Source organism: Oryx dammah, unplaced genomic scaffold, assembly GCF_014754425.2.
Source record: "Oryx dammah isolate SB20612 unplaced genomic scaffold, SCBI_Odam_1.1 HiC_scaffold_20, whole genome shotgun sequence".
NCBI classification, from domain to species: Eukaryota; Metazoa; Chordata; class Mammalia; order Artiodactyla; family Bovidae; genus Oryx; species Oryx dammah.
This window is the reverse complement of record NW_024070204.1, coordinates 8859138-8929334: the sequence shown is the minus strand read 5'-3', so window position 1 is coordinate 8929334 and position 70197 is coordinate 8859138. Positions and strand designations below refer to the sequence as shown.

General features: G+C 47.5%; 1 protein-coding gene across 2 annotated transcripts; it reads left to right on the top strand.

Annotated features, from left to right (window-relative positions):
- Nucleotides 1-39919: 39919 nt before the first annotated feature.
- CMBL (carboxymethylenebutenolidase homolog) lies at nt 39920-64585 on the top strand. 2 transcript variants are annotated; one of them, XM_040262508.1, is made up of 6 exons: nt 39920-40150; nt 52522-52755; nt 56042-56149; nt 59771-59913; nt 62874-62965; nt 63828-64578. In XM_040262508.1, the coding sequence occupies exons 2-6, from the start codon at nt 52541-52543 to the stop codon at nt 64005-64007; spliced, it is 738 nt and encodes a 245-aa protein (XP_040118442.1). In that variant the 5' UTR covers nt 39920-40150; nt 52522-52540; the 3' UTR covers nt 64008-64578. The 2 variants fall into 2 exon arrangements, with proteins under 2 accessions (XP_040118442.1, XP_040118441.1); XM_040262507.1 differs by lacking the exon at nt 39920-40150 and adding an exon at nt 43753-44029 and having other exon boundaries at nt 63828-64585.
- Nucleotides 64586-70197: the final 5612 nt, after the last annotated feature.

The following is a 70197-nucleotide window of genomic DNA, read 5'->3' as shown; positions in this document are numbered from 1 at the left end:
CACAATGATGCTTGACATCGCTCATTATGAGAGAAATGCAAATCAAAACTACAGCGAGATACCACCTCAAACCAGTCAGAATGGCCTTAATCAAAAAACCCATAGACAATAAACGCTAGACAGGTGGTGGAGAAAAGGGAAACCTTTTGCACTGTTGGTGGGAATATAATTTGATACAGCCACTCTGGAAGACAGTATGAAGACTGCTCAAAAAACTGGGAGTAGAACTACCATATGACCCGGCAATCCTACTTCTTGGCATATACCCTGAGGAAATCAAAATGGAAAAAGGCCCATGTACCCCAGTGCTCATAGCAGCACTGTTTACAATAGCTGGGACATGGAAGCAACGTAGATGTCCGTCATCAGATGAATGGATAAAGAAACTGTGGTACATATATACAATGGAATATTACTCAGCTGTAAAAGGAATGCATTTGAGTCAGTTCTAATGAGGTGGATGAGCCTAGAGCCTATTATACAGAGTCAAGTGAGTCAAAGAGAAAAACAATGTGTATTAACGCATACATATGGAATCTAGAAAGATGGTACTGATGAACCTATTTTGCCAAGCAAAATGGAGACGCAGACAGAGAACAGACTTGTGAGCATGCACGGGGGAGGGAAGAAGAGGATGGGATAAATGGAGAGAGTAACATGGAAGCGTATACATCATATGTAAAATAGACAACCAACAGGAATTAGCCGTGCGACTCAGAACTCAAATCGGGGCTCTGTAACAACCTAGAGGGATGGGAAGGGGTGGGAGCTGGGAGGGAGTTTAAAGAGGGAGGGGAGACACCTGTGGCTGACCCATGTGGATGTATGGCAGAGGACCACACAGTATTGTGAAGCAATTTTCCTTCCATTAAAAATAAATATGTTTGGAGGGGGAAAAAAACACAACACTTCTCATTTAAAGTATTGAGAAAAATGATGATGTTCACTTCCCCTTTCTAAGAATATTTATTTAGACCAACAGTTGAAAATACTTGATAAAATATTAAAAATATATTTGTAAACCACTGACACTTTGACAAAAAATAGTAAAACAACTAACAGGCCAGAATGTAAGGACCTGATGTAAACGGAACACAGCCGTGACTTTTGCTCTGCTGATACAGGCAAACTTTGAACTTGTGTATTGACAGATTCCAGGGGCAAGAATAACATCAAAGCCCAGAGCCTGCCCAAGGGGAAACGCCTATTAAAAGGCCTTCTACCGGGATCCTCCCCCAAGGCCCACAGAGCTGCTATCTCAAGAGGATTAGTGAACCAAAAGGCAAGCCCCTCTCTGAAAGTTCTAGGAAAAGTTGGTTTTGCTTAGCCTTATGAAAATTGTACCCATGAACCAGCCCTGGCATGGACTGCATCTCAAACTCATAACACCCCAGTGACCAAATAATCTCAAGCAGTAAAAGTCATTGAAAATGATCTTGTACTGCTGGGACCCCTAAGGATCTGGCAGAAGCAAACACAAATTCTCTCCAGAGGAAAGCACTTGATTTCTCGCTGCCTTAGTCTGCTAGGGCTGCCCTAAAAGAATACTACACGCTGGGGGATTCAACAACAGAAATGTATTTCTCACAGTTATGGAAGCTAGAAGTCTAAGACCAAGGTGCCATAAAGGTCAGCTTCTCCTGAGGCCTCGCTCCTGGACTTGCAGATGGAGACCTTCTCTGTGTGTCTTCACATGACCTTTTCTCTGTGCTCACGCGTGTCTGGTGTCTCTCTTCCTGTAAGGACACCAGTTCTAAAGGATGAGGGCCCTCCTCTTATGACCTCCTTTAACCTGAATTACCTCCTTAAAGTCTCAATTTCCAAATACAATCACACTGAGGGCTAGGGCTTCAACAAATTAATTTTAGGGAGCCAGCTCAGTCCGTAAGACTAGCCTTCAAAGAACGTTCACAAGTGGACTCACAAAGAAGTTGAGCTGCACATTAAACATGACGAAATATATGTGTGAAGAAGAACTGACAACAGATAACAGAACCCATCCAACAAGGACTTCAGATATGGGGATTACCAGACAAAGATTATAAAGAACCTGGGGGGTGGGGGAGGTTCAAGTAGGAGAGGACATATGTACACCTATGGCTGGTTCATCTTGATATATGACGGAAACCAATACAACACTGTAAAGTAAATATCCTCCAATTAATAATTTTCAAAAGATTATAAAGAAATCATACTTACTTGGATCTTTTCTTAAAGTGATGGAACAACTTAAAAATAGCAATTTTACTCCAGAGTTATATCTTTGCTACCATTTAAACATACAATGAGAAACTTTATTTATCAAGCAATGAAGTTAACAATTTTTTAAGGTATGCACAAGCAAAATCTTTAGAGAATTCTGAACTTAGCATAAATGAGGCTACATCTGCCCTTGTGCATTTGGAAGTCTGTGGCTTTGGATCTTCAACAGCAGTGCCTTCACCCACCCTCCCCCACCCCCAACCACCCACCTTTCATTTATTGATGTTTCCCTTAGGCTAACACAGGTGTGGACATGTAGCAGTAACTCAATAAATATTGGCTGAATAAACAAAGCATAATATTCCAGGAGATACTTTTTGTTGCTGAAATAGCAACATGTATATGAATGCCTTTCTTAGCAAGAGATTCAATTATATGGCAGCTGAAATATCAACTGAGCAACAATGATATATTAGATTTGTGTGTCTGTACTTTTATATCTGTCCTCAGTAATAATGAATTCAATTTCAGTGCTTTAGACAGTCTCAACAAGGAGATACATTGAATCAAATCAAATCATCAAAACAAAGTACCAAGTGTTTCTTATTCCTAACACATTCAGATACAACATTCACATAAAAATTACTTGCAATTTAAGCCAAAGTGTTACTGAGATGAAGGCCCTCAAGACCAGTTTTTTTCCTGCACATTTAATTATGAACATTTTCAAATGTACAGACCTTGGAGAAGGAAATGGCAACCCACTCCAGTATTCTTGTCTGGGGAATCCCATGGTCAGAGGAACCCGGCAGGCTATACTTACAGTCCATGGGGTCGCAAGAGTCAGACACAACTTAGTGACTAAACCACCAACCAAACGTACAGAAAACTTGAAGGAATAGTGCAATGAACACCTATATGCTCTCAGCCTAAATTCAACAATTATTAACATTTAGTCATAAGGATTTTTAAAACAATTTTTTATTTGTTTGCTTGTCTATTTTTGCCGCTGCCTGTGGGCTTTCTCTCGCTACGGCGAGCCAGGGCTCCTCTCTAGTTGCAGTGCGTGGGCTTCTTACTGTGGTGGTTTCTCTTTTTGCAGAGCACAGGCTCTTGGTTACACAGGCTCAGTGCTTGTGGCTAATGGGCTTAGTTGCCCCACGGCACGTGGAATCGTCCCAGACCAGGGGTTGAATCCATGTCTCCTGCATTGGCAGGTGGATTCTTAACCCTTAGACCACCAGGGAAGTTGAAGCCATGTATTTTAATCATAGCGTTTTTCTGTGTCATTTGAAAAAATGTGTGTGAACAACTTTCTCCCTAAGTACTTTACCATGTATCTCCTATAGTTAATGTCCTTTAAAGCCATCATATCTAGAACCTGAAGTCTCTATAATTGTTCCAAGAATGTCTTTTATAGTGTTGTTATGATTTTTTCAAACAAGTATCCATGCATTGCTTCATGCATTGCTGCTGGTTTAAGCCTATGTAGTCTCCCTTAATCTAAAATGGTCCTTGTACTTTTCATTTTCCGATGACAATGCCTGTTAGAAAATCACAGGACAGTTGTTTTATACAATATTCTTCACTCTAGATTTGTCTGATTGATTTGGCCTGGTTTCACTTAACTGTTCCTTTAGCCTCTGTATTTCATATAAACTGGAAGTTAGCCTAGAGACTTGAGGCAACTCAAGACCCCGGTTCAATTCCTGGGTCAGGAAGATCCGCTGGAGAAGGGATAGGCTACCCACTCCAGTATTCTTGGGTTTCCCTTATGGCTCAGCTCGTAAAGAATCTGCTTGCAATGTGGGAGACCTGGGTTCGATCCTTGGGTTGGGAAGATCCCCTGGAGAAGGGAAAGGCTACCCACCCCAGTATTCTGGTCTGGAGAATTCCAGGGACTGTATTGTCCATGGGGTCTCAAAGAGTCAGACACGACTAAGCGACTTTCACTGTCAAGAAGAATATTTCAAAGATGATGTGTTTTTCATACGGTAGCACATCAGGAATTCAGAATGTCAGGTTGGACCGTGATTACTGTTACTGAGTCGATCAGTTGGTTGAAGTAATGGTTACTGAGTCTCACCACTCATTAATAATCAGTGGAGTAGGGACTTCCCTGCTGGTCCAGTGGTCAGGACTCTGTGCTTCCAATTCAGGGGGCTTGGGTTCAATCCCCAGTCATGGAACTAAGATCCCACATGCCTGTGACACAACCAAAAATCTATTATTATTATTATTATTTAGGCTGTGCTGGGTCTTCCTTGCTGTGCAGGCTTGTCTCTCCTTGTGGCTATCGAGGGGTACTCTTTAGCTTGATTTACGGGTTTCTCTTTGCAGTGGCTTCTTTTGTTGCAGAGCAGAGGCTCTAGACCACAGGCTCGAGAGTTGGGGCACACGGGCTTAGTTGCTCTGTAGCACGTGGGATTTTACTGGACCAGGGATCGAACCCGTGTCTCCTGCATTTTGGCAGGCAAATTCTTTACCACTGATCCACCAGGCAAGCCCCCAAAACATATTTTTAAGTAAAAACAAAATCTGTGGAGTAAAACACAAAAGCTATAGTCCCTCACTTATATCTTTTTCACAAGTAGGACAACCAGATTTTTAAATTATTCTTTAATTTGAAAGTGCATGCTATCATTAAAAACATTCTTATTGATATTCACAATGACAAGTGTATTTTTACAAAATCTCCTAAGCTCTTTATGAAAAACTTCTGTAATTTTCCCAGTGAAAGACAACCTTATTCTGTTTGTGTCAATCTCCTAATCCTTGCAAAGAGAGAATGAAGAAAGGAAAAGAGAGAGAAAGAAAGAAAGGGGAAGGAAGGAGAGAGAGAAAAAGAAAGAATAATCACTGTTGACTCCTACAGGTCTTCCCAAGAGACAGCATCCTGACTGTCCACGTAATGTAACTGGGCCTTGAAAGTTCCTTCTGAAGAGACCAGTGGTAGAAAAAGAGAAGTTGGGTGTAAGTCCCACAAATTTAAACTGAGTTGCCACATCTGACCTTATTACTCAATGAAGCAGCTAAAGGAGATGCTCTGTTTGGTACCCTGGCCACAAAAGCTCACCCACATGCCCCTCAATGATTGCAAAAGAAAAGAATGTGAGGAGGACCACAGAGGACGTGCACGACAAAGGATTCTGTACTCTTTGCTGTAACTTCAAACAAGTCAGTAAGTCCTGGGCAAACACGGCTGAACCCTGGGATAAAGCAAAGTGTCAGCAGGCGAGCTGGTGGCTAACAGAGACCAGAGTCCATTACAGTCAGCAGTTGGCACAAGTTCTGAGATTGCAAATAAAGCCAGGAAGGAGGCAGAATCTGACATTCCCTCATTCTGCCAACACAGAAGACACGGTGCAAACACCTGCCGGTACATTTCCTCTTCAATAGGTCTCCCTTCCAAAGCCAAGTGTGATTTCTGAGGGGTAAATACTGGGCTTCTCCACCACAGGATTTCTGAGTGCCTTTAATCTATTTAAATGTGTTGAGGATCCACAGAGAGGGGATACAGTCACCAGTGTTGTTCACACATCCTTATCACTGAACTCTTTTCTCAGAGGCCATCTCACACAGCTGGAGTGCCTGGGCACGCACTCTGCAAAATGCTAAACCATACAAGCCCCAAGGACCCCAAGGATAAATGGACCAAGAAGTCCACCCTTGAGAGCAGAAAAGCATCTATGTTGGCCATGAAAACTTCCATATCCAGAGGATCCTTTAGCCCAGGAATTTCATGAAACCCTGTTGGATATCCCAGCTATGTCAGATTACCACAGGCTGGCAATGAATGCTATCTCCAAGGGTGAATGGATGATGGGCTGTTCCATTTGAGCTCATCGGTTAAGCCCTAGAACATTCCAGGAGCTCCACAGCACACAACAAGCATTTTCAGGGGTGAACTCTAAATGTCCTAATGTTCTCACCTTGGGAAGATGAGTGTCGTGGGCTAAAGGGTGGCCCTCCAAAACACATCCTTGGAACCTGTAAATGTCACCTTATTTAGAAAAAGTCTTTGCAGTTGTAATTAAGGATTTGGGGATGAGATCATCTTGGATTATCCAAGTGTTAGTGAAAGTGTTAGTCACTCAGTCATGTCCAACTCTTTGCAACCTCATGGACTATAGACCACCAGGTTCTTCTGTCCATGGGAAAACTGGAGTGGGTAGCCACTACTTTCTCCAGAGGATCTTCCGAACACAGGGATTGAACTCAGGTCTCCTGCAGGTGAAGAGCCTAAGCTACTCCATCTTGTAAAAGAACTCCATTTTGTAAATGTTCCGGGCAAACAGACTTAGACTTTGGATATTACCTAACCTTGCTCCACTGCTCACAAGCCAGTGGGCCCTTAGGTTAAACCTCCTGACTTTACGTTCAGGAACTTGTGATTTACCTTGGAAGTAAAAACCAATCAGGAATCTACCCACAACCCTATAGAAGAAGGTAGCCAATCAGTTATCCTTCAGCCTGAACACCCCCTAAAGTAACCAATCAGTCATCCTTCAGCCTGAACACCCCCTAAAGTAACCAATCAGTTGTCCTTCAGCCTGAACACCCCCTTTTTTTACGCTTTTACTTGGATATTCCTTATATAAGCAGTGTAGCCCAAAACTCAGGGCTCACTCCCTATAGCCGCTGCATTGGTGCCAGTGGGAGCCCCAGTTCGAGCTTGGTAATAAAAACTCTCTTGGTTTTGCATCGGATACCGGCTCCCTGGTGGTCATTGGGAGACTTCGCAACTTGGGCATAACACAGGCAGACTCTTTGCCATCTGAGCTAGATTATCCACGTGGACCATGAATCCACTGGCAGGTGTCCTTATTAGAATGAGGCAGAGGGAGATCTGAGACACAGAGAGAAGAAGGCCACGTGAAGATGAAAGCAGAGATTGGCGTGGTGCGGCCACAGGTCAGGGAACACCAGCAACCACTAGAAGTTGAAGGAAACAAGGAATGAATGTTCCTCAGGGCCTCTGTAAGAAACGTTGCCCTCCCAACACCTTAATCTCAGACTTCTCAACCCCAGACCTATGAGAGATGAATTTCCATTGTTTTAAGACACCCAGTTTGCAGCAATTTGCTACAGCGGCCACAGGAAACTAATATGCATGCCTCACCACCTATCTGAACCTCAGTGTTGACTTACTGACTCCAGGGACTACAACCAAATTTCCAGGGTCTACAACCAAATCTCCAGGGTCAACCCCTCTGCCACATGTAGTTACGTGCAGCCTCCAGAGGCAGCTCCCGGGGCCCCAAGGGATGGTGGTCTCTTCAATCGATGAGTCCGCTGAAATATGCATTTTCCTCTGATACTTTGGATTCTAATCTGAACTTGTGTGTAGTTGCCCTAAAGTAAAGTTCTTCCCAGAAATTTTTATCTTAGGTAGTGTGGAGCCCAAAGGAAACTTCAGGGCTTACCTGGCACCCCTCACCTCTGTATTTATGGACACCATTATGCTCTTAAGCTGAATTTCTTATGTTGTCTTCTTGTATGCCTTCATTATCATTAAACATTTACTGAGCATTTATTTTGTGAAATATGTTTTTAAACCCAGAAGATAAGCCCGTCTGGTATGTCTAAGACCGGATTCCTGTGCTCAAGGGTTATCACTGAATTAGGACAACTATCTATGGCACCCCACTCCAGTACTCTTGCCTGGAAAATCCCATGGACAGAGGAGCCTGGTAGGCTGCAGTCCATGGGGTCGCTAAGAGTCAGACATGACTGAGCGACTTCACTTTGACTTTTCACTTTCATGCATTGGAGAAGGAAATGGCAACCCATTCCAGTATTCTTGCCTAGAGAATCCCAGGGATGGGGGAGCCTGGTGGGCTGCCGTCTGGGTCGCACAGAGTTGGACACGACTGAAGCGACTTAGCAGCAGCAGCAGGACGACTATCTAGTTTTAAGGGCATCCCTGGTGGCTCAGACAGTAAAGAATCTGCCTGCAAAGCAGGAGACCAGGGTTCAGTCCCTTAATCGGGAAGATGTCCTGGAGAAGGGAATGGCAACCCACTCCAGGACTCTTGCCTGGAAAATTCCGTGGACAGAGGAGCCTGGTGGGCTACAGTCTGTGGGGTTGCAAAGAGTAGGACACAACTGAGCAACTTAGCGTGTGTGCACATACACACTCACACATCTAGCCTTACTGGGAAAAAAAAAACTTTTTACAACCTCACTCTGGAAACCCATGTCATGATTAACATTCTGACTGCTTAGATGTAACTCTGGTGTCTAACTAGAATTTCTACACTTCTTAGGTTCTAAATTTCTAGATTTCTTAGGTTGAAGTCTTCTTTTTGCACAGACTTTAAGCATATGATCACACAGACGTGTTATCTATGTGTGTAAAGCTCTTCATTCCCCCTTCTCCTATCAACAAGATCTGCCTCTCTTTCAGAGAATGGCTCTTTCTTCACTCTAAACTCAGAGTTTTAGGGGACCTGCCAGGCTCCCCACTGGCCTATGCCCCATTTTCTCCTCTGCCCCTGGGGAAGGCATGCAGTCTAGGCTGAAACAAACATATACCCTCCTGGTGCCCACGAATGACATGTTCCATTGCTGGCCCCTTCAATCCACTCATCACCATCCTTCTTCACCCTAGTCTGAGGCTAGATGTCAGACACTTCTACTGACATAGATCTTAATGGTACACTTAATTTCATTTTTTCACGAATTATTCAGAAATTCTAAAATAATATTTAAAAAAATTTTAACATTGACCAATCACTTGCCGAGTGCCAGGCATAGTCCAGTGAACTTGACCCACATTAACTCATTCAGTTCTCCACAATCTGAAGGGAACACTCAGGTCCAATGAGTTACTCAGTGAAGTGGCCTCACATGGTGTTTAGAACCTGTGTCAGTAACAAGCTGTGAGTTCCAGACTCACAAGAGATTCTGTGAGTCCCCATCAGAGGTGCCCTACACCCTGTATCTCTGAGTTCAGATGGGTGTTTAACCTGTGATGCTTCAGACCCACTTCTCCTGGGGTGGTCCTCAGAGGTGCCCCCTCTACACTGCACAGTACCTCACTCCCTCCTTAACAGGACCGCAAGAACTCCTCTCCTATCTCCCATCTAGGTATTCATTGTGACCCTGAATATACAAACTGACAACAGCCAGGCCGTATATGACAATAGAACTCTGACCACAACCTGCTGCAAACAACCCGGGGAAGCCAAACCACAACCGCGGCAGCAAGCAACCCAGACGGTCAGCATCCCTAATTTTTGGCCCTGTTTCCAGTGCAGGACCAATCAGAGAACGCCAAATAAGCAATCCTAGCCAATCATACAGGATGACACTCCCCACCCCCACCCCCTTAGGCAGCCTCCAGTTTCCCCATGACAACAGCCTCGGATCAGGGCACACCTGCAGCCTTCCCGTTTTCTTTTTTAGCGCTCGGCCACTCCTCCCCGTGTCTTTGAGCCTCTGCCAAACACTGGAGGGTGGCTGACTGCTCCATCAGCAAGCTCTGAATAAGCAGCCTTTGTTTTTCTCGTTTGGATGATCTTTGCTCATGTCCACCTTTTTTTGGTTTTAGCTGGCCCTCACCTCCTGTTGATGCCCTGACGGCCCCTGCCCTTCAGATAACCTTCACCACTCTCTCTGAGGCCTGGGTCCCCCCAGTCTCAAATCTGTCCCGTTTCTGCACATCTGACCCAGTCTAAGAAGTGTCTCATCAATTTTCCTGCCGTGACTTATCAATTCCCTCCTCAGGCCCCACGATTCCGCAGGCAGGTGAGACCACCAATCACGGACTGACACCCACGGAGCCTCATTTTAGCCCCAGAACCCAGCGAGCAGTTGCCATAGCGATAGATGAAGCAGGCAGGCGGGATGGCGGCTAGCTCCAACCAGCCCACTTCCGCCGAGGCGACCGAGCTGGTCCACCCCGGGGTCCTCACCTCCTCCCCGCCCCCTACCACAGAGCACAAAGGGGCTGCGGGTGGGGATTGTTCGTGCGGAGCACTCTAGGATCCTTGGCTTAGCAACATCCCCTAGGTTGGCTATCAAAGGTAGGCGTCGCTTGGTTGGGCCGTTTAGACTGTGTTGCTTAGCAACGAAACAACAAACAACGTAAATCGAATCTCTGTCGAGTCTGAGCGAATGTCTTGTTTACGTGGACTCAATCTCAGCGCGCATGGTCGAGGTGGGGATGCGGGCGGTCTAAACCTAGTCAAATGGACAATACACGCAACAGGGTAAAAAGTGCTCAGAGCTTAAGTGCAACGTCTTGGAAACTTGTAACTTGGGCACCCAGATCAAGACACAGAACATTTCCAGGACCGCTCAGAATTCACTCCTGCCTTCCCCCAATCAATGCCCACTGCCCCGCACATGGGTGGGATTTCCATCACCATCCATTTGTTCTGCCTATCATTATTACTATATATTTCAGGTGTACAGCATTGCAATTCGACGTTTTATAATTTTTATACTCCACAGTGAAGTGAAAATCGCTCAGTCGAGTCCAACTCTTTGCGTCCCCATGGGCTATACAGTCCATGGAATTCTCCAGGTCAGAACACTGGAGTGGATAGCCTTTTCCTTCTCCAGGGGATCTTTCCAACCCCGGGATGGAACCCAGGTTTTCCGCACTGTAGGCAGATTCTTTACCAGCTGAGCCGCAAGGGAAGCCCTATAGGCTACAAGGTGATCACCGTTATAATAGTTACCATCAGTCACTGTACAGTTGACCCCATTTTACCCATTTTGCTCACTCCCAACCCACTTCCCCTCTGGTTACTGCTAATCTGATTTCTGTAATCTGTGAGCTGGTTTTTATTTTGCTTGTTTGTTTGTTTTTAAGATTCCACATATGAGTATTTGTCTTTCTCCATCTGCCTTATTTTTTCCCCACCAGTCACTTCTGAGCCTGAGAGTTAGGGCATCTCAGGGCCAGGGGGGCCCAGACAGCTCACTGCATCTCGACCGCAGATATTAGAAGTGTTTCCCCCAGACGGTGTTTCATTTCTTTCCAATTATGTCCCTCTTCTAATTTAAAAAACAACTAATTTTGAAATAATTTTAGACATTACAGAAAAGTCTGGGTAATTGTACAAATTCTCATATACATTACACCCATGTTCCCCAAATGTTAATGCTGGCTTTGCCAGTCTCTCTATCTAGATATGGATAATTTGTATATGTGTATATATTAAATATATACTTTTTAAATATGTATAATATAAACCATTTGAAAGTAGATTGTAGACATATTGCCTCTTTACCCCTAAATACTTCACTATATGTTTCCTTTTTTTTTTTTAAAGGACACTTTCTACATAACCGTAGAACACTTATCAAAAAGAAAAAATTAACATTGGTACACCATTGTTGTAAAACCTACAGACCTTATACACATTTTGCCATTAAGAATATCCTTTTACTAAGTTGCCATTTTAAAAAATTATTTTTATTATGGTAAAATACATTACATTTTACCATTTTAGCCATTTTTAAGTGTACAATTTGTGGCATTAAGTACATTTCTTATGTTATGCAACCCTCACCACTGTCTTAGTCCATGTGGAATGCTACAATAAAAATAAAAATACCACAGGCCGGCTGGGTGGCTAGAAACAGAAATCTACTTCTCACAGATCTAGAAGCTGGAAGTCACTGACCAAGGAGCTGGTGAACCTGCTTTCTGTTTCACAGACTGCCGTCTTCTCACTGTGCCCGACAGTGAGACACTGCAATATTAGATACTTCTTAGGTGTCCAATACTTTGACCACCTGATCTGAAGAGCTGACTCATTGGAAAAGACTCTGATGCTGGGAAAGATTGAAGGCAGGAGGAGAAGGGGATGACAGAGGATGAGATGGTTGGATGGCATCACCGACTCAAAGGATGTGAATCTGAGCAAACTTTGGGAGTCGGTGATGGACAGGGAAGCCTGGCGTGCTGCAGCCCATGGGGTTGCAAAGAGTCAGACACGAAAGAACACCACCAATCCATTTCTAGTACTCGCTCATCGTCCTAAACTGAAACTCTGTACTGACTGAACCATGACTTCCCATCCCTGCTCCCCGCCACACACACCCTCCCGCCACCCCTGGTAACCACTGTCTATGCTGCCTCTATGAATCTGACTCTTCTAAGCAAATACTTCATAAAAGTGGAATCACACAATATTTGTCATTTTTTGGCTGGATTATTTCATTAAGCATAATGTCCTCGAGGTTCATCCATGCTGTGGCATGACTAATGTCCTTTATAAAGAAAGGAGGAAAAAATGTTTTTTCCTGGTCCGGGATTCAATCCAGAATTCATCTGGCATTCAGCTGTCATGCCTCTTTAGTTCCCTTAATAAGGAACAATTGCCATACTTTTAGATACTTTTGGAGGGTGCAGGCCAGTTGCTTTGTAAAGCATCTCTCACTTTGAGTTGTTTGGTGTTTCCTCACAATGAAACTCAGGTTATGTGTTTCGGGCGTGCTGCGTCCTTGTTTTGCAATCGTATCAGAGCCACCTGTTGTCAGTCTGTCTTGTCACTGGTCACATTAACTTTGATCACTTGGTTAAGATGGTGGCCAGGTTTCTCCACTGTGAAGTTATAGTTTTCCCTTTTGTAGTATCCTTTGGGGAAAGAACTTGAGACCATCTACAAATCCTGTTTCTCATTAAATTTTCACCTCCCGCTGTAGAATACATAAATGATTCTTCCTGACAGGATTGTTACTTTGGTAGCTCCAAATAGTATTGTCTAATCCTATTATCCCTTCATTAGTCAACATTCTACCATAAGGAAGCACTTTCCCTTCTCTCTATGTATTTATTTTTTTTTAATTTACATAATTATATCCATACGGACATGTGGATTCTTACTTTGGGTTATGCTTATAATAAATCAAGGAAGAATAGTTATAATTTAATAATATCATTATCTCAGATTTTCCAATGGGAGCTGTCCAAGCTTTTGTCCTTCTAATATGTTCCTCAGATTCTTTGGCACTTCCTCACTGTCTGGAGGAATAATACTTGGGGGGCACGTCTTCTATCTTTTCTGCCTGAACCTTGAAACCAGCCATTTCGCTATGGAGTTCTGATTCCTTTTAATGGAGCACAGTATTTGGAACCACCAGATTTGGGCACTAGGTAAGCATCAAGTCCCTCTTAGTGGGTAGAATGGGAGATACCACCATTAGCTTTATGACACTTAGCTTTTACAGATGACTTCTCACAGTTCTGGTCCTCAGTTGACTGCTGAGCTGCAGATACTATAAATCATGAGTTCGCTCTAGGAGGCGGACTATCAGTGACTAATTTTCTTTTTTTCTTTGGCCACAGGGCATGTGGGATCTCACTTCCCTGAGCAGGATTGAACCCATGCCCCCTGCACAGGACTTGCGAGGTCTTAACCACTGGACTGCCAGGGAGGTCACTGATTTTCTTCATTTTCAAGATATATGTATTCATGTTTTCAGGCCTTGCAGGTGGCTCAGTGGAAAAGAATCCACCTGCCGATGCAGGAGACGTGGGTTCCACTCCTGGGCCAGGAAGATCCCCTGGAGAAGGACATGGCAACCCACTCTAGTACTCTTGCTTGGAAAATCCCATGGACAGAGGAGCCTGTCAGCCAACTGTCCATGGAGTCACAAAGAGTCAGACACGACTTAGCGAGTGATGAAACAAAACAAAACATTCCTGTATTTATGTCCCGTTGCTGCTGTAACAAATTGCCACAAACTCAGTGGCTTAGAATGACACACATTTGTGATCTTCCAGTTGTGGAGATTGGAAGTATGAATGGGTTTCCTGGCCTGCAGTCAAGGATTTCTACAGGCCTAGGTTTCCTTTGCAAGCTCTAGGGGAGAATCTTTCCTTGCCTTTTCCACCTTCTAGAAGCCATTTGCTGGAGAAGGAAATGGCAACCCACTCCAGTATTCTTGCCTAGAGAATCCTGTGAACAGAGGAGCCTGGTGGGCTGCCATCTATGGGGTCGCACAGTCAGACATGATTGAAGCGTCTTGGCAGCAGCAGCAGCAGAAGCCATTTGCAAAAGGCTCTGTCCGCCATCTCTGTCCCCCGTCCTCCGAGCTGGCAACCGCATCACTCCGTCACTCCGGCCTCTGCTCTGTCCTCTCATTTCCTCTGACTCTGACTCTCCTGCCTCCCCCTGCTCAGCACCACACCGGCTGCTCTGTCTCCCCATGGATGGTCCAGGGTAATTACCCATCTCAAGATCCTTCACTCAATCACATCTGCAAAGTCTCTTAGTTTTTTGTTTGCCGGAGGGGTTGGGGTGGGGTAGGGTTGGCGGGACCTTTAGCAAATGTACAGGTTGTTGGTGGGCATCTTTGGAGGCTCACTGTTCTATTCTGTATATTTTGTGTATTGTTATTAATAAATAATGAACACAAATTATTGTGGTGATAAAAAAGCTATAAGAAAGAAAGACCAAAGAGGCAGCCGCCCGCTTGCTCCTCCCTCAAGTCTTGATGAATCTGCTACCAGCTCCTGAAGCATCCAGCCACTTGGAGGGCAGCAGAGACAGCAACTTGTGACAACTTGTGACAAGGGGGCCCAAGCTGGCCTCAGAGGCAAAGCCCCAGGGTCACTGCGGGGCTGAATGACCCCAGACCTGGAGAGGCTCTCCTTTCAATCCGCAGCTCACAAGTGGCTCCCTCTTCTCCTGTCTCAGATTCGTGGCTGGCGAGCATTTCCGAGGCAAACTCAGGACCCTGTGCGGCGCCTGGGGCTGGGTTCTACCTGAGTGGCTGGGTTGCCGGCACACTGTGGTGGAGTTTAACCTGTACCCGTGCGCTGCGTCTACAGTCGTCTACACTGCTGTCTTCCTATGCAGCCCCTCCGTTGGCCCTCCTGGGCCCACCCGCCCGGCTGGGGTCCCACGTGATTCCGGGGCCGCCAACAGCACCCTCCCCAACTCTAGCTCCCGTCCGCCTCGCTTCTTCTTTCTCCGCGACCCCCAATCCGTAGTGCTCTGGACGCTGCTGTTTGCTTTTCTCCCTCAAACAAACATTTTCTTTCCGTGAACCTCCCGCCCCTCAACCGCCCCTTTGATTTGAGCCGGTCGGGCTGGGAGAGTCGGGAGGGTTCCGCTGACTCTGCGCCCCTTTCCCTCCCCCCTCCTGGGGGCATCGCACCCACCCGAGGACACCACCCCTCTCGGCCCCAAGGCGCCCGCGGGTCTCCTTTCTCCTCCCGCAGCCACCCACCCCGCATGGACCCAATCCAGGGGTTGCCGCCGCCACCTGCACCCTCGAGAAGCCCTTTCTGGAATGGGCGTCCGGTTACGGCTGGTTCCAGGGGTCTCCAGGGACAGCTGGGATTGCGCCTGGGGTCAAATGCCTTCGTTAGTGTCGCTGTCCCCCTTGGCCACGGACCGCAGCCCTTAGGGCTTGGCAGAGGGGGAGGGCCCCCCTGTACCCGGCATCCTGCCCCCCAGGGGGCGCGGCTAGAGGCTCCTCAACCATCCTCTGCCGCCCCCAACCCCACCCTACCTCAGCCCATGTGGGGGAAGAGAGAAAAGGGAAAAGGGAGCCTTGCAGAAAAGGTGACCAACAGCAGGAGGCTGTTTCTAAGACGATTTTCTTGCACTTAGAACTGTTGGACCATGCACATCCCTCCAAGGACCAGAATACCCATCTTCAGTGCTCAGAGGACAATTATGTTTAATCCCTTTCCTGAGACATAACTCACATAACCATGCCATTCATCCACCCAAGTGTCCGCTTCAGTGGTTTATTCCTTCACAGAGTTGTGCCCTCACCATCACCATCAATTTTATAGGATTTTCCTTCCCATGAAAAGAAATCTATACCCATTAACAGTGGCTTCCCATTCCTTCATCCCCCCCTAGCCCCTGGCAACCTCTAGTCTACTTTTGTGTCTATAGATTTGACTTGTTGTTCAGTCTCTCAGTTGTGTCTGACTCTCTGCGACCCCATGGACTGCTGTACGCCAGGCTTCCCTGTCCTTCACCATCTCCCGGAGTTTGCTCGAACTCATCTCCATTGAGTTGGTGATGCCATCCAACCATCTCACCCTCTGTCTTCCCCTTCTCCTCCTGACCTTTTACTTAAAGGAGATCACATAACACGTGATCTTTCGTGGCTGCCTTCTGTCCTTGAGCACAATGTTATCAAGGTCCATTGATGCTGTAGCATGGAACAGCACTTCGTTCCTATCAGCAAATAATCTTTTGCCGGGAGCCAGCACGAGGAGTCCCTCCCGTGGCAAAGTGGCAAAGGTCATGAGGTTAAGGGGTCCGACAGGCAAAGGTGAGTCCGACCTTAAGGGAGCCTCGCTGAATCTGCTCGTGCATCTGCCCCCAAACCAGAGTCTGCCTGCCTTGCTGCATTGTGCTTTTTGCCTTCTTTTCTGACATTAACATGGAGCTGCCCCCCCCCTCCACCTTTTTTCTGGAAAAAGTTAATTTAGAGCTTTTAGATAATAAATCTCCTGGGCATAATAAAAGTGTTTCAATCCCAAAACCCCTCTGATGGCTTTCTAGCCTGCCTACAGGACTCTTACAGCTGCGAATGTGATTGTTTGCGGCCTCCCTACCGTGAGAGGCACAGTAAGCTCAAAACATCCTAGGAATGTAGGGGCTTCCCGAGGAATCAAAATCATTAGAATAGGACTGATTAAGGGTTTCATTTGTTGAGCCAATACCTGCTGTCATATTTTCATATCTTTTATTTGTTGATATAGTTGGTATATATAAAAAAAAACAAATAGCAACATAGATCTTTGAATTAAGTACCTTCTTTGTTATAACCCACTGCACCTTTGTTCTATAGGGATGTAACTTTAGTGCTTTGAGGGTGATGCAGATTAAAGAAAAACACTTCAGGGGAAATGAGATTAACATTCATTAAGGAAGAGAGCCATAAAGTGTTAACAGGCCTCTTGGCAAGAAGATAATGTAAATCACCTGAGACCTTTTGTATACAAAAAGATATACAGAAAGGGTCAGGACTGCTGCCCCTACAGGACTCTGTATCTTCCATTATGTAAAACTTAGGGTATATAAACACCTTTTAAAAATAAAGTTATGGGGGTTTTTGCACAAGCTTGGCCCTGTGTCGACTCTCTCTCTCTTTCTCCCTATCCCTCCCTCTCCTTTTCAGGCTGATCCCTTCGAATGCGGAGGCTCTCCGTGTCTACTTATTTGCCTGGGCTTCTAAGACCCACGTGAGAGGGAGCCCAAGGCAGGGCACTCTCCACTATTCAAGCGGGCGCCTGTGGCCTAACATAGACGGCGCAAGTTTCTTGTCTTGAGACTTTATTAGCTTTCCGTGTAAACCAAGGAATATCAGCCGCTTTTCTCCACTAATTTTCCTACTACACTATTTCTTTCTAATCTCCCTCCATATCTTTAATTAAGCAATTAATTCCTCAGACGCCGACTCCGTCCCCCCTTCATATTCCCTGGATCCACCGGGGCTGGACCCCGGCAATCTTTCCTGGAGACTCAGAAGGTAAAGAATGTGCCTACAATGCAGGAGATCAGTGTTCGATCCTGGGTCAGGAAGCTCCCCTGGGGAAGGGAGTGGCAACCCACTCCAGTCTTCTCGCCTGGAGAAACCCATGGACAGAGGAGCCTGGTGAGCTACAGTCCATGGGGCTGCAAAAAGCCAGACACGACTGAATGACTAACGCACACAGAATATTCCACTGTATGGATACAGAACCTTAATTTTTCTCCATTCATTAGTTGATACACATTTGGATAATTTCCACTTTTCAGATATTGTGAATGATGCTGTTATAAACATTTATGTACACATTTTTGTGTGGACATGTGTTTTCCGTTCTCTTGGCTATATTCCTGGGAGTGGAACTGCTGGGCTGTATGGTAACTCTGACATTTCAAGTAACCATCAAAGACCTAATTCTAGATATCTGGGGAAGAAGGAGGTGGGGCAAGGTCAAAAAGCAGATGAATAGACCTGCAACAGCACAGAATAAATGACCTCCCAGGTGTTGACAGAGAGCCTCCTATACAAAAAGCCTACTCTACGGGGATCTACAAGAGGAATAGCTCACTATCCTGAGAGGAATAAAACCCAGGTCAGGGAGGACCCTGTCCAGTGTTGGCATCCTCCTCCCTGCGTTGGGGAGGGAGGCAGACACTCCAACTTTCAGCTGTCACCCTTTTACACACAGAGGGCAGAAATCCACAGGAATGCTCAGCAGTGGCTTGTTGGAGAGGGGGGTTCTGGCGAGGGCATGGGGAAAGCAAGCTGAAAGCTGAAATAATATTTGCCTCCACCTCCAGGAGACTTTGCAGCAGGACGGGGGCTCAGCATGGATGAAAGCCCAGCCGTGGAAGAGTGCTTGATGCACTTGGCCGTGAGAAAAGGAGGACCGGAGTGCGGGAGACGGGCCAGGGGGTGGGGACAGGGAGACAGTCCCGGGGGGCAGACTGAGACCTGAGTCGTATACCACACTAGGGAGTTTGAACTTGAATCTTGGGAGCCATCCCAGGACGTGGAGCTGGACAGGGTGGTCAGCCCATGACCTGGACCCCAGCCTTGGGAGGAGAAGAGGGCAGGGGGGTTGCCATTAGGAGAGAGGACAGGAAAACACGGGGGCAAAGACCTGAGAGGGAGGGAGGGTGGGGAAAGGGACCAAGAGGCAGACGGGGACCAACACAGCTGAGAGACACCTGAAGCCATAAAGGGTTAGTCGTTTATTTCCCAGGGAGAGAGAACAGCTGAACATTGGCAGCGCCCAGGGCACATACAGGCCAGGTGGTGCTAGTGGCAAAGAACCTGCCTGCCAGTGCAGGAGACACAAGAGAGGCGGGTTCAATCCCTGGTTTGGGAGGATCCCTGGAGGAGGAGATGGCAACCCACTCCAGTATTCTTGCCTGGAAAATTCCACTTCAAAGGAACCTGGTGGGCTACAGTCCTTGGGGTGCATGGAGTTGGACACGACTGAGCGCATGCGCACATGTTTGTGTCTTCCAGTTGAGCTACAATAAGAAAATAGCTTCGGATGAAAACTCAGATTCTTCTGGTCTGGGACAAATTCTTCACTATCCATCAGCGTCGAGGGGGTGGGAGTGCCCATTACATGGGGCACCCCTTCTGTGGCACAAACACCCCGAACCCACGCCCAGCCTCACATTTGCAAAACCCCTCCAGGCTCCTACTGGACAACTATTTAAGGGTCACCTTTGGATCAGCAGAAATGTGAAAAGAAAACACTTGTCTCCAGAAGCATGCTTTTTCTTCCTTCTTTCTGCATTCATCTGTTTCTGCGCCTCTCATCTCTGCTTGCCTGTTCATCTGCAAGCACTCAGAAGTCCAGCTGCCCAGTATCTCTGCAGCAGCTGTTCCCAGGGCGCTGTCATTTCTTCTCCAGCACTAGGGTTCAGGTACAGGTTGGGGGCTGCAGAAAGAACCCCTGACTCAAGGGAACAGAGAAAAAAAAATTCCCTAAGGATGGATGAAGGCAGAAAACCTGGGCTGAAGGACAGAGGAGCAAAGCAAAGCACTTCCCAGGATGCCGAAGCTCTTGCTAAGGTTCGAGGTATGCTTCATTACCTACACTTGGGGGTCAACTTCAAGGTCAGAAAGGACTGCTAGTGCAAAGGCTTTGCAGTGGAGGAGGGGAGCATGATGAACTTGGTGAGGGTGAGTAACGGGGCAGGTGTGGGGACAGTTCCCAACTTCGATGTTTTTGCATGGTGCTTTCTTCCCAGGGAATTTTTGGAATTAGCCCAAACTAATTCCAAAGCACTAATTCGTGCTAGGTTGCTTCAGTCGTGTCCGATTCTTTGCAACCCCATGGACTGTAGTCAGCCAGGCTCCTCTATCCATGGGATTCTCCAGGCAAGAACACTGGAGTGGGTTGACATTCCCTTCTCCCGGGGATCTTCCCGACCCAGGGATCGAACCTGCATCTCTTACATCTCCTGCATTGCAGGCAGATCCTTTACCACCAGCGCCACCTGGGAAGCCCAGACTGTAGAGGTGGTCGGATGTCGGTATAGCCCTGGTCCTCACCCAAGTGTTCCTCCTCAGTGCCAGCGTGTGACAAGATTTGGCAGCCCGCAGTGATGAGGTGCCAAGTCTGAGCGGTGGGCACAAAGATTATTCCAGCCTTCTCTGCACCTGCAGCTCCAGGGACCTTCCAGCATCACAGTCCCAGTTCACTTTTATGTTCAGCTTTGCTCACATCCTCTTGGGAATGGGATCTCATCATTATTCTACAACATTGTGAAATGTTTAGACATCAGGAAACCTAAGGGAGTTGACATACAATTAGATAATAATAGTACATTTAAAAATAGCTGATGGATTCGCATTACTTTTCTCTCAGTTGATGGTTAAACGCTCCATAAAAATTGCAGGGTCAGATTTCTCTGGCTCTTCTATGAGTGGTTTCTGATAGTTTTAAATAAGGATTAACTGCATCAAAGCTGGACTGAATGCAAGCTTCTGATCCAAAATAGATCTTTAGTCTGATTTCATCCAGGTTACAGTTTCAGAGCTGAGAGCTAATTTAATTCATGTTTACATGAGCTTTAAACGTTACTTCCAACAGCGTGGTGCAGTGTGATGCTCATGGGCCCAAAAATGGGGTCCTGAGGCCTCCCTCCTTTGCAGTATGATGTTGCTGCTCTTCCCTAAATCAAGAGAGGAGACCTCTTTCTCCACCCCTTTGACTCTGGTTTACTCTGGCCAACAGAATACAGCAGAAGTGACTTTGTGCAATGTCGGAGCTAGGCCTTCAGAGGTATGATAAATTTCATGTTCAGTGTTGTGGTACAGCCAGAGACCATGTGGAGGGAGAAGCCCATCCCGCAGCCCAAACAAGGTCCTGGGATCTGAGGCCACCTTTGACTCCAGCCTCAGCACCTCCACCAGCAGTCTAACCCCAGGGAGGCCGGCAGAAACTTGACAAACAATGTCTTGTTGCTTTAAGCCATTAAATTTTAGGGATGTTTGTTACACACAAGAGAGAGCAAATACACCTAGGACCCTAAATGGTGTCAGAATGCAGTCCTTTTCTAGAAAAATAGACCTCAATCCTAAAAACATTTCCATGCTTTCCTATAAGGTAAAGTAGCGTTTTCACCTTTGAAAGAAAGAAAGAAAGCTAGCAAGCAGAGTCATTCAAGGTCTGTGCCTTCCGGTTTGAATGCCAAAATACAATATTTATCCACTTTTAAAAATTAAGATTTATTATTCAGACCAAGAGCTATTATGGTTGTAGTGAAAGTGAAAGTGTTAGTGGCTCAGTCATGTCCGACTCTTTGAGATCCCACAGGCTGTAGCCCGCCAGGCCCCTCCGTCCATGGGATTTCCCAGGCAAGACTGTTGGAGTAGTTTGCTATTTCCTTCTTCAGGGGTTCTTCCCAACCCAGGGATCAAATCTGGGTCTTCTGCATTGCAGGTAAAGTCTCTTACCATCTGAGCCACCAGGGAATAGTCAGGGAGAAAGAAAAGGAAATTGGTAAATGGGTTCCATGATGGCCTGGTCAGTGCTTTGCTGGCTTCCAATTTGAAGGATTTGGAACCTGCCCTCCTGGCACCTGACTTTGAATGAGCAGCACTGGGCTGTCCCTTTCTGCCCTCTTTCCACATCGACACCGCGCTGGTAGACACTGCCCCTTCACCCTGACACTATGACCTTAGACTTGCAGGAATTTAAATTAAAATGCATCTCCCAATACCTGGTTCACTGGCCAGATGGATGCATAACATGCCAAATGCTGAGATGCAGGGATTTGCAGCAGAGAAAGGGTTTGTTCAAGAGGCAGTCAAGCGAGGAGAGGGGAAAACAAGTCTTGAATCTGCTCCCCACAAAGGCGAGGGGCTGGAGATTTTATGGGAAAAAGAAGGAGGCTGGCCTGAGGTGTGGGGAGTGATGACGGGAGGCAAGAAAAAGGTGATGTAATTGGTGTTCTTTCTACGCAGGCATAACTGTACATGTATGTGTGAGTTACAACGTACTTCTTTATGGGATGCATGTTCAGGAAACGTCAGTGTTAGCCTGATCAAAGGGTGGAATTCTTGGCTCTCTGACCTTAAATGTTCATGCTTTTGACTCAAAGGCTCAATTGGAGGGTTAGTGGTCCCAACCAGTCTTAACTGATTCAAGTTTGGAAAGCTGTCCAATTTCTGTAAAACAACTCAAGCACCCATTAGCGACTGTGGCTCAGATCATGAACTCCTTATTGCCAAATTTAGAATTAAATTAAAGAAAGTAGGGAAAACCGCTAGACCATTCAGGTATGACCTAAATCAAATCCCTAATGATTATACAGTGGAAGTGAGAAATAGATTTAAGGGACTAAATCTGATAGACAGAGTGCCTGATGAACTATGGATGGAGGTTCATGACATTGTACAGGAGACAGGGATCAAGACCATACCCAAGAAAAAGAAATGCAAAAAAGCAAAATGGCTATCTGAGGAGGCCTTACAAATAGCTATGAAAAGAAGAGAAGCAAAAAAAAGGAGAAAAGGAAAGATGCTTATATCATCTGAATGCAGAGTTCCAAAGAATAGCAAGGAGAGATAAGAAAGCCTTCCTCAGTGATCAGTGCAAAGAAATAGAGGAAAACAACAGAATGGGAAAGACTAGAGATCTCTTCAAGAAAATTAGAGATACCAAGGGAACATTTCATGCAAAGATGGGCTTAATAAAGCACAGAAATGATATGGACCTACAGAAGCAGAAAATATTAAGAAGTGGCAAGAATACACAGAAGAACTGTACAAAAAAGATCTTCACGACCCAGATAATCACGACGGTGTGATCATTCACCTAGAGCCAGACATCCTGGAATGTGAAGTCAAGTGGGCCTTAGAAAGCATCACTATGAACAAAGCTAGAGGAGGTGATGGAATTCCATTTGAGCTATTTCAAATCCTGAAAGATGATGCTGTGAAAGTGCTGCACTCAATATGCCAGGAAATTTGGAAAACTCAGCAGTGGCCACAGGACTGGAAAAGGTCAGTTTCATTCCAATCCCAAAGAAAGGCAATGCCAAAGAATGCTCAAACTACCACACAATTGCACTCATCTCACACGCTGGTAAAGTAATGCTCAAAATTCTCCAAGCCAGGCTTCAGCAATACGTGAACCGTGAACTTCCAGATGTTCAAGCTGGTTTTAGAAAAGGCAGAGGAACCAGAGATCAAATTGCCAACATCCGCTGGATCATCAAAAAAGCAAGAGGGTTCTGGAAAAATATCTATTTCTTCTTTATAGACTATGCCAAAGCCTTTGACTGTGTGGATCACAATAAACTGTGGAAAATTCTGAAAGAGATGGGAATACCAGACCACCTGACCTGCCTCTTGAGAAACCTATATGCAGGTCAGGAAGCAACAGTTAGAACTTGACATGAAACAACAGACTGGTTCCAAATAGGAAAAGGAGTACATCAAGGTTGTATATTGTCACCCTGCTTATTTAATTTCTATGCAGAGTACATCATGAGAAAGGCTGGACTGGAAGAAACACAAGCTGGAATCAAGATTGCTGGGAGAAATATCACTAACCTCAACTATGCAGATGACACCACCCTTATGGCAGAACGTGAAGAGGAACTAAAAAGCCTCTTGATGAAAGTGAAAGAGGAGAGTGAAAAGGTTGGCTTAAAGCTCAACATTCAGAAAATGAAGATCATGGCATTCGGTCCCATCACTTCATGGGAAATAGATGGGGAAACAGTGGAAACAGTGTCAGACCTTATTTTTGGGGGCTCCAAAATCACTGCAGATGGTGACTGTAGCCATGAAATTAAAAGACGCTTACTCCTTGGAAGAAAAGTTATAACCAACCTAGATAGCATATTCAAAAGCAGAGACATTACTTTGCCGACTCAGGTCCGTCTAGTCAAGGCTATGGTTTTTCCAGTAGTCATGTATGGATGTGGGAGTTGGACTGTGAAGAAGGCTGAGCGCCGAAGAATTGATTCTTTTGAACTGTGGTGTTGGAGAAGAGTCTTGAGAGTCCCTTGGACTGCAAGGAGATCCAACCAGTCCATTCTGAAGGAGATCAGCCCTGGGATTTCTTTAGAAGGATTGATGCTAAAGCTGAAACTCCAGTACTTTGGCCACCTCATGCGAAGAGCTGACTCATTGGAAAAGACTTTGATGCTGGGAGGGATTGGGGGCAGGAGGAGAAGGGGATGACAGAAGGCGAGATGGTTGGATGGCATCACTGACTTGATGGACGTGAATCTGAGTGAACTCTGGGAGTTGGTGATGGACAGGGAGGCCTGGCGTGCTGCGATTCATGGGGTCACAAAGAGTCGGACACGACTGAGCGACTGAACTGAACTGAACTGAGCGACATCTTTATGACTTACTATGTCCCCACAGATTATGACAACTCAAGGTAAAGATCAAGTCTATATAATGCTGCTGCTGCTAAGTTGCTTCAGTCGTGCCCAACTCTTTGCGACCCTATGGACCATAGCCCACCTGGTTTACTCTTAGTTGTACCACATGTTACAAGATATTTAGTAAAGGAAATTACTAAATGATTAATGGCTTTTCCAGTAGTCATGTATGGATGTGAGAGTTGGACCATAAAGAAGGCTGAGTGCCAAAGATTTGATGCTTTTGAACTGTGGTGTTGGAGAAGACTCTTGAGAGCCCCTTGGACTGCAAGGAGATCCAACCAGTCAGTCCTAAAGGAGATCACTCCTGACTATTTATTGGAAGGACTGATGCTGAAGATGAAGCTCCAATACTTTGGCCACCTGATACGAAGAGCCAATGAATTGGAAAAGACCCTGATGCTGAGAAAAATTGAAGGCAGGAGGAGAAGGGGACGACAGAGGATTAGATGGTTGGATGGCATCACCGACTCAATAGACATGAGTTTAGGCAAACTCCAGGAGAGAGTGAAGGACAGGGAAGCCTGGCGTGCTGCAGTCCATGGGGTTGCAAAGAGCTGGACACGACTGAGCGACTGAACTGAACTGAACTGAGGTTAAGCTTCATTTACATTATCACAAAATACTGACTATATTCCTTGTGTTGTACAAACGGTCCTTGTAGCCTATCTTAAGGGCTTCCCCGGTGGTTCAGATGGTAAAGAATCTCCCTGCAATGCAGGAGACCCGGCTTTGATCCCTGGGTCAAGAAGATCTCCTGGAGAAGGGAATGGCTACCCACTCCAGTATTCTTGCCTGGAGAATCCCATGGACAGAGGAGCCTGGTGGGCTACAGCCCATTTGGTTGCAAAGAGTAGGACCCAATTGAGCGACTAACACTTTATGGGGCTTCCTATCTTATACCCAATGGCTGGAATCTCCCGTCCTCCATTCCTACATTGCCCCTCCTCCCCTCTCTGCTGGTTACCATCAGTCTGTTCTCTCTATCTGTGAGTCTGATTCCCTTTATTAGCTTGTTGTACTTTTTTAGATTCCACATATAAGTAATATCATATAGTATTTGTCTTTCTCTGTCCGATTTATTTTACTTCCCACAGTGCCCTCCAAAGCCATCCATGTTGCTGGAAATAGCAAAATTTATGGCTGAGTCACATTTCATTGTATATGCAGCACATCTTTATCCATTCATCTGCTGATCGTCAGTTAAGGTGCTTCCATGTCTTGGCAATTGTGAATAGCAGTCTATGAACATTGGGGTGCATGTATCTTTTCAAATTAGTGTTTTTCTCTTTTGGGTATCTATATCTAGGAGTGGAATTGCTGGGCATATGGTAACTCTATTTTTGATTTTTTGAGAAACCTCCATACTATATTCCACAGTGGCAGCACCAATTAGCATTCCCGTCAACAGCATATGAGGGTTCCCTTTTCTCCACATCTTAGCCAACATCCGTTATTTGTGGTCTTTTTGATGATAGTGGTTCTGACAGCTGTGAGGTGATATCTCATTGTGGTTTTGATTTGCATTTCCCTGATGATTAATGATATTGAGCATCTTTTCACACATGCCTGTGAAAGCCGAGTTCTATCCCCGGTAATTGGCTAGCCCTGGGAGGGGCAGTCTTTCCAGGCCCCAGAGATCAGTTCAGTTCCGTTCAGTCACTCAGTCGTGTCCGACTCTTTGGGACCCCCATGGACTGCAGCATGCCATGCTTCCCTGTCCATCATCAACTCCTGGAGTTTGCTCAAACTCATGTCCACTGAGTCAGTGATGCCATCCAACCATCTCGTCCCCTTCTCCTCCTGCCCTCTATCTTTCCTAGCATCAGGGTCTTTTCCAACAAGTCAGCTCTTTGCATCAGGTGGCCAAAGGATTGGAGTTTCAGCTTCAGCATCAGTCCTTCCAATGAACACCCAGGACTGATGTCCTTTAGGATGGACTTGTTGGATCTCCTTGCATTCCAAGGGACTCTCAAGAGTCTCCTCCAATGCCACAGTTCAAAAGCATCAATTCTTTGGCGCTCAGCTTTCTTTATAGTTCAACTCTCACATCCATACATGGAAAAACTATAGCTTTGACTAGACAGACCTTTGTTGGCAAAGTAATGTTTCTGCTTTTTAATATGCTGTCTAGGTTGGTCATAGTTTTCCTTCCAAGAAGCAAGCATCTTTTAATTTCATGACTGCAGTCACCATCTGCAGTGATTTTGGAGCCCCCAAAATCAAAACATCTTAATACAAATGGTTAATACACATAATGACTTTAAAAATTTTAGTGTGAGAGTCAGGAATCTGGGAGTGGCTTAGCCGAGTGGCTCTGGCTCAGGGTTTCTAGGTTATCATCCAGATGCTGGCCAGACCGCGGTCATCTGAAACTGGATGGGGCCAGAGGATCTGCATCCAAGATGGCCCAGGCATCTTGTTTACTCTGTTGGAAGGAAGCCTCCATTCCTTGCTGACTTTGGCCAGCAGCCTTGGTGCTTCACCACATGGGCCTCTTCAGAGGGCTGCTGGCTTCTCCCAGGGCAAGCGATCTGACGGTGAAAGAGATAAGCCACAAAATTCAGTTAATATCAGAAGCGATGTACTATCACTTCTGCCGTGTGCTGTTGGTCAGACTAACCATTGTGAGGGGAAGGGCTGGACAGGATAGGAATCCCAAGCAGGCGGGATCTCCGTGTGCCAACTTGCAGACCACCATGGTCTACCAAAGATTTGTATCCTTCCCACGTGCAGAATACAGTTAGCTCCTCCCAGAGTCCCCAGAAATCTCACCCTGCGATAGCATCTGCTGAGTGTCCGCAATCTCACAGTGCACATCAGGTCCGGGTGTTATCACAGTTCCTTAAATCCAATTGCTCCATTCCAGTTCTTCTTGGTAAGTTATCTGCTCCACCCCAACCCCTTGTGTATTAGTCAGCTCAGTCTACTGTAGCAAAATCCCATAGATTGGGGGCCTTAAACAACAGACATTTATGTCTCACATTTCTGGAAGCTGGAAGTCCAAGATCAGGGTACCAGTGCGGTTAAGATCTGGTGAGGACTCTCCTCCTGGCTTGGAGCTGTTTTTTTTTTTTTTTTTAATAGCCTTTTTACTATATCCTCACATGGAAGAGAGAGAGAGAGACAGAACTAGTACTCTGGTCTCTTTACAATCTTATCACGAGAATCCCACCCATGTGGTCTCATCTAAACCTAATTACCTCCAAAATCTCCACCTCCAAATGCCATCACATTGGGAGTTAGGGCTTCATAATGAACTTTATTTTTTTATTTTTTATTTTTTTTCATAATGAACTTTAATGGGCCACAGATATTCAGTTTATACACCCTGCCCTACTGAACATTCAGTGGGACAGACACAGAATAACCATTCTAGACAATCCTGCTCAAAAAGGGAGAAGATGAGAGCATGGAGCAGTTGCTGGCCCAATCGGGTTCCAGGCCAAGCAACTGTTGTTAAACTCCTTAATTTATGTCTCATGGTTTGGGAACCACACTACAAGGCTCTGGTATACATACAGCTGAGTCCCTTTGCTGTTCACCTGAAAACATCACAACATGTTAATTGGCTAATCAGCTATGTATGTGTGTTAATTGCTTAGTTGTGTCCGACTCTTTGTGACCCCCTGGACTGTAGCGCCCAGGCTCCTCTGTCCATGGAATTCTCCAGGCGAGAATACTGGAGTGGGTAGCCACTCTCTTCTCCAGGGGATCTTTGTGATCCAGAGATTGAACCTGGGCCTCCTGCATTCGCAGTCAGATTCTTTACCACCTGAGCCATCAGAGACTGTGCTCCAACACAAAATAAAAAGTTTTTTTAAAAAAGGGAGAAGATGAGAGCATGAAGCAGTTCCTGGTCTATGAAGATTCCAAGCCAGGCAAATGTCATAAGTTCCTTGATCATGTCTCAGGGCTTGGAAACCATACTCCAAGGCTCCTGACTGCCCTCTGGGCTCTTGGTCCTTCCCTGTGACTCATCCTTCCTTTTTCAAGAAGGTATCATGTGTTAGCACTGGGGAATATTCTCAGCCTGCTTCTTGTCAGTAGAACTTTGAGGGTCCAAAGACCTCCTTTTTTCTTGCACTACCTCTGTCCCTTTCAGTCCAAACTGGTAATGATTCTGTGCATGTAATTCTCACAAAAACTTTATGGATTCTCTGCTAATCTCCATGGATCTCCTCCATTGACAAAGGCAACATGCCCAGATCTCTTTGAGATGAGATCTTCTCCACAAAGATAGGGCTTCTGAAGACAGCTGAAGGGCAATGGGCTAAAGCTTCTGGGAGCACTAGGTAATTTTTTGGCTGCACCGTTTGACATGCAGGATTTTAGTTCCCCGACCAGGGATTGAACTTGTGCCCCCTGCAGCAGAAGCTCAGAATCTTAACCACCAGGGAAGTGGCAAGGAGCACCATCCTTTGATTGCAAGGGTCTGTGAGTGTCTCAGACCACTGGGGCTGCTGTAACAAAACACCACAGACTGGGTAATTGATGAACAACCGATATCTGTTTGCACAGTTCTGGAGGCTGGAAGGGTTGAGTCCAGGGTACCAGCTTGGTTGGGTTCTGGTGAGGGCCCTCCTCCAGGTTGCAGACATCTCCTTGTGCCCTCACATGGTGAAAAGGGCTAGAGAGCTCGGTGGGGTCTATTTTATAAGAATGCTAATCCCATTCAGGGGGCTCCACCCTGTCAACCACAAATTGGCACTGGGCATGGTGCTTGCTGGACTTCCCTCATAGCTCATCCACCAAAGAATCCACCTCCAATGCAGGAGACCCTGGTTCGATTCCTGGGTTGAGAAGATCCCCTGGAGAAGGAAAAGACTACCCACTCCAGTATTCTGCCCTGGAGAATTCCATGGACTCTATAGTCCATAGGGTCACAAAGAGTCGGACACAACTGAGCGACTTTCACTTTCATGGTGCTTGCCATCTACTTCCTCAAGGATTAGGTCATGTACCAATGTAGCTGCTGACCTCCAACCACCCCTGAAGGGGTTCAGGGCCGAGAGCAGAAATGAGGCACTCTGGGATCCCGGAAAACAGCAGGATGGGTCTTCAGATAATCAGATATTCTCAGGAGCTGACTTTATGAGCCCAATTCTTGTATCTCCTCATATCTAGAAAAGCACTAAAATCCATCATGGTGATGACTGTTTCTCATGACTAGTAGAAGCTTCATGAGACCAGTAGAAACGTTCTAAAAAGTAAATAGGCTTGATCACATGTATTCTCAGTTCAGTTCAGTTGCTCAGTTTTGTCCGACTCTTTGGGACCCCATGGACAGCATACCAGGCCTCCCTGTCCATCACCAACTCCTGGAGTTTACTCAAACTCATGTCCATTGAGTTGGTGATGCCATCCAACCATTTCATCCTCTGTCGTCCCCTTTGCCTTTGGCCTTCAATCTTTCCCAGCATCAGAGTCTTTTCAAATGAGTCAGCTCTTTGTATCAGGTGGCCAAAGTATTGGAGTTTCAGCTTCAGCATCAGTCCTTCCAATGAACAGTTAGGACTGATTTCCTTTAGGATGGACTGGTTGGATCTCCTCACAGTCCAAGGGACTCTTAAGAGTCTTCTGTCTTCACCTAAATCACACATATACTGACCTTCCCCCCTGCTTCTTTGGAGCAGTTTCTCAGAGCTAGTTGAGGTGCTATCTCCCAGACTGCAGTCCTCATTTTGCCCCAGAGAAAACTTAACTTGAAACTCTCACATGCGTTTTTTAAGTTGACCTAAGCACCTTCCAAACACACCACCTCCTAATGCCATTGTGTTGTGGGGTTGGGACTACAAGGTAGGAATCTGGGGGAGACAGGAGCATTCAGGCCACAGCAGTGAGGCACTTTTAATCTCGTTAGAGGGCTTTTTGTCTGACAAAAGTGTTCTGGGGGTAGGGCTTTATGTCTTTCTGAAACTTTTCTTTTTTTTTTTTTAATTTTTTTTTATTTATTTTACTTTACAATTCTGTATTGGTTTTGCCATACATTGACATGAATCCACCACAGGTGTACATGCATTCCCAAACATGAACCCCCCCTCCCACCCTGAAACTTTTCAAAATGATTTATAGGCACAGTCTACGGTCTATCACTGGACCACGGTTTTTCTGGCAGGGCTTTGAATTTGACCTTTTGCTTGGAAACCATTCCTTGATTCTAGTATAACTTGTCTTCTGGCCAAGCTGAAAACTATGCAGTCTGAGCTCCTTTCAGCTTAACGGCCTTTCTGTTCATTTCTCTCTCCCCCGACACCTTATTATGAGTAACTAGTGGAAACCAGGCACCCCTGGCTCCACGTCTACTTGACTAGATCACGAGCCCGCTGGGTGCGCTTTCCTCCACCCACGCGACTGCAGGCAGTGGCGTCACCAGCATCTCCTTCCTCCAGTTTCTGACAACACTTCCCTCACTTTCCTGCCAGCTCTCACCTGAGTCTTTAAAGGCCTTGGATCTTTTTTTTTTTTTTTAATTACTTTTAAAAAATGCTTGCCTTAAAAAAATATTTAGAGGGCTTCCCTGGTGGCTCAGTGGTGAAGAATCTGCCTGACAATGCAGGAGACACCGGTTTGATCCCTGGGCCAGGAAGATCCCACATGCCCTGGAGCAACTAAGCCCAGGCGCCACAGCTAATGAGCCCATATACTGCAACTACTGAGGCCCAAGCACCCTAGAGCCCATGCTCCGAAACAAGAGAAGCCACTGCAATGAGAAACCCTTGCACTCAGCGAAGGGTAGCCCCTAGTCACTGAAATCAGAGAAAAAAACCCATGCAGCAGCAAAGACCCAGCACAGCCAAAAGTAAAAATGAACAAAATTATTTCCAAGACTATGTATTTATTTATTTGGCTGTGCCCAGTTTTAGTGGCAGCAACTTTGATCTTCCTCGTGGCATGCAGGCTCCTTTAGCTGAGGCATGAGAACAATTAGTTGCGGCATGTGGGACCTAGTTCCCTGACCAGGGATTGAACCCAGACCTTCTGTGTTAGGAACACAGAGTCTTAGCCACTGGACCTTACCTTGTGGCTCAGCTGGTAAAGAATCCACCTGCAATGTGGGAGACCTGGGTTCGATCCCAGGGTTGGGAAGGTCCCCTGGAGAAGGAAAAGGCTACCCACTCCAGTATTCTGGCCTGGAGAATTCCATGGGCTGTGTAGTCCATGGGGTTGCAAAGAGTCGGACACAAGTGAGTGACTTTCACTTTCACTTCAGCCACTAGACCACAGGGAAGTCTCAAGACCTTGACTCTTTTATTCGCAGCTTCTTCAAGGGGCTCCAAGCTCTCACCAATATTCTCACCAAAGCCCACTGGCAGGTGCCAAAGCTACCCCCACATTTTGAATTTCCATCACAGGACCCCGCCTACAAATGGGTACTCTCTGTGCTACCAACTTAGTCCTGAACTGTGCAGCTTAAAGCAGTAGAAATTATTACCTTGCAGTTTCTGAGGCTCAGGTATCTGAGTGGCTTAGCCAGTGGTTCCCATGCAGAGTTTCTCAGGAAGCTCCCGTCCAGACATTGGTGGGTGTTGCGGTCATCTGACACTTGACTGGGTTTGGAGCGTCTATGCCCGTGAGGCTTTCTTTGCTACGAGGGCCTCTCCATGGGGCTACTAGTGACTGGCAGCTGACTGCCCCCAGAGCAAGTGATGGGGAGGGGAGGGGAGGGAGTGAAGACAAGATGGAAGTAGCCATGTGTCTGTTGTAACATAATTGCAGACGAGACCGGCATCACGATTTCTGTATTCTACTGGACCAACCCCATACGATGGGAAAGGATGTGAAATCCCAGGAGCACGGAGCATTATGGGTCATTTTGGAGGCTGATGATCACATAATTATTTAGGGGCGAAATGTCATGCTGTCTATAACTTACATACTTCCACACACACAAAAAAGAAGAAGCAAACTTAGTAACAATACAGTTAAGTCCCTTCATATGAACCTTCCAGTTGTAAACTTCAACGATGCGAACGTGCATTCACATGCCCAACCGTGTTAGCTGGTTCACGTGTCTGATGTACATTGGGTTCACTCAGCTCCTGGAATTTCGGGCTGTCGTATGCATGCATCCTCTGCAAGTGGTTGGGCTTTTGTGTACTTTACTGCACAGTACTATATAGGGTACAGTAGTGCAGTATCTTTATTTCAGGCCCAGGATGTTAAGAAGCAAGCATAAAAGCAGCGGCGATGTAGCCTGGTGATCGGGCCTGAGTGAAATCACAGCTGGCCCTCCGTCTCCTATTGCTGGTAATTCTCCAGCTCTACCATCTCTCACCTCTTCTCCCTCCTCCAATCAGTACCCCCTTCTTGCCTGTTCTCTTGATGCCAGCCCCTGTGTGCCAGCTGTTGTACTGCACCACTGGACTTTTCATGATACAGTACGGTAAGATTTACAACATTTTCTTTATTTTTTGTATTTGTTTCCTATGTATTATTAGTGTGAAAAGTATAAACCTATTACGTGCATGCTCAGTCACTTCAGTCATGTCTGGCTTTTTGCAGCCCTACGGACTGTAGCCCACCAGGCTCCTCTGTCTATGGGATTCTCCAGGCAAGAATACAGGAGTGGGTTGCCATGCCCTCCCTCAGGGGATCTTCCCAACCCAGGGATCAAACCCAAGTCTCTTACATCTCCTGCATTGCCGGTGGATTCTTTACCACTAGCGCCACCTGGAAGCTTCTGTTAATAGTACAGGGCTATTCAGCCGATTGTGTTAGTCAGGTACCTAGGCTAACACTTTGGACTTGTGAACAGATTTCACTTACTCTTGGAATGGAGATCCTTTGTCTGTAGAGGTGTTACCGTATATGACCCTTTGTGATCCTATGGGTGTAGCTCACCAGGCTCCTCTGTCCATGGGATTCTCCAGGTAAGAATACTGGAGTGGGTTGCCATGTCCTCCCCAGGAGATATTCCTGATCCAGGGATCCAACCTGCATCTCCTGCACTGAGAGGCGACTAGGGCCACCTGGGAAGCCCCAGGGGACTTCCTGTAATTATATCTAAATCTATGGGACTTTACTGAGCTTTTCTTTCTACTTTTCTACATATTCGCATATTTTCACAGTAAAAAGCGAGAAAAAAAAACACCAATTTAGGTTTTCTCTGTGGGGGTAACCAGATGGCTTACTGGTTCAAGTATCATCTAGAAACCAGCTTTCCTTTCTCCCCAGCCTTCCGACATTCAGCAGCAAAGCCTGCGCTGCACAGAGGACTCAATGCTTTCCCAGCTGGCTACCTGCAGCTGCACACAAAGGGGGGTTTGGCAGGGGAGCTGAGTCAGCAACACGGCCCAGAAGTAGGAGCAGATGAACTGCAAGACGCTCTCCCCCAGGTATTCCTGGGAGATGTTCTCAAACACACCAGCACTTTTTGTGATTTTGCTCCTAAATTTCTTTAGAGGAGCAGTTATACAGAATACTTTTCCTGACCTTGTCTTCAAGGTCAGTGTTGATCCCAGGGCTTTAGCAGAGTCAGCGGTCTTGTTTAACTTTGCCTTTCCCCTGTTTGTTAATTCAGCTTGGGTTCACTTAGTTCCTGGAATTTCGGTCCTGATTTCATAATAATAAATAAAACAACTTTGGAAGGATAACCAGCTGTGACTGTTGAGTCACAATTCTAATTTATTAAGGAACTCTGTGAAATCCCAGTGTTCAGTAAGAGTTTCTATAAGAATAGAGTTAAAAAAGAAATTCTTTTTAGAGTTAAATATTAGCTTGTGATCAATTTTCCAGAGGAGTTTAACACTGAAATTGGTGAAGGTGAAAAACTGCCCTTTGGGGTGCTGCAAGCAGTTTGTACATTTTGAGATAGAAGCAAAAATTTATGTTTAGAGTTGACCCTCAATTTGTCCTGGGTGATAATACTTTGGTGACTTCTTTTACTTATTCAGATATTAAAAAAAAAATACCTACACATTATTTTGGAGAAATCCTGAGGAAGTTTGAAATAATTCAATTGCAGATGTTTCAGACTGGCATGTGAAGGGTTCTGTTTAATGTTAAACTGGTGTATCTCTAGCAGGACACCTTTGCAGTGGGGAGGATCAGAAGGGAACCAGCCAGGGGTGATGGTTTGCTAGCTCAGCTGTATCTCCCAGGATTCCTTTTCTTGTATGTTTCCAGTTTGATTGAGCTATTGAGTCGCGCAGTTGTGTTTGACTCTTTGTGACCCCATGGACTGTAGCCCACAAGGCTCCTCTGTCTATAGGATTTTCCAGGCAAGAATACTGCAGTGGGTTGCCATTCCCTTCTCCAAGGGAGTCTTCCTGACCCAGGGATCGAACCCACGTCTCTTATGTCTCCTGCACTGGCAGGCGTGTTCTTTACCACTAGCGCCCCCTGGGAATGATCTCTAATTGAGCTATAAGAGATATTTTATCCTGAGAGTTGCACCTGCCTTCCTCCAGCCAGGCTTTCCTTGCCAAACATAAACTCATGGAAGGTTGACACTGGCATGGCCTGTACAGATTACCTAGTTCAATGGGATCCTAAAGTTGGTCCATCATAAGACTCATCTGGGAAGTATTTTTTGAAATGTGGTTTCCCTAGTACCACCCTGGAAGATTCCCGGTCAGTAAATCTGAGCTCAGGACATCTGAATTTTATGAAGTCCCCGTAGGTGGTTAGAACGGTCAGCTAAGTGGGTTTGCTGGTCACTGCAATTTTCAAAGTGTGGTCTTTGGGCCAGGAGTACTAGGATCATCACCTAGAATCTCGCTTTGGACACACAGATTTCTGCACCACCTCTCAACTACACTGTGGACCTTCTGAATCAGGGGCTGTCTGTTTGGGGGCCTGGCACTCTGTGGTTTAATAAACCCGCCAGGGGATTCTGATGCATGATAAAATTTGAGAACCAAATCGAGTTTAATCCCTCATTTCATAGTTAATGAAACTGAGTCTAAAGAGAAGGACACATTGTTAGGACCAAACGGAAGCCAGGACAGACACTCAGGGGCAGGCGGGGCCTGAGAAAAGCTGAGGCTCTGGGAACTCCCACAGGCAGTGTAGCTCGACCAATCAGAAAAATCCCCATAGCCCCCGCCTGCGCCAGACCCAAGCCAATCCAGATAGGGATGCGAGGTTTAAAAGTCCCGCGCGCGTATGGTTTAACCAATCAGCTATGCTGTTACAGAAACAAAGAACCGTCTGTATAAAAGTATATGTGACTCAGAGCTCAGGGCCTTTGTCAGATTCCACTGTGCTGGATGAAACCTAGGCCCTGGCTCGAGTTAGTAATAAACCCCTTTATGCTTTTGCATTGCTGTGGATGTCTTATTCTCTCAGTTTTGGGGACTCGGACTCTGGGCATAACAACATCTTTGGCTCAATATAAGGAGACAAGTCACTCTTTCCATTTTCTGGAAACAGTGACAGAACTTTATTTTGGGGGGCTCCAAAATCACTGCAGATGGTGACTGCAGCCATGAAATTAAAAGACATTTGGTCCTTGGAAGAAAAGCTATGAGAAACCTAGACAATGTATTAAAAAGCAGAGGCATCACCATGCTCAGGAAGGTCCACAGAGTCAAAGATTTCCCAGTGGTCGTGTATGGATGTGAGAGTTGGACCATAAAGAGGGCTGAGTGCTGAAGAATTGATGCTTTTGAACTGTGGTGTTGGAGAAGACTCTTGAGAGTCCCTTGGACTGCAAGGAGATCCAACCAGTCCATCCTAAAGGACATCAGTCTTGAGTGTTCATTGGAGGGACTGATGCTGAAGCTGAAGCTCCAATACTTTGTCAATCTGATGTGAAGAGCTGACTGATTAGAAAAGACCCTGATACTGGAAAAGATTGAGGGCAGGAGGAGAAGGGGACGACAGAGGATGAGATGGTTGGATGGCATCACTGACTAAATGGACATGAGTTTGAGCAAACTCTAGGAAATAGTGGCCAGGGAAGCCTGGTGTGCGGCAGTCGATGGAATTGCAGAGTTGGACATGACTTTGTGAGTGAACAACAATGACAGGGAGAGAAGAAGAATAAGCAGCCTCTTATGGCCCTCAGGTATTTTGAGGAGAGAATACTCAGAGCCTTTGTTTTGAGAAACCTCGGGTTACTACACTTGTGAAAGCAAAGTTGTCATCAACTAGAATATAATACATGATTCAATGAACCAGTTTGTAGTCCAAGGTGCCAAAGGAATCGATTTTTAGGAGTGCATATTGCCAACATCCGCTGGATCATCGATAAAAGAAGAGAGATACAGAAAAACACCTGTTTCTGCTTTATTGACTATGCCAAAGCATTTGACTGTGTGGGTCACAATAAACTGGAAAATTCTGAAAGAGATGGGAATTGAGAAACCTATATGCAGGTCAGGAAGCAACAGTTAGAACTGGACATGGAACAACAGACTGGTTCCAAATAGGAAAAGGAGTAAGTCAGGGTTGTATATTGTTACCCTGCTTATTTAACTTCTATGCAGTGTACATCATGAGAAATGCTGGGCTGGAAGAAGCACAAGCTGGAATCAAGATTGCCGGGAGAAATATCAATAACCTCAGATATGCAGATAACACCACCCTTATGGCAAAAAGTGAAGAGGAACTAAAAAGCCTCTTGATGAAAGTGAAAGAGGAGAGTGAAAAAGTTGGCTTAAAGCTCAACATTCAGAAAATAAAGATCATGGCATCCAGTCTCATCACTTCATGGGAAATAGATGGGGAAACAGTGGAAACAGTGAGAGACTTTATTTTGGGGGTTCCAAAAAAAAGAGAAGGCGGCTCTTTCCCTAAAGTGGGAAAATCACAGGGAGGAAAAGGCAGAAAAAGGAAAATTGCAGCCAGGCTGAAGTGGAAGGTGCAAGTTAGGACAAAGAGAAAGCCTGTGGGCTGGCTGGATCTTGGAGACTATTTTAGGAAAACAGGTGGGAAAACAGTAGATACAAACCATTCTGAATGTGGTTGTTGTTCATTTGCTCAGTCGTGTCCATCTCTTTCTGATTCCATGAACTGCAGCACGCCAGGCTTCCCTGTCCTTCACTCTCTCCCGGGGTTTGCTCAAACTCACATCCATTGAGTCAGTGATGCTATCTAACTATCTCATCCTCTGTTGCCCTCTTCTCCTCTTGCCCTCCATCCTTCCCACCGTCAGGGTCTTTTCTAGCGAGTTGGCTCTTCGCATAAGGTGGCCAAAGTATTGGAGCTTCAGCTTAGGTAGGAGCAGAGGTGTATTTCACATTATAAGGCTGTCTTGTAAAATCTGAATCTGCCACACAACTTGGCTAGTTGGGACTGATCTGGAGGTTTCCCAGGTGATAAAGAATATGCCTGCCAATGCAGGAGGCACATGTTTGCTCTCTGGGTCAGGAAGTTACCCTGGAGCAGGAAATGGCAACCCACTCCAGTATGCTTGCCTGGAAAATCCCCTGGATAGAGGAGCCTGGCAGGCTAACTGAGCATGCATGAGCACGTTGATCTGGAGGACACTTAAAAAACCAAACCAAAACAAAACTACTTTTAAGTATCTATGTCAATTTAGCACTGGGTTGGTACATTTTGGCAAGACGTGCATAGAGCTTCGAATATGAAATCCATCGTGTCCAGTTCAGTTCAGTTGCTCAGTCATGTCCGACTCTGAGACCCCATGAATGGCAACACGCCAGGCATCCCTGTCCATCACCAACTCCCGGAGTTCACCCAAACTCATGTCCATCGAGTCAGTGATGCCATGCAGTCATCTCATCCTCTGTCGTCCCCTTCTCCTCCTGCCCCCAATCCCTCTCAGCGTCAGAGTCTTTTCCAATGAGTCAACTCTTCGCATGAGGTGGCCAAAGTACTGGAGTTTCAGCTTTAGCTTCAGTCCTTCCAAAGAATACCCAGGACTGATCTCCTTTAGAATGGACTGGTTAACTAGTGTTAATAAATAAGAAGTCACTAATGATGCTTGGAGAGCAAAACTCAGCAAATACAGGAAAAATGATGCCTAATCAGTCACATCTAATCCTTGTAAGTGGTACTTACAAGATGCTTAGAAATAGTCTTATAGAAACAATTTTGTGTTTCCATGGAAACATATGCTTGTGTAGAGGTCACCCTTCAGGCTGTCTGATTTTTGTCTTTCAGTATCTGGGAGTTATTTTACAGTTCAGTAAGTTGTATGGAAATGACAGATAAACAAACTGACCTTTGCCTCTGTCTTGTGGGAAAATAGCCAGTTTTGCCTTCGTCTGCATTTTCCTTTCAGCATTCCTTTACTCCACATATGTGTGGACTTCCCCAAAACTTTCTTTTGAACTAGTTTTAACATGTGCCTGGTGTTCTTATTAATTCATGAATAAGTAAAATCTTCAACACATGTCATTTTTATATCTGTGTGAGCATTGTTTTCCCTTTCTTGAAAATTACTCTTTAACAATCAGATTAAGTCTCACAAACCTTATTGCTGCAGGCTTTTTATATTATTGACTCCTCATCCCTCTGTGGAAAAAATGTCTTATGAAAAAGGTCACCCTTAATCTCGATTCACAAGTTTTCCAATTAGAAGCAGGAAGGCTCTGGTCTCTCTGGCCATCAGATTTTGGATGGAATTCTTATGGTGTCAAAAAAAAACTGCTGTTCCTTTTTGCTCTGCCACTTATTTTACCCTCATTCCTTCCTGTTTTCTTTCTCAACCTTCCTCTGCAGCCAGTTGCCTTGGTTATCACACTCTCAGGTGACCTGACAAGGCAGAGGGCGGGAGGTCAGGTATGAATACCTAGCCACCTACTTGTTAAAAGAGCCTAATTTAGATTTATAGTAAAGAAGCCATAGGCGAAGAGGGACGACGACAGAGGATGAGATGGTTGGAGAGCATCACCAATCCAATGGAGGCGAGCTTGGGCAAACTCAGGGGGCTAGTGTGGAGAAGGAAATGGCAGCCCACTCCGGTGTTCTTGCTTAGAGGATCCGGTGGACAGAGGAGCCTGGTGGGCTGCTGTCCGTGGGGTCGCACAGAGTCGGACTCGACTGAAGCGACTTAGCATGCATGCATGCCTTGGAGAAGGAAATGGCAGCCCACTCCAGTATTCTTGCCTGGAGAATCCCAGGGACAGAGGAGCCTGGTGGGCTGCCGTCTATGGGGTCGCACAGAGTCGGCCACGACTGAAGTGACTTAGCAGCAGCAGGGGTATAGTGAGGGGCAGGGAGATTTGGCGAGCTGCACAGTTTACGGGGTCGCAAGGAGTCAGATTCGACTTAGCCACTGAACAACAACAAAGGGGTCACAGGCCTCCGGAACCAGGCACACGTAAATTTCAGGGGCTCGCGGTCTTCATCCTCCCGGTCGACCTCCCTCCTTCCCCCATCCCTCCTCCCTCCCCGCTCCCCCGTCCCTCCTCCCTCTCTCCTCCCTCCGGGCCTCCCCGCCCCGCCCCGCCCTCCGACTCCGGCCTTCCCGGAGGCTGGAATCCTGGACGGCCACTGGCCCGCCGGGATCCCGCCGCGCTTCGTCACCGCGTCCACTTCCGTCTCGGCCGAAGGCGCCTCCCCTTTCGGCTGGCCCCCGACCGGCTCCCCTGGGTCCCGCAGGGCTGCAGCGCTGCCCTCTCCTGTCCAGTCCCCTCCTCCTCGCGGGGTGGACATTGGTCTTCAGGCGGCTGGAAGAGGTAAGTGTGCTTTGCTGGCCCGAGGACTGCGCTGCAGGTCGGCGCTGTTCTGACTTGCGTGCGTGCGTGCGCAGGAGGCAAAGGAGGTCTTTGGCATATGTGCACAGGGAATGAACCTATCCAGTTCACTCTCAACACCTGCTTTCAGCAAAGCTGGACATTGTCCCTTGCAGGACCGCCACCCCGCCATCCTGCTTTGGAGTGTTTTCCTGTACTACACTTTCACTATACATTTTGAAAAGAAAGTTGAACTCATACTCTGCATAAATTTGCAATCTTTTTTTTTCCCCCATGAAACACCATGTCACAATCCTTTCCTGCATGCTACTCTTCGTGACTGAGTTCCTACGGTTGAACATTTTGGTTGTAAAGTTCTTCCTATTAATGTAAAAGGGTGCGGGGGTGTGGGCGGGTGTGGAATGAGCATACCCGGGTCCAGTCGGTTCTCCACACTTTGAAGCATTTATTAACATGTGATGGAAAAGGGAGTGACAACCCACTCCAGTATTCTTGCCTCGGAAATCCCATGGACAGAGAGGAGCCTGGCGGGCTACAGTCCATGGGGCCGCAGACAGTTGGATACGAAGCGACAGTGCGATGTTAAGAGAGACTGGGGCTGGTCTAGGAGCGTGGCATCCTGGGTGCTGGCTGGGTCCTGCCAGCAGAGACTGTACAGTTCCCGCTGGGCCACGTGTGTCAGGAAGGCCCAGGCCTTGCTGACACTGGGCCCTGTGATTTAGGGCCACTTGCTGATGGGAATGCCACCTGTTGTTTTCAAAACCCATTTAAAGTAAGGTGGTCAGAAGTGAGCCTTGTGGGTATCAGTGGGAATGCCATCTGGGCCTCGCCACAGTCCAAGAAAAGGCCAAAGGCAGGTGTCTGGTTGCCAAGTTCACAGGCCAATCTAGCCTCATCCCATCTTGTTTTATAATTAATGTTCTCAAGACTGTGTGCTCTCTGGAAAACGCAGCCCTGACTGTGTGCGTGTCAGTCGCACAGTGGTATCCGTGTAGCCCACCGGTCTCCTCTGTCCAAGGGATTCTCCAGGCAAGAATACGGGAGTGGGTTGCCATTCCCTTCTCCAGGGGATCTTCCAGACCCAGGGATTGAACTCGGGTTTCCTGCATCCCTGGCTGATTCTTTACTGTTTGAGCCACCAGGGAAAGCCATGATTACTGAAAAACAAAAATCACTGGAGGAGTTGATGTTCACAGGACCATCTCTAAGGGCAGAGACTGAAGATCTGCCCTGCAAATTCCAACGCTGACCCTTAAAGGAAGCCCCCCAGCCTTTCCCGGCAGCCACCTTCGCGGTCCTGTAACACTCCTCAGTGTTGCTTTCGATGTCTTTGCAGGGGTCTCCATCTCTAAATCTCCGAGGCTGCTGGCACTTTATTCCTTGACTTCTTTGCTAGTTGCGTTTCCCTCGATGCCCATTTGCTTCACTCATTGAGATCTGCTTCTCTGTCTCTGTTAGAGAACCTTCATTGCTTTGGGGAGTGTGACTCCCGAGTTATTTAAATCCTTGGGAGGATGAAAGCAGAGACCAGCTTTACCACCCATTTCTCTCGCCTTCTGCCCTCCAGTGAGAAAAGGAGAGTGTTCAGTTACACAGTCAAAGGGAACTTTTCTGCGAAAGGCAAAATCATGATGCTAACACAAACATGAGCATGTGCTAAAGATTCTGTTTTATTCATTAAAGAGGGAACTAGGCAAGTGTTATCATTGCTTCAAAAGAAGAAGTCAAGAGGCACACATTCATATAGAGTAAAAGGATGCCTGGGGAAGGTGCATCTTAGGGGAAGAGGGAGGACACAGCAGCCCCTTGGACTCTGCAGATGGAACACACCCCAGGGATCTCCGTGGGTCTGCTGCTGCTGCTGTCGAGTCAGTCATGTCTGACTCTGTGCGACCCCATAGACGGCAGCCCACCAGGCTCCTCCGTCCCTGGGATTCTCCAGGCAAGAACACTGGAGCAGGTTGCCATTTCCTCCTCCAATGCATGAAAGTGAAAAGTGAAAGTGAAGTTGCTCAGTCGTGTCTGACTCTTAGCGACCCCATGGACTGCAGCCTACCAGGCTCCTCCGCCCATGGGATTCTCCTCCGTCCATGGGACTCAGTCCTTGGCAAGAGTACTGGAGTGGGTTGCCATTGCCTTCTCCCTCCATGGGTCTAGACTTGTAATTTGGTGGAGACATTTGCTGTGTGAAGGAGGACTGGAGGGTGTTAAAGAAAAAATTAATCATTCGTGATGCTTGTCAAAAAACGGTAAGGTAGAGTTATTCAGGACCATTGTGATAGCTGTAGGGACCAGTCCAGCAGGATTTTGCAGTAGGAGAGAGGCAAGGGGCTTTAACTCCAAATGTCAGGAAAAGTGGGAATTTCTAGCCAGGGAGCAGAGTAGGGGTCAGTGGATGAAAACAAGGGGATTCCGGTTTAAGGTGACGTAACAGGATTCTTGCAGAAAATGAGCCAGGGTGAGCAGACATCCCCTGGGGGGTAGTGGAGGAGGAGGAACCGAGTCAGATACGGAGAGTGGGGGCTAAACCGACTTAGCCTGGAGTCTTGCTAACACTGCACGAAGCCCAAAGTCAGAGCCTGGCTGAGAAGAGAGTTCAGAGGGTCCTGACTGGAGTCCGATCAAGGAGAGCATCTTTGTCGAGGGATGAGAAAACCGGTCTGTAGAAGGTGGCTCTTGCAGTCATTCACAGTTGTGTGGGGTCTTGCATGGATGTGGTGGGCGGATCGCGGGCTTCACTGCAGCATTATGGGTGGCCTTGCCAAAAAAAAATGTGCCCCTCGGGGTCTCCCCTGCTGGGGTCTGTCCTGGCCACCCCTGGTGTCATACAGAGGACTCCGACTTCTGGAGGCGTCCGTGGTGAAGACCACAGGTCTGATCTCGGCGTGTCTGGAACATGTGGCTTAGCCCACCTGCCATGATCCAGAAAAGCCCTTCTCGGTACATTTTATGAGGCCCCCACCGTAGGTGTCAGCCCACAGTCCAATCCCCTTACAGGAGGAAACCTTATCACTCGCCATGACCTTGTCATGTCATTGGAGGAACTCTGTTTCAGTGGGAAAAGTACCCGTCGACTATAGCACACCCTCTGAGCTGTGTGGTTCCAGGCCTGTTCACTGTATTTGAGCTCTTCTGCAGCTCTGTGAACGTTGGGGGTTGCTGATAGGTTTGTAAATTCTGTCCTGTCTGGTGATAAATTAATTGGCTTCCTCCCCTATGGTGGAAAAATCTGTTTGGTCTCCACATACAGTTCCTCTCAAGATCACTCTCCTGGGTAGACATCTGTGCCCTTTCCTTTTCCCCTTAGGCCCAGTTACAACGTCTGCTTTATTTCGTCTTGTTACAGGAATAATACACAAGCTTTAACATGAAGTCATTTTGATAACTCTTCAGGAGTCATAATAGTTTTCCTTTCTTTCCTGAAAATTATTTTGTAACAAGTGTGTACTTGGGGGGGTGGGGTGAGGGAAGGGCCCAAATCCTAAAGTGTCTGTGCAGAAAATTTATGTCTAGTACAGTCAGTCGAGTGTCAAGGGCACGTTTCCCAAGGCTCTTGCCCACAGAGAAACTGTCTGCCCTGCCCGCCGTGGCCTTGGGCTGGGGCACACAGGCTGGGCTGGGCTGCTGTGCCACGTGAAGGCTCTGGCAGGAGTCCAGCCTTCGTGTGTGGCATAGCCAAGCCTGCCCTGGCCACCAGCCCTTTCTGCGGGAGAAAGACCTTTCTTGATCAGCCCTGAGAGCTGCTCTCTTGGCTGTAAACATTCCCTTCGGAAAGTGGATAGCAGTGGAAAGTCAAGGAAAAAGATTCTGATTCGAGGTTGCTGCTTTTCTGCTGTCTTGCATCCTCATTGGACCGTCCAGGTAAGAAATTAGCCGGAGCAATTGCTTTTCAAGAAATCGTTTGCAGTGGCACATGAAATTCACTGCTATGGATTGCTCCGACTTCTCTTACTAATCATCGTTCTATAACGTTGTTTACGGAAGCAAAGCCGTGAAAGATACAGTCAGATTTTTCTATGGTCCAGTGGCCCACTCTGTTTGTATTTTTTCTGGTTTCCAGAGCTCTGCTTAGCAGGCAGTCTTGTTGTTGTTGTTGTTTTTAGCCCGACTCTTTGCAACCCTGTGGACTGTAACTCGCCAGCTCTGTCCGTGGGATTTCCTAGGCAAGAATACTGGTGTGGGCTGCCGTTTCTTGCTCCAGGGGATCTTCTCGACCCAGAGATCAAACCCGAGTCTCCTGCATTGGCAGGTAGATTCTTTCCTACTGAGCCACCAGGGAGGTCGTCAAATGACTAACTCTTAATTTCTCTTTCCTTAAAATGTATTTATTGCTAGTTATGAACATTTAGAATCTGTTACAGGATAGCATGTAACAGCCACCTATAGTTATATGACACAGATTTAAGCTATGAATATTTTGTCCTATGTACTTGAAACCAAAACTTAAAAACAACAACAACAATTTTATTTATTTATTTGATTTTGGCTGTGCTGGGTCTTCGTTGCTGCACAGGATTTTCTCTAGGTGCCGTGAGTGCGGGCTACTCTCTAGTTGCACTGGGAGGGCTTCTCACTGTGATGGCTTCTTGTTGCGGAGGGCAGGCTCAAGAGTGCTCGGGTTTCAGTAGTTGCAGTCCCTGGGCTCAGACGTTGCAGTCTGTGGGCTCAGAAGTTGCAGTCCCTGGGCTCAGAAGTTGCAGTCCGTGGGCTCAGAAGTTGCAGTCCCTGGGCTCAGAAGTTGCAGTCCGTGGGCTCAGAAGTTGCAGTCCCTGGGCTCAGACGTTGCAGTCCGTGGGCTCAGAAGTTGCAGTCCCTGGGCTCAGACGTTGCAGTCCCTGGGCTCAGACGTTGCAGTCCCTGGGCTCAGACGTTGCAGTCCCTGGGCTCAGAAGTTGCAGTCCGTGGGCTCAGACGTTGCAGTCCGTGGGCTCTACAGCACAGGCTTAGTTATTCTGGTGCATGGGCTTTGTTGCTCCGCTGCCTGTGGGATCTTCCTGGATCAAGGATTGAATCTGTGTCTCCTGCATTTTCAGGCAGATTGTTCACCCCTGAGCCACCAGGGAAGCCCCAAATCAGAGCTTTTTAAGGAAATAAGACGTAGCAAATACAGTTAAAACCAGCAGTCTCCGTCCCTTACCTCCTGCCAATAACCACTGTGTAATGTGTGGTGTGTTTTATTCCCGCGTGTTACACTTTTCCTACAGGGTATTTGTTAATGGAGTATTATTATTTGGAGGTCTTAGTATTTATTTAGCATCAAAAAGCCATTGTCTTTTTATAAAGCATTAGATTTCGAGATTGAACATTTTGGTACATATGTATGGAGTTTGTTCACTGAACTTGCAGTGTCCTTTATAAGAATGGATTAGCTTCCTGCAGCTGCTGTAACAAATCACCACAAACTGGGTGATTTAAGACAACAGAAGCTTACTCTGTCATTGTCCAGAGGCCGGAAATCTGAAATGAAGACGTTGGCAGGGCCATGCTCTTCCTGACACCTGTAAAGGAGAGTTTTTCCTTGTCTCTCTCCTGGCTTCTGGTGGTGGCTGCAGTCTTTGGCATCCTTGGCGTGTAGACGCCTCACTCCAGCCTCTGCCTGTGTTGTCCCGTGACTATATCTGTACCCAAATTTATTTCTCTTCTAAGGACACCAGTCATTAATTATATTAACACCCACCCTCCTCCAGGATGTTGTTGTTCGGTCTCTCAGTCGTGTCTGACATTTTATGACCCCATGGACTGCAGCATGCCAAGCTTCCCTGTCCTTCACTATCTCCTGGAGTTGGCTCAGACTCATGTCCGTCGAGTCGGTGATGCCATCCAACCATCTCATCTCCTGTTGTCCCTTTCTCTTCCTGCCGTCAACCTTTCCCAGCATCAGGGTCTTTTCCAGGGAGTTGACTCTTCCCATCAGGTGGCCAAAGTATTGGAGCTTCAGCTTCAGTATCAGTCCTTCCAGTGAATATTCAGGGTTGATTTCCTTTAGAATTGACTTCCTTGCTGTCCAAGGGACTCTCAGGAGTCTTCTCCAGCACCACAATTCTAAAGCATCACTTCTCTGGTGCTCAGCCTTCTTTATGGTCCAGCTCTCAACTCTGTACATGACTACTGGAAACACCGTAGCTTTGACTATATGGACCTTTGTTGGCAAAGTAATGTCTCTGCTTTTTAATACGCTGTCTAAGTTGGTCATAGCTTTTGTTCCAAGGATCAGGCGTCTTTTAATTTCATGCAGTGAATGGTTGCATCACCATCTGCAGTGATTTTGGAGCCCAAGAAAATAAAGTCTGTCACTGTTTCCATTTTTTCCCCATCTATTTGCCATGAAGTGATGGGACCAGATGCCATGATCTTGATTTTTTGAATGTTGAATTTTAAGTCAACTTTTCCACTCTCCTCTTTCACCTTCATCAAGAGGTTCTTTAGTTCCTCTTCTTAACCTGGTTACCTCTGCAAAGACCTTATTTCCAAATAAGGCCACTTTCATAGGTTCTGTGGGTTCAGACTTGAATAGTATCTTTGGAGAGAGACATGATTTAACCCATGACAGTGAGTAAATGACAGAGTATCCCATTCTCCTCCTGATGGTCCTTAGGTTGCTTGCATAGGTTGCTTGAAATTGTTGCTACATCTTGATGGGAAGAATAGTCTTCTGCATCCTCTGCGGGTGTGCGCAGTGAGCACATACACACATATGCACGAATTTCTCCAGGGAATACACCCAGTGGGGGATTTCTGGGCTGCAGGGTGTGTTCATTGTTGTCTTTGCTGACCTGCTCCCCAGAGTGTGGAGCAGTTTTTACTCCCTTCTTCCTCCCTACATGGGCATCATCTCTTGGTGCTGAAAGACTTATTGCTGATCTGCAAGAGGTAAAATGGTATCTTGTGTAGTTATTAGTATAATTTCCTTAAATACCATTGACGTTGAGTATATTTTCATGTTTACGGACCATTCAGGTATATCCTGTTGTGAATTGCCTATTCATATCTTTGGAGCATTTTCTATTGGAGTTGTCTTTTTCTTGTTAATTTCTAACAATTCCTCATGTATTTTATCTGGATCCAACAGCCTCTGCTTTGAAAAGAGTAACTTCATTTAGTCTGTACCCTGTTTTCCTCACTTTTTTTTTTAATGGAAACTTTTATCTTACAGTGTTTAAAATTTTAACGAGCGTTTGAAAGCTTTTTGTTGTGGAACATCGAAAGGGTGTATGAAAGTCCAGAGACTAGTACAACAGACACTCCTTTAGCACAGTCAGAACTTGGACACTCTCTGCCACCTTCATGGCCTACTGGGAGAGCCCCAGACTTCTGGTCATTTTATTAGTATGTGTGTTAGCATGTTGCTATAAAAGATAGGACTCATTAAAACCAAAACTACTGCTGATATAATACTATTCCTCTTTCCCTTCCCTCACCCTTCCCCCTCCATTAAAATGACTCTCAATATCACCAAATACCCAGTCCGTCAATTTTCTCCAATCTTTTTCAAGTATGTATTTATTTATTTGGCTGTGCCGGGTCTTAGCTGCAGCATGCAAACTCTTAGTTGCAGCATGCGGGATCCAGTTTCCTGATCAAGGGATTGAACCCAGGCCTCCTGCATTGGGACTTCGGAGTCTTAGCCACTGGAACCACCAAGGAAGTCCCCTCAGTTTTCTCATAGTGTTTTTTAGACTTGGTTACATCGGCACCTTCTTGCACTTAGAACAGTAGACAGTACTTCAGCACTTCCCATGAAACCACCAGCAAAAAGCACAGAATTACAAAAGACGTGTCTCTAAATAGACCGTGAGAAGGACACTTGTTCACAGCATGCGAGCTGAAACAGGAAGTGAGAGCACAGCCTTGTTCAGCCTTGGCTGGGAATGTGCATCTCAGTGGCTCAGATTTTTCACAGCTCTACACAGACATGCAGATGACGCAAAAGCCCTGCAAGTATTGATTTTGGCCTTCTGAGTAAATGTAGCAAGTAGGCAAGTTCATGAATATAGAATCTGCAGATCATGAGGTTCGACTGTGTGTGCTGATCACTCTCAAATGCATGTCTTCAGCTTGGCCTCCGGCCCTGAGCTCGTGTGTTGTCATCCAACTGTCCCACTCAGGGTGTCTCAGAGCCATTTCAAACTCTCACGCCCCAGACTGAAGTCCTGGTCTCAAACCTGCTCTGTCTCACCCTCCCCTTCTCGTTGAGACCTTCTGTCCTTTCCCAGTTGCTCAAGCAAAAGACCTAGTCACCCCTGACTCTTTTTGGTCAAGTACCCTACCCATGCCATCTGTCAACGAAACCAATTGGCTGCACTTGAAAAATCTACTCAGCCCCTGACTTTTCTCCCTCTTTTCTCTATTGCTCCTCTTGCAGAAATAATTTGGCTTTTCCTCCATATGAGATAGGAGCTATTGGAGGATCCCCCCCCCGCCCTCCCTGATCTTTCTGTTCTAGTTACACTGTTCCTTGTTGTTCTTCACAAACTGAAAGAAAGGGGACGTCCTGGGTGGCTCAGTGGTAAAGAATCCGCCGGCCGATGCAGGAGACAGGTTCGATCCGGGATCCAGAGACATCCCACATACCACGGAGCAACTAAGCCCGTGTGCCACAACTATTGGGTCTATGCTCTAGAGCCCAGAAGCCACAACTACCGAGCCCAAATGCGACGACTCCTGAAGCCCACATGTCCTAGAGCCTGTGGTCCACAAGAGAAGCTGTGCAGTGAGAAGTCCGCACGCTGCAAGTAGAGGAAAGCCCATGCGGCAGTGAAGACCCAGCGCGGCCACACACACACACACACACACACACAAACTGAAAGCAAGCCAAACTTGTATACTGATCACCTAGGTTCAGTAAGTGTTTGCAGTCTGCCATAACTGCTTTACGTGTCTATATGTGTGTCTTGCATGTCTGTTTGATGAATGATTTGAGGGTAAACTTCAGATGTTGATACTTCATGCCCACTTGAACATACATCTTCTAAAACTAAGAATGTTCTCCTGCATAACTATCAGTTCAGTTCAGTCCAGTTCAGTTGCTCAGTCGTGTCTGGCTCTTTGTGACCCCATGAATCGCAGCACGCCAGGCATCCCTGTCCATCACCAACTCCCGGAGTTCACTCAGACTCACGTCCATTGAGTCATTGATGCCATCCAGCCATTTCATCCTCTGTCGTCCCCTTCTCCTCCTGCCCCCAATCCCTCCCAGCATCAGAGTCTTTTCCAATGAGTCAACTCTTCGCATGAGGTGGCCAAAGTACTGGAGTTTCAGCTTTAGCATCAGTCCTTCCAAAGAAATCCCAAGGCTGATCTCCTTCAGAATGGACTGGTTGGATCTCCTTGCAGTCCAAGGGACTCTCAAGAGTCTTCTCCAACACCACAGTTCAAAAGCATCAATTCTTCGGCGCTCAGCCTTCTTCACAGTCCAACTCCCACATCCATACATGACCACAGGAAAAACCATAGCCTTGACTAGATGGACCTTAGTTGGCAAAGTAATGTCTCTGCTTTTGAATATACTATCTAGATTGGTCATAACTTTTCTTCCAAGGAGTAAGCATCTTTTAATTTCATGGCTGCAACCACCATCTGCAGTGATTTTAGAGCCCAAAAACATAAAGTCTGACACTGTTTCCACTGTTTCCCCATCTATTTCCCATGAAGTGATGGGACCAGATGTCACGATCTTTGTTTTCTGAATGTTGAGCTTTAGGCCAACTTTTTCACTCTCCTCTTTCACTTTCATCAAGAGGCTTTTTAGCTCCTCTTCACTTTCTGCCATAAGGGTGGTGTCATCTGCGTATCTGAGGTGATTGATATTTCTCCCGGCAATCTTGATTCCAGCTTGTGTTTCTTCCAGTCCAGCGTTTCTCATGATGTACTCTGCACAGAAGTTAAATAAGCAGGGTGACAATACACAGCATTGATGTACTCCTACTATCACACCGTAAAAATTTAATATTAATTCATAATATCAACTATCATCCATATTCATTTCCTCGATTATTCCCCAAATGTCTCTTATAGCTGTTCTTTTAAAAATCTCTTTATTTCATTTATTTATATTTTTTATTTATTTTTTTACTTATTTATAATTTTATTTCTTTGTTTTATCTATTTTTGCTGGGTCTTCGTTGCTGCTCAGGCTTTTCTCTAGCTGTGGAGAGTGGCGGCTACTCTTTGTGACGACGTGCAGGCTTCTCATTGCAGTGGCTTCCCTTGCTGTGGAGCACAGGCCTAGGGGACGCGGGCTTCAGGAGTCGAGGTGCACTGGCTCAGTCGTTGGCGCTCCCCGTCTCTGGAGCGCAGGCTCTGTTGTGACACACGGGCTTAGTTGCACCGAGCCATGTGGGGTCATCCTGGATCGGGGATTGAACCCGCGTCTTCTGCATGGGCAGGTGGATTCTTTACCAGAGTTACCAGGGAAACCCTATAACTGTTCATAATTTGGAACCAGGATGTAGTTAAGATTCACACAGTGCATTTGGTTTTCTTTCTGTTTAATCTCTTTGAATCTCCTGCTGCCTCATCCTTTATATTTTCTTTTCCATTGATTTCTGAAGTTAGGAATGTTTCCCTCTCTTGTATTCTGTGTTATTAGTCATTTTTTTTTCTGTTTCTAAATTTAATAGCATGAAGTTGTTCATACTTACTATCTATGAGTTTTAAAAGGAAAAATATGTAATTTTTTCATTCCTTGTGCTATTATGTTGTTGCTATGTGTCTTTATCATTCTGTCCTTTTTACTGATCTGGTTTCCTGGAGATATACCTATTTTATAACTCTTCAAAAAACTCAGATTTTAATCATTTCCTGTTTTCTTCATTGTTTATTTTCATCTCATTATTTTCTTCCTTGGGGTTTATTCTGTTTTTTCCCCTCACTTTTTTTTTTTTTTTTTAAGCTGAGCTTTAAAGGTTCTTAGTTCCCTGACCAGGGATTGAACCCAGGGCCCCTGTAGTGGAAGCTTGGAGTCCTAACCACTGGACTACCAGGGAAGTCCCTTCTCTCACTTCATGAATTGGATTCCTAGCTTATTTCTGTTCTTTCCTTTTGTCAGTTACATATACTTGAAGAGGATCAGAGAATGCCATCCTCAAATATGGCACTTGGGCATATTGATTATTTTGAGCTGAAGGCAATTGAGAAATAGCAGATGAAAAAAGAGTTGTTTTTCACTCCCACTTTCTACTTTTCTGCCTAAAATTAGGCCATAACTACCCCCTCTCCCCCTTCTCCGCAATGACAGGAGCAACTGTTATCACCAGAGATGAGGAGCTGTCACTGAGATGAGCCTGCATTAACAAACTGGGCTCAAAGATCCTTTTCTTTTTATCAATTCCCCATGTCTTTCCTGGTCACATCTCCACAATTTATCACCTTTGTTAAAATGGTATATAAGCCACGTGTCTCCTTCTTGGGCTTTCACTTCTTTTCTGCAAAGCCCCTGTGTACTCATTAAAAATATTAATAACATGTATGCTCTCTCTCCTGTTAATCTGCCATTTTTTAAAAGGAAAGTTCATTGAAGTATGATTCATTCACCCCTTTTAAGTGTACAGTTTGCTTGATGCTGAAGTATCGAACTCGGTAGCCACCACCAAAACCAAGATGCAGAACATGTCCATCACCCAGTCCGCTCGCTGTCCCCTCGCAGTCAGTCTCCTTCCACTCCCAGCCTCTGGCAATAGTGGCTTAATTTCTTTCTCTATCATTTTACCTTCCCTGGAATGTCATAGGGGCTTCCCTAGGGGCTCAGCGCTAAGGAATGGATCTGCCAGTGCTGGAGGTGCGGGTTCAGTCTCCGGATCAGGAAGATCCTTTGGAGTAAGGGCTGGGTACCTGCCCCAGTATTCTTGCCTGGGAAATCTTTCCTATGGACAGAGGAGCCTGGTGTGCTGCGGTTCATGGCGTCGGGTTGCAGAGTCGTACATGACTGAGCATGCACGCACATACTCTTGTACTTCTGGTGTTTGTAATGGAAGTGGATTCTGATCAGCCTTAATCTTATTACCCAGAACTAGAAGTGATCATTGACTTCTTGCCTGAATACACTTCCCCGGTGGCTTAGTGGTAAAGAATCTGCCTGCCAGTGCAGGAGATGTGGATTCGATCCTTGGGCCAGGAAGGTTCCCTGGAGAAGGAAATGGCAACCCACATCAGTATTCTTGCCTGGGGAATGCCACGAACAGAGGAGCCTGGCAGGCTGTAGTCCATGGGGTGGCAAAGAGTTGGAAACAACTGAGCAAGTAAACAACATCATAGTTAAAATTAATTTTCCCTGTGCTCTTGATTTTCGTTTACTTATTGTTTGTAAGCTTTGGCTTTGCACCACTCAGAGTATAATGCCTGTTCTCTCTCTGTAGCCCGAGCTGAGTATCTCCAATGGCTAACGAAGCTCATCCTTGTCCGTGTGACATTGGCCACAGAATCGAGTATGGAGGGCTGGGGCATGAAGTTCAAGTGGAGCACATCAAGGCTTATCTCACCAAATCCCCTGTGGACGCTGGCAAAGCTGTGGTTGTCATTCAGGATATATTTGGCTGGCAGTTGCCCAACACCAGATATATGGCTGACATGATTGCAGGAAATGGATACACGTACGTATGAAATTCTGTGTGTGTGTGTTTTTTTTTGGCTTAAATTCACATAAATTTCTGTATTTTGTTTCCTTCAAAGGAAACAAAACCAAAAAACCCTGACTGTGTTGTGACGTACATGATCTATTTTCTTATCTCACTGAAAAGAAAAAAGGAAGTGAAGTCACTCAGTCGTGTCCGACTCTTTGTGACCCCATGGACTGTAGCCTACCAGGCTCCTCCATCCATGGAATTTTCCAAGAATACTGGAGTGGGTAGCCATTTCCTTCTCCAAGGGGATCTTTCCGACCCAGGGATCGAACCTGGGTTTCCTGCTTTGCAGGCAGATGCTTTACTGTCTGAGCCACCAGGGAAACCCTTAAAATGGAGAATGTCATATGATAGCCAATATCCAATGGAAGCCAACTGCTCCCAACTCAATCTCTTGCCTTCAGATCCTCTTTGGTTGGCTGGCTGTGTAGACCTGCAGGATGCTGAGAGAGTTATTTCCCTATGTGGGGCCCCACACAGACCCTAGTGCAGGACAGCTGGGACAGAAGTCGGCAACTCTGAAATGGACCCATTACTTGGCTCCTGAAGCATCTCCACCTGGGGTCAGCTTTCACACACAGGGCGCCCTTGGTTATCCTGGTCTAAACACAAACTATCACGTCAGAGTGAGACCTCCCTCACCTCCTGAAGGTCGTCTCTTGGTCACGTTGCATGGGCATGACCACCTTTGGTGAATGCTGTCATCTGTTTGCTCCTCACCACCCTGGTGCTGGTAGTAGCTTCAGTAAAGCTTCCCTGATAGCTCAATTGGCAAAGAATCTGCCTGCAATGTAGGAGACCCTGGTTCAGTTCCTGGGTTGGGAAGATCCACTGGAGAAGGGATAGGCTCCCCGCTAGAGTATTCTTGGGCTTCCCTGGTGGCTCAGCTGGTAAAGAATCCGCCTGCAATGTGGGAGACCTGGGTTCGATCCCTGGGTTGGGAAGATCCCCTGGAGAAGGGAAAGGCTACCCATACCATATTCTGGCCTGGAGAATTCCATGGACTTTATAGTCCATGGGGTTGCAAAGAGTCGGACACGACTGAGCGACTTTCACTTTCTTTTCAATGAAGCTTGGAGGAGAGAGGGGAGGGACCCTTCCTCTGTCCAGCTTCGCTAAGCGTAACGCCCAGCAAGCCCCGAGTGTGGTGCGCTCGATTCCCTTTCCTCAAAAAGAGGAGCTGCAAAGCAAAGGGAGCGCCTGCCTCGTTCTCCTACAAGGAGAACCCATTTAAAGGGTGCATGCCCACTGACGAGTGATGTGGATTTACTGTTGACCGGAGAGAGGGTCTTCATTTGACTTTTCCCGTTTTCGTGCCCTCAGGTTTCTTTTTCAAGATGTGTGCTTAGTCGCTCAGTCGTGTCCGACTCTTTGCGACCCCATGAACTGTAACCTTCCGTGCTCCTCTGTCCAGGCAAGAATACTGGAGTGGGTTGCCATGCCCTCCTCCAGGGGATCTTCCCAACCCAGGGATGGAACCCAGATCTCCCGCATTGCAGGCGGATTCCTTACCAGCTGAGCCACCAGGGAAGCCTCTTGAAGATGAGGCAGCTTAACTCTCCAGGGGCTACCTGTTTTATACCCCAGTATAAAAACAACAGCCAATCCTGGTTGCCTTCTGGCTCGGCCAGACCGTGGGCTAGGGTGGGTCCTGGGCGATTGCCCTTCATCCTCCCAACAACTCTGCCGAGGTGGGGCTGTCGCAGTTCTCATTTTGCTGGTCAGGAAACTGGGGCATGAACGCAGAGGTCTCGGGGGCCCTAGGTTACCTGCTGTGACCAGGAGGGTGGATAGGATGGAGGCTTCTATTGTCTCAGTTCTGTTCAGTGCAGTTGCTCAGTCGTGTCTGACTCTGTGACCCCATGGACTGCAGCATGCCAGCCTCCCTGTCCATCAGCAACTCCCGGAGCATGCTCAAACTCATGTCCATTGAGTCGGTGATGCCATCCAACCATCTCATCCTCTGTTGTCCCCTTCTCCTCCTGCCCTCAATCTTTCCCAGCATCAGGGTCTTTTCCACTGAGTCAGTTCTTCGCATCAGGTGGCCAAAGCATTGGAGTTTCAGCTTCAGCATCAGTCCTTCCAATGAGTATTCAGGACTGATTTCCTTTAGGATGGACTGGTTCAGGTGGGTCCATTAGCTGGAGACGGAACATAAAAATTGGGAAAAGACGCCTGTGACTTACAAAGTCCCTTCATATTTGTCTATTTTCCCTTCAGAATAGTCTTCTGAGGTTGGGTGGTGCTTGGTGCCATCTCTGTCAGATCCAGAAAAAGAGGCTGAAAGTGATTAAGTGACTTGTTAAGGTTCCAGGGGGGTGTCCCTGGTGGCTCAGTGGTAAAGAGTCCACTTGCTGATGTAGGAGATGAGGGTTCGATCCCTGGGTTGGGAAGATCCCTTGGAGGAGGAAATGGCAACTCACTCCAGTATTCTTGCCTGGGGAGTCCCATGGACAGAGGAGCCTGGTGGGCTACAGTCCATGGGGTCGCCAAAAGGCAAAAAGTTGGACATGACTTCGTGACAACATAAGGTTTCAGGGAAGAATGGGGCAGTACTGGCACCTGAACTTAGATTCTCCTGACCCAATTCCAGTGTTCTTACTCCCACCACCACCCCCCGCCCCCGCAAGAGGAGGAGCTGTGTTCCTCTGTCCATGGCCGTGACCTTTACTTTAGGAACTGGGTCTCTGGCTGGAGCCACGTTGCCCAATCCCTGGGCTGATGCTCGTGGAAGGGGCTGACGTGGACCCCACAAGCCATCTTGTCGGCTCCTCAGCCCTTTTAGAGCCTGCCCAAGACCAGACCCTCCAGGCGGGAGATTGTGCCCCATTGGCCTCTTGGGCGGAGGCTGAGAAATTGCTCGGTCATGGTGACTGGACCGCTCAGAGGTGTGCCCGCTGGCCCGAGGCTAACTCAGAAGGCCTGCTGAGAGGTGTGGCTCCCCAGGGGTAGGTGCCACCCAGAACCTTTGTCCCAGGTGTCACACCTTGCGGGCATTGTGCTGAGGCAGGCGTTTTGGAGGGGTTGGGCTCTGAACAGGCTGCTGGCGGCCATGCACCTTGGGTTGTGAAATCCGAGATGTTCTGGCCAGGGGCCAGCTGGCCCATTTGCCATGATCACAGTCCGCCTGGTGGCCACTGCCTTTTCTTTTCCCGTGGTCCAGAACCTCCAGCACGGTAGGTTTTGTAAGGAAGGTAAACAGAGCCCGAGCCCCAGCACCTCCGACACTAAGACGGGTGGCTCTCCTATTTTACAGAACCATTGTTCCAGACTTCTTTGTCGGGCAGGAGCCATGGCACCCCTCGGGGGACTGGTCCACCTTCCCAGAGTGGTTGAAGACCAGAAATGCCAGAAAGATTGATAAGTAAGTTTACGAGTGTGTCACCAGCCAGCATGGCGGTCTTGGTGGAGCTCCCAGGGACCCAGGAAGCAAGAGGCTGGAGGGAGGGGAGGGTCTGTCTTCTCCATCACGTAGGACTTTAGAGGCCACTGCTCACTGAGACCTTCCTGAGGCAGGAAGACAAGGTCTATGCGGTGGAGGGGTAGAACCCCACAGGCACCCTGCCACCAGCAAGCTCACTTGCTTTGCCTTCTGGGAAATTCTTCATAGCATGGATGCTTAGGGAGCTTTCTTGAAGTCCCTGGGGTCCCCTCTCCCTTGGGCCCTCGGGGGTTATAGATCAACACGCCTTCCTCCTCCTTGGGCTGCAGAACCGCTTGAAACAACAGGCAGAGAAGAGAGACTCGAGAAAACCTCAGGCCCATTTCTGCTCAGCGGATCGGAAACGAAGCCTTGAGTGCTGTCCTCCCCCAGCGATCCTCCCCACCTCCCTGGGGAAACTGTGGGTCTTTAGACTAGACTTGCCAGACCAGGGCTGCTGTCTTGCAAGGGTCCAGGGAACAGTGGGAAGAAAAATGGGGGGCAGGAAATCCCCCAGATCGCAGCCTTTCATTGAATTGGCTCCAGCCAGTCCAGAAGCAAGGACCAGAGTGCTCAGCTGCCACTCGGATCCCTTCTCTGTCTGGAGGGTGAAGGATGGAGTTGGGGGAAGAGGCGAGATGTTCTCCAGGCCCAAGCTCTTCCTGAGTTATAGACCTGAGTCCCGGGCAAATGACTCCACCAACCCCTAGGCCTCGTCTCCCATCATTGGACTTTGTCCTGCCACGCATGTGAGCCTTGTGTTTGATAAGTTGCCCCCAAGCCCAGGCTGGGGCAATTGCAATAACAAGGCTCCCTGCCGGTGGCCACCTGGTCCCCAGACTCTCTGCTCCTCTAGAGCTGACCCCGGGCTGTGGGCCCCTCTGTCCCCCGACCTGGGGGACCCCATGCTGACCCCTGCCCCCAGCCCCCAGGGGCCTGAGAATGGAGCTGGCATCAGACAAAGTTGTGGAGATGGGCATCCCGGGGATACCTTCTGAGGTGTGGATCAGCCTTTGCTCAGAGTCAGAAGATACCTCCCCAGCCTATCCGCTGTCCGCTGCAGCTCCTCGGCCCCGCCTCACTCCCCACGCTCACTGGGGTTCTGGACACCCTCTCTCTGGGTGCCTGTGCGGAGCAGCCGTGACACTCTGTGGCTTAGGCCAGGGTCTCCCTCAGGCCCCTGCACAGTCCGTCAGGGTGGGGAGATGCTGCAGGCTGCCCTGGGAGCTCCCCTCTTGCCAGAGCGTATCAGCAAGAGTAACAGCCTCAGGGTCTCACTGCGGGGGAGACCAGGGCCAGCGGCTCCCTTTGGAATTGCCTCTGGGGTGTGAAGCACCTTGCCTTGCGTCCCATCCTGGGAGATCTCACTGCAGGGGTACAGAGGCTCGGCTCCCTCGCCCCAAGCTGGTACAGTGACCTCGGACCCTCAGAGGTCACCCCAGCTCCAAGCTCCCCGAGGAGCCAGGTGAGGCTTTTGTAGAGACTGTGCCACTCCCCACTTTCTGTCCCCATCCTGCTTTCTCCCTTCCCCAAGGTGGACCCCGAGATCACTGGGGACCCAAGCTCCCACACATTTATCCATTTCCAGGCTTCCCTCCCGGGGGTTCAAGCTGCAAGCCCAAGAAAAACAAAATAAGCAAAGAGTTAAGAGTAAATTAGAAGTCGAAACACAAGAAAACCCAAGAGCCTGGGATGTGACTATGAAATTCAGCTTTGTGTGTGGGTGGGGGTGGGCTGGAGAGACTAGTTAGGACATTTTGAGGAAGAGCCCACGGGGCTGCCTCCCGTGTGTGAGCTCAGATCTGGGTGGTCCTTTCTGGCAGGCATCAGAGCAGACCAGAGGGAACCCTCCACAGGGGATAAGGAGAACCGCACCTTTTCAATCAAAATGAGACATAAAATGCAAGCACTAATTTGGAAAGTAGACTGAAGTCCTCGTGCCTGGTCTAGTCTTTTGTTTGAAAGAAAAGCCATCTTGAACTTACTGCTTAAGCAGTCGTGGGATTTGTTGGCTGATAGAACCGAAAAGAGGTAGTTTCTGGCTCTGAGCAGAGGTTGATCCGTAGCTCAGAAAGTATCCCCAGGATTTGACCTCCACAGCCTTGTCTGATGCTGGCTCCATTCTCGGGCAGCGTTTGCCTCTGGATGACAAGATGACTGCAGCAGCTCCAGCCTCCTGTTGACTTTTCCTAGCAACCCAGCAAAATTCCCATTTTGTCCTGATGGTTATGATCGGGTCACAAGTCCATCCTTGAACCATTTATTGTGGCCAGAGATCGCTTATGCTCTGACTGGCCAGGCCTGAGTCACATATTACACTCCTGGAACCAAGGCTCCCAAGGTATATGGACCAAGCATGGGGAAGAGAGATTCGTCTAAAGCTAAATCCTGGTGTTCCTGGGAAAGTGGGGAATATTCGCAGCAACAAAGCAAAGATAGGGTCACTCGAGTCGGTTAAAGAATTTTTACAGAAATGCCCTCTTCCTTCTTGTCCCCTCCAATTAAGGCACTTATTCTTAAGAGCATTTGAGAAAAACCAAAATGACACAAACAGTGGCTTATTCCATTTCATTTTGCAGAATTACTCAGTTACTGCTCTTCTACCATTGTGAAAACTACTTGCACCCAGAATGGTATGATACAAACGTTTAAATATGTTCCAAGATATCTTATGATTAAAGGAGAAAAAAAGTGCAAGAGAATTGTTTTCTCTCTCCCGTTCTCTTTTTTTTATCCTTAATTGCAAACAGACAGCATTTCTTTCTTATCAGAACAAGCAGAACTTTCTGGGCAGGGCTTGCAGCCCTACCTCCATTTTGGCATCTTGTGTCTAAAAAAAAAAGTTGTATGAGTTCTAAATGACCAGTTTGCAAATGAGCCATTTGCGAGAGGAGGGCTGCTGTCCCGGGTCCTCTCGGGCTTGCCTTGTCCTTGTGGCTTTCCCAACACCGCTGGGCTCCAGAGGAAAGAGGCGAGGCAGAGTTAAAGTGTTGGGCAGGGAGCACGAAGGTGCCCGGTCAGACAGGGCTGGGGAGCTGCCTCCTGGTTGCGGCTGGGCCCTCCTGGGGAGGAGAGAGAGGAGCTGGAGGTGCTTTCTGGGGCAGGACTTGGATCAGGCCCTCGAGCTGAGCTGCAGTCGGTGGCTTTGATTCCGAGGCTGTGGGAGACTGTTGCTCAAACTCGTCCTGTTTGTGCCGCCCTGTTGGGTGGTTGGAAGAGGCTGGGCTTGGCAGGGAGACTTCCCGGGGGATAGGGCACTGGTTACTCATCAGCTGGGCAGGAGGGCAGGGCTTTGAAGGTAGGAATCTCAGAGGCTCCCAGAACAGCTGCTGACAAAGCCCTGTAACCATTGGCACTTGCTGCCCAGCTTGCTTTCAAGGGGCCACATGATACCTTTTTTTTTTTTTTTTGGCGGGGAGGGGTTGGGGGTCGTGCCGTGCAACTTGCTGGATCTTAGTTCCCTGACCGGGGATTGAACCTGGGCCCTGGCAGTGGAGGTGCTGAGTCATAACCACTGAACCGCCCGGTTATTCCCCTTGAATGACTTTCCTTTCTGTTTCTTAGAGAGTTCGATGCAGTCTTGAAGTATCTGAAGCAACAGTGTCAGGCCAAGAGAATCGGTGTCGTGGGATTCTGCTGGGGTGGAATTGCCGTTCATCATCTGATGTTGAAATACCCAGAGCTCAGGGCAGGGGTGTCCGTCTATGGTAAATCTGCCTTGTGTGTTTTTACACAGTGAAAGCCGGAGCGGGTGTTGAGGGACAATGGCCGCAAGCTTCTTCCCCAGCTGAGGGTCCCGGATGTAACACAAAACCCAGTTGTGTAGAGATGTTGTGCTGATCCTCAGGAAACGGTTTTAAGAATCTGAAGCTAGAGGCGGAAGTGTGTTCTAGCTGACCAGAGGAAACGAGGGCCCGGCAGCGTGCCTTTGGGAAAACCCCCCAACCCAAGGGTTCAATTTTTCACCCAGAATGGAGGGGAGATTGTTTCTTTCCATGATAACAGTTAATATCAAACAATATTGTTAGCCACAGCTTTGAAAAGATTTTTTTTTCTAAGATATGAATTCTCAACTACTCACACATGTGTGCCCTCCTGCACGTGTACACACACACACACACACACACACAGAGGTTTCCCAGGTGGCACTAGTGGTAAAGAATCCGCCTGCCAGTGCAGATGCAGGAGATGCAGTTTGACCCCCGGCTTGGGAAGATCCCCTGGAGGAGGGAATGGCAGCCTGCTCCAGTATTCTTGCCTGGAGAATCCCATAGAAAGAGGAGTCTGGTGGACTCTTTAGTCCATGGTGTCGCAAAGAGCTGGACACGACTGAGCGGCTGAACACACATACATGAAGAAAGGGAAAACCCACTCTAAAATGTAAATAGCAACATAAACATTTCGTCCAGATAGACCGAAGGTATCACAGCAGTGACATAAGAACGTTGTTATCTGTGTCAGTCAGTTCAGTCTCTCAGTCGTGACTCTTTGTGACCCCATGAATTGCAGCGCGCCAGGCCTCCCTGTCCATCACCACCTCCCGGAGTCCACCCAAACCCATGTCCATCGAGTCGGTGATGCCATCCAACCATCTCATCCTCTGTCATCCCCTTCTCCTCCTGCCCTCAATCTTTCCCAGCATCAGGGTCTTTTCACATGAGCCAGCTCTTCACATCAGGTGGCCAAAGTATTGGAGTTTCAGCTTCAACATCTGTGTACAGAAACATTAAGTTAGGATGTGAAACGTTTGATTTTGGCTTTTTTTCATAGTCATATATTCCATAGTTATGCTAGAGATTCTTATTTAGCTTAATGATTCCTCACTGTGGTATTTTCACTTACTTTTAGCATTTAAAAAGCCCTTTACCTGTTAACTTACACAAAGGTGTTAGTAAGTAGCTAGTTGCTGCTGTGCGCAGTGGGGCTGGCCACCCAGGCCCTCCAGCGTGGACTGCTCGCCGACGCCCCCTCGTGGCCGCTCCTGCGAAGTGCCGACTGCGGAGCCGAGCTGGTCTTAGAGCCCCGGGGTCTCAAACGGCCGTCCAGCCACCCAACCTGGCCTTAACAGGATAGTGCAGAAAGCATGGCCCTCTTTCCCATGGCTTCCGACCTTCTAGAGAAGAATTTCAGCTAAAGAGGGGCTCTTCGGGTTACCTAACTTTGCTACAGAAAATGGGGAAATTTTGTCTCCTCCTAACCAGGATTCCCCATGACCAGCCTTGAGTCAGGCTCCTCTGTGAGTCCTCTGTCTGCCTAGGTTCCGACCTTGGGCTCTGTCCTTGGCCCACTGGGTCAGTTTAGCAAGAATCCTCCACCCTCGATACGTGATCAAGCTCCTCATGTCCCACCCTCGATGTCTTGTCACCCTGGCCTGCCTCCAGCAAGGAGAAAGTGTTAGTTGCTCAGTCCTGTCCGACTCTTTGTGACCCCAAGGACTCTCCATGGACTGTACCTCTGTCCATGGGATTCTCCAGGCCAGAATACTGCAGTGGGTAGCCTTTCCCTTCTCCAGGGGATCTTCCCGACCCAGGGATCGGACCCGGGTCTCCGGCACTGCAGGCAGATTCTTTACCGTCTATGCCAACAGAGAAGCCCTGTCTCCAGCGAAGGCTTTGTCAAATGCTATCTGGCCAGCATCCCCTTTCCGCTTGGTCCCTTTGTGACTTTCTGTCCACTAGTCCTCTGCTTTATTGTCAGTAAATCCCTCTTGTCCTTACAGTGTGGTTGAGTCTGGTCTCCCTCCCCCGCTGCAAATTCTCATTAAATAAAATCATCCATATCGCGTTTCATAGGTGCCAGAATAATCTTTTCTTAAAGCTCCTCTTGAGCTTCCCTGATAGCTCAGCTGATAAAGAATCCACCTGCAATATGGGAGGCCGCGGTTCAATCCCTGGGTCAGGAAGAGTCCCTGAAGAAGGGAAAGGCTACCCACTCCAGTATTCTGGCCTGGGAGAATTCCATGGACTGTATAGTTCATGGGGTTGCAAAGTCCGACATGACTGAGTGACTTTCACTTAGAACTTCTCTTATTTCAAAATATCAATGGATGGCAAAACTTTTACAGATTTTCTTATAGGACTGAGCACACCCACAGTTGTCTGAATCTGTGAGGATTTTGACTAAATGATCTCTAAATTTCTAAAGGCACCTTTAGAAGGATAAAAGCTAATTATTATAAGTGACCCGCTAGGACCCTGTGCTGTCCCTGGGGACTTCATACGCTTGGTCTCATTTGAGCACAGATACCCCGTCAAACACTGAAGTCAGAACCTCAGGGCTTGAGTAGATTGTGAGAAACTTCCAGAACAGCCCTGGTCAGATGGTCCAGGTTAGAAAGTTACCAATTCTTGGTAAATGAAGGCACACCCCTGGAGGGAGCATTTCTCAGGCTGCTCTGCCGCATCTTTACCAGCCAGGCAGCCGGCAGGGTCTACAATCATCATTTAATGGCCTGATTCCTGGTGAGTGAGGTGGAAAGAAGGGAGAGTTGACTCAACAGCCTTCTCTTTGAGCCCAGTTGTATGCGCCAGGCCACTTCTGTGGAACTGCTAAAAAAGAAGAGAGAGAAAACCCCCAAAGCACATGTCTTCCTTTGGAAAGTCAAACTCGCGTCATTTTCTGTGGCTCGTGTGCGGGATTCACACCCCCGTGTCTGCCCCTTCTCCAGGCATCATCAAAGACGCTGAAGATGTGTACGGTCTGAAGAATCCCACACTGTTCATCTTTGCTGAAAACGATGCTGTGATTCCCCTCGAGCAGGTAAGCTGGCATCTTGTTTAAGAGGACGACTTGATATTTCGGGGAAGACATCCCAAAGGATTTGTGTGTTGCTCCAGATAGTTTTCAACATTGAAATTTTAAAAGTGGGTTTTCTTTTGGGGGGGATTATAACCCTAGAGAGCTGCTGGCATGGAGGCTCCTGGTAAGCAGGCCCTGCCTCCCTGTGCCCCGTGTGTAACCCACCAATCACCATAAGTTCTCTGTCCTTGAAGACATGGTTTTGTTAAATCCAGTATGTTGATAAGGAAAAGGCAGAAGGGAACTGTGGTTCAAGGCAGTTGTTTGGAAATTACTGTAGTTATTCATAACCCTTGTTGTTGTTCAGTCACCAAGTTGTGTCTGACTCTTTGCGACCCCATGGACTGCAGCACGCCAGGCCTCCCTGTCCATCACCATCTCCTGGACTTTGCCCAAGTTATATCTATTGAATTGGTGATGCCATCCAAATACAATACATCATATTACAACCAATGCATTATATTAATGTTGAATATACATTTCAAACAACTTATATTTGAATCTACTGAAGTACAGATTGAATCCACTGAATATTGTGTGGTCAAATAGATTGAAGTATATTTTGAGTAATATGTGAATATATTAATGTAACTTCAAAATAATGGAGGTATCATTTTTATCAACATACTGCTCTGAATTTTCTCCTTTGTGAGAGGTTAGGATGGTGTCAGTTATAAAATTAAAAGTGAAAGCTTCATTCTAGCTCTGGCGCTTAAAGCACGGACGTTAAAGCTCTGCGATGAGCAATCAGGGAAGGAGTGGAGACTGGAACATATTGCTGGAGGGGTAATATCCTATCTTCATGACATCTTTTTCCAACCAGGTCTCTTTGCTGACTCAGAAGCTGAAAGAGCACTGCAAAGTGGAATATCAAATTAAAACGTTTTCTGGGCAGACGCATGGCTTTGTGCATCGCAAGAGAGAAGACTGTTCGCCTGAAGACAAGCCGTACATTGACGAGGCGAGGAGGAACTTACTCGAGTGGCTGAACAAGTACGTGTAGCCACGGCGGAGGGCAAACTTTCTACAAATAGCTCTCATTCGGAAATGTGCTTTGACATGCTTAGATCATTTTACTTTCACTTTACAGAAAATAAATCAAGGAATCCTGAAATTCATCGTGTCATTTGAAACACAAATTCAGAAGGAAAAGTTAATGTATGAAATACTTTCATCTTTAACATATGCCCAAAATAAGATTTTTAACAACAGGTCAATACCTGAAGAATTTGGTCGATAAAGTAATATCCTAACTATTAGCAAAAAGTCCTAGAGGTCCCCAAAGAACACCTGACTACTCAGGTATGGCCTTCCTGGCTTGAATTGAGCACATTCTCTAGAACAACTAAATTAGCGAAACCATGAAAAGCATGAAATGTAAACTCAGGCAGAGCAAAAGCCCACTGTCATTGTACTTTTATTGCTGTCTTTACAGGAATGAAGTTGTCATGATCATATACATATTGAGATTAAAGTAGGGTTCCATTGAACTAATTATATAAAGCTTATAAACTTGATTTTTTGGGTTTTCGAATCTGTGGCTTTTTCTAAAATCTAATAAACAATGGATGAGAGTTGCCACCTGGCTGTCTTGTGGTTTTTCAAACATGGCCATTTTTGGGCCCCCGGGGTTGGAGCTGCATCAAAAACTGCTCCTGTATTCAACCGGGAGGCTGGCGGTGTCAGGGGTGAAGCTTCAGTGTTTACATTGAAATTCATTAAAATGAAATCAAAGCTAAGGGATTTCCCTGGTGGTCTAGAGGTTAAGAATTCACCTCTTCATGCAGAGGGGTGTGGGTTCAATCCCTGGTTGGGGAGCTGAGATTCCCACATGCCATGTGGCCCCCAAACCAGAACATAAAACAGAAGCAATATGGTAACACATTTAATAAAGGGCTTAAAAAATGATTCTCATTAAAAAACATCAAAGCCAAGCCCTAGCTCCTAAAGAGCCGCCTCCCGAGTCAAGCCTCGGTAGCCGCGGGTGGCCACAGCTTCTGAGTTTTCGCATCTGTGGCTTTCTCCACATGCCGTGGCCGTACCCTGCTGATGCCATGAGACCTGCAGCCGTCCTTCTCAGCTGCAACTTGGAGACTTTCCAGCCAGCCGGGTCCTCAACCTTCCCTCCCACTGCCCCTGGGGTCTGCAGACACTGAAGGCTGCTTGTGTTCCCCCGGGGGCCTGGGCCCTGCAGGCGGTGCTCCTCACCAGCTGGGGAAAGGGGGCTTGCTTGCGTACTGAGCTGCAGGTGGGCTTTCGGCCCAAGGTGCATGGGCTACTGGACCATTTCTTGTCAGAGCTGGGGTTTTGGGGTAAGGGCGAATCGGGGCCCTTCTCTTCTAGAAGACAGGGAGTGAGATGATCCCTTCAGCCCCAGGGAACCTCTCTTCTGGGCCTGCAGGAGCCCAGGGAAGGGGTGGCGGCTGATTGAAGCTCTTCCTGGAGGGCACCCGAGGGGCCAGGGCTGGAGGGCTGAAGGGCCGGCCCCTCTGGAGAGCGAGGGGGCCAGGGAGCAGAGGTGCAGGCCTGACCCTGTGGGGGCAGGGAGGGGAAGGGTGGCTCTAGAGCATTAGAAAGGGAGCGGGGAGGACACAGGGTCACCTGGAGTCGCCGAGACCATGCAGGAGCAGGGATACGACAGAGAAGTGGGGCTGTGGGGACCAGAGTTTGGTTTGGGTCCAGCCTGGAATATCAGGTCTTCTTAGGCTGCAAATAACAGAAAGGCCCACTATCAAACAGTGGCTCAGACAGTCAGAGCTATGGTGTTTTCATTGGTCATGTACAGATGCGCGACCTGGACCATAAGGAAGGCTGAGCACCAAAGAATTGATGCTTCTGAACTGTGGTGTTGGAGAAGACTCTTGAGAGTCCCTTGAACAGCAAGGAGATCAAACCAGTCCATCCTTCATTCACTGGAAGGACTGATGTTGAAGCTAAAACTCCAATACTTTGGCCACCTGGTGCAAAGAGAGGACTCATGTGAAAAGACCCTGATGCTGGGAAAGATTGAAGGTGGGAGGAGAGGGTGATGACAGAGGATGAGATGGTTGGATGGCATCACCAACTCAATGGACATGAGTTTGAGTAAACTCTCGGAGTTGGTGATGGACAGGGAGGCCTGGTGTGCTGCAGTACATGAAGTTGCAGAGTCAGATATGACTGAGTGACTGAACAGTAAAGAGACTGATGGTGAAGTCTCCCCCAGACACCCTTAAACGGACCAGGAGTGGCTCAGGGCCTTCCTGATGTCAGGATGTGGTAGGTGCCTGCTGCTCTGGGCCTCTCTCCTCCAGGCTTCCTGGGGAGGGAGGGAAATCCTGTCAATTTCTGTTAGGAGGGAGCTCTCCCAGAACCCAGCCCCTCCTCCCTCCAGCTGTCCTCCTGCCATGAAGGAGGCTGAGTGAGCCTGAACTGAAGGGGGTCCCTGGTCAGGACTGACTGGTCCCTGGCGCACCCCAGGGCGGGCCCAGTGGAGGCCTCCTGGTGGGTGGGCAGTAGAGCCCCACGTGGACCTTGGGATTTGGGAACCAACTGCCAGGTGGCTGTGCCCCACGTGGGCAGAGGCAGGTGTGGAGCAGGATGAGAGTGAGGTGGGCGGGGAGGGGTCCCAGTATCCAGGCCCCAGCGTGTCAAGCTCCTGTGTGGCTTTGGGAAACTTGCCCTAATGCTCTGACCTCTGGTGGTCGTGGTTTCGGTGCTCAGTTGTCTGACTCTCTGTGACCCCACGGACTGTAGCCCGCTAGGCTCCTCTGTCCATGGGACTTCCCAGGCAAGACTATTGGAGTGGGTTGCCATTTCCTCCTCTAGGGGATCTTCCCGACTCAGGGATCAAACTCCTGTCTGTTAAATCTCCTGCACTGGCAGGTGGATTCTTGACCACCCACACCCTCTAGTTCTTCTCAATGGGAAATTTACAAAATGAAGAAAGTGACGTTATTTTGCAGATGGGTGTGGGCTTGTCATCAGGTGCTGGTCAGGGGGCTGAGCTGTGGTTGCTTCTGACTGTATGTGTCAACCTGCCTTCACGGGTGCTGCAGAGGAGAGGGGCGGCGGAGCCCGCGCTGAGGACCCAGAGGGCTTTGCTCTGTCCTGTTTTGTGAGGTGAAATGGTCAGAGACTATTTTTTGGGTACCATCTCCAGATAGTGACTGCAGCCATGAAATTAAGATGCTTGCTCCTTGGAAGAAAAGCTATGATCAACCTAGACAGCATATTAAAAAACAGAGACATTACTTTGCCAACAAAGGTCAGTTTAGTCAGAGCTATGGTTTTTCCAGTGGTCAGGTATGGATATGAGTTGGACCATAAAGAAAGCTGAGCGCCGAAGAAGTGATGCTTTTGAACTGTGGTGTTGGAGAAGATTCTTGAGAGTCCCTTGGACTGCAAGGAGACCCAACCAGTCCATCCTAAAGGAAATCAGTCCTGAACATTCATTGGAAGGATTGATGCTGAAGCTGAAACTCCAATACTTTCGCCACCTGATGCGAAGAGCTGACTCATTGGAAAAGACTCTGATGCTGGGAGGGATTGGGGGCAGGAGAAGGGGACGACAGAGGATGAGATGGCTGGATGGCATCACTGACTCCATGGAAGTGAGTCTGAGTAGGCTCCGGGAGTTGGTGATGGAAAGGGAGGCCTGGCGTGCTGTAGTCCATGGGGTCACAGAGTCAGACACGACTGAGCAACTTCACTTTCACTTTCAAGGGGGCAGGGTGAGGACGCAGAGAAGAGGTTCCACCCCTGCCCGAGGGCAGCTCGCTCTTGCTCCGTGCCTGTGGCTGCTGGCAGGAACTCCTGTCACTGTCACCTCCAGGGGCCAGGCTGGAGGCCGCCCTGGAGCAAGGCCCTGGCTGTGCCCAGAGGAAAGCGCCCCACAGGGCCCTGCATGGTGAGTCAGTGCTTTAACCTGGAAATGATGCTTCTTTCTGTTCACGGGCCCGGGCTGCTTACATGGCCCACCGGCCACAAGAATCCAGAAGTGTGACCCTGTCGGGTGCCCAGAAAGTGCTGGTGTGAGAGACACGCACAAACTCTGTGGCTTAAGGATGGATGTATGACCCCACGGTTCTGGGGACTGGAAGCCCAGGTTGGCTCATGTTGGTTCCTCCACTCTGGGTCTCATGAGGTTCAAGTGCAGGTGCTGGCTGGCCAGGCTCTGGAGAGGATCCGCTTCCAGATATAGTTGACTCTTCAACAGGCTTGAACTGCAAGGGTCCTCTTGCAGATTTCGCAAACGAGATTTCTCAATAGTAAACTCAACAGTACTACATGTTTGACGTTGGCTGCTCAGATGCAGAACCGAGCCCATGGAGGACAGGCTGTAATTTTTTCTTGCATTTTCAACGGCACAGATGGTCAGCGCCCCAACCTGTGTTTAAGGACCAGCTGTTCCTTGCAGCTTAGGACTGAGTTCTCGTTTCCTTCCTCAGGACCTAGAGGCCTTCAGGGCCTGCACGCGGCCCCTGCATCTCAGGGCAGCAGGTGGACATCCAGTCCTTCACACCTACCTGCCCCCTTCTGCTGTGGTTGCATGGGGCCCACCCACATCAGCTTTCTAAGGTCTGCCAGCTAGTACTTCACTCCACTTGCAACGTCTCTTCACAGCAGCACCTGGATTAGTGTCTGACTGACCGCACCACCAGGCTGAACCCTGGTGTATATTCCTGCCTACCACAGGGAGGGGGTGGGTACGTGAGATTCTAGGTGGGAGCATGGAAGCTGCAAGTCCACACGGTCAACTTCAGTTGTCTTTGAAACAGGAGTTGAGATTATAATACAAGTACTGATAAAGCTCTTAGTGCTTATCTTCAAAACATCTGCTGTATGAACCTGAGTTTATTTCAGGCTGGTGCAAATTATATAGCATCTCTTAAATCTGTCGACCACCAGCACTACTCATGAAGATTAGACGTACTAACAGAGCAGTTCTCAAACATTTTGATTTCAAGATCCCTGAATACTCATCAAGACCTGCGAAATGCCCTACCCCCTGCTGCTTGTTTATGCCAGTTACACTGACTGGCATTCAATGTGTTAATTTTATATTTTCCAAAATGAAAACGGAAAGCAGCATTATCTTCCACTTTTGCAAACCTCAATGCCTCTCTTTACAGAGGACAGACAGTAAGTTCTCCTATCTGCTTCTAACATGTGCTCAGTCCCTCAGTCATGTCCAACTCTTTGTGACCCCATGGACTATAGCCCCCCCGACTCCTCTGTCCATGGGGATTCTCCAGGCAAGTATACTGGAGTGGGTGGCCATTTCCTTCTCCAGGGGATCTTCCCGACCCAGGGATCAAAACCACGTCTTCAGCATTGGCAGGCAGTTTCTTTACCACTGAGTCACCTGGGAAGCTCTATTTCTGTGTGATTGCTTGTAATTAAAGATCAAGCCATTTAACAAACATCAAATAGGGACTTCCTTGGTGGTCCAGTGGTTAGAACTCTGCTTTCACTGCCAGGGGCGAAGGTTCCATCCCTGGCCAGGGAACTAAGATCCCAGAAGCTGAGTGGCATGGCCAGAAAAAAATAAAGCAGCTGAGTGGCATCACCAGAAAACAATAAAGAACTCGCCTCCAACCCCTGAAACACTGAATAAAGCTGGAAGTGCAGGAACTGGGAACCAACAGGACAGTGTTGGGTCCTGTGTGGGGATGTGGCCTCAGGGTCAAGGGCTTTATTGGCATGGGATGCTGCTGCTGCTAAGTTGTGTCCATCTCTGTGCGACCCCACAGACAGCAGCCCACCAGGCTTCTCTGTCCCTGGGATTCTCCAGGTAAGAATACTGGAGTGGGTTGCCATTTCCTTCTATGCGTGCATGCATGCTAAGTCGCTTCAGTCGTGTCCAGCTCTGTGTGACCTCATAGATGGCAGCCAACCAGGCTCCTCCATCCCTGGGATTCTCCAGACAAGAATACTGGAGCAGGTTGCCATTTCCTTTTCCAATACATGAAAGTGAAAGGTGAAAGTGAAGTTGCTCAGTCGTGTCTGACTGTTCGCAACCCCATGGACTGTAGCCTACCAGGATCCTCTGTCCATGGAATTCTCCAGGCAAGAATACTGGAGTGGGTTGCAATCTCCTTCTCCAGGCATGAGATGGGGGTCAGCCAAAGCCAAAGGGATGTAAACAAGCCATTTGGAATTGAAAGATAAAGGGCAACGTGGTACCTAGAAGAGGTGCTTTTCCTGGAAAG

What these genes read in the sequence shown, in the direction of transcription:
- CMBL (XM_040262507.1), top strand. Translation starts at nt 52,541, where the DNA reads ATGGCTAACGAAGCTCATCCTTGTCCGTGTGACATTGGCCACAGAATC. An exon ending in ATTGCAGGAAATGGATACAC is followed by an intron (nt 52,756 to 56,041) that starts GTACGTATGAAA and finishes CCTATTTTACAG; the next exon opens with AACCATTGTTCCAGACTTCT. An exon ending in AATGCCAGAAAGATTGATAA is followed by an intron (nt 56,150 to 59,770) that starts GTAAGTTTACGA and finishes TCTGTTTCTTAG; the next exon opens with AGAGTTCGATGCAGTCTTGA.